Source organism: Bombina bombina, chromosome 4 (genome assembly GCF_027579735.1).
Source record: "Bombina bombina isolate aBomBom1 chromosome 4, aBomBom1.pri, whole genome shotgun sequence".
Taxonomy (NCBI): Eukaryota; Metazoa; Chordata; class Amphibia; order Anura; family Bombinatoridae; genus Bombina; species Bombina bombina.
The window spans coordinates 675,599,784-675,671,872 of record NC_069502.1 but is presented as its reverse complement, the minus strand read 5'-3'; positions in this window follow the sequence as shown (position 1 = coordinate 675,671,872).

The following is a 72,089-nucleotide window of genomic DNA, read 5'->3' as shown; positions in this document are numbered from 1 at the left end:
AAAACCTAACCCTACTTAAATAATTTAATCTACTATTAAAAATTACAAAGTTACAAAAAACTAACAACTCATTTACACAAAATAACAAACACTAAGTTACAAAAAAAAATAAACACTAAGTTACACAAAATAAAAAATAAATTATCAAATATTTAAACTAATTACACCTAATCTAAGAGCCCTATGAAAATAAAAAAGCCCCACCCAGCCCAAAATAAAAAAAACCCTAGCCTACAATAAACTACCAATGGCCCTTAAGAGGGCCTTTTGCAGGGTATTGCCCCAAAGAAATCAGCTCTTTTACCTGTAAAAAACCTAAGCTCCCCATTGCCCTGAAAAGGGCATCTGTATGGGCATTGCCCTTAAAAGGGCATTTAGCTCTTTCTCAAAAGCCTGTATTTTTTTTTTACAGGTTAAAGAGTTTTTTACAGGTTAAAGAGATATATACAGTTGTATGCAAAAGTTTAGGCACCCCTGACAATGTCCATGATTTTCATTTATAAATAATTGGGTGTTTGGATCAGCAATTTAATTTTGATCTATCAAATAACTTAAGGACACAGTAATATTTCAGTAGTGAAATGAGGTTTATTGGATTAACAAAAAATGTGCAATATGCATCAAAATGAAATTAGACAGGTGCATAAATTTGGGCACCCCAATAGAAATATTGCATCAATATTTAGTAGAGTCTCCTTTAGCATAAATAACAGCCTCTAGATGCTTCCTATAGCCTGTAATGAGTGTCTGGATTCTGGATTAAGGTATTTTGGACCATTCCTCATTGCAAAGTATCTCCAGTTCAGTTAGGTTTGATGGTTGCCGAGCATGGACAGCCTGCTTCAAATCACCCCACAGATTTTCAATGATATTCAGGTCTGGGGACTGGGATGGCCATTCCAGAACATTGAACGTGTTCCTCTGCATAAATGCCAGAGTAGATTTTAAGCAGTGTTTTGGGTTGTTGTCCTGTTGAAATATCCAGCCCCAGCGTAACTTCAACTTTGTGACTGATTTCTCAACATTATTCTCAAGTATCTGCTGATATTGAGTGGAATCCATGCGACCCTCAACTTTAGCAAGATTCCCAGTACCAGCACTGGCCACACAGCCCCACAGCATGATGGAACATCTACCAAATTTTACTGTGGGTAGCAAGTGTTTGTCTTGGAAGGCTGTGTTCTTTTGCCGCCATGCATAATGCCCCTTGTTATGACCAAATAACTCAATCTTTGTTTCATCAGTCCACAGCACCTTCTTCCAAAATGAAGCTGGCTTGTCCAAATGTGCGTTTGCATGCCTCAAGCGACTGTTTGTGGTGTGGCATCACTCTCCCATACAGCTTCTCCTTGTGCAAGTGCGCTGAATTGTTGAACGATGCACAGTGACACCATCTTCAGCAAGATGATGTTGTAGGTCTTTGGAGGTGGTCTGTGGGCTGTTTTTGACTGTTTTCACTATCTTTGCCTTTGCCTCTCCGATATTTTACTTGGTCTGCCACTTCTGGCGTTAACCAGAACTGAGCCTGTGGTCTTCCATTTCCTTACTATATTCCTCACAGTGGACACTGACAGCTTAAATCTCTGCGATAGCTTTTTGTAGCCTTCCCCTAAACCATAATGTTGAACAATCTTTGTTTTCAGGTTATTTGAGAGTTGTTTTGAGGACCCCATTTTGCCACTCTTTGGAGGAGAGTCAAAGAGAACAACAACTTGCAATTGGCCACCTTAAATACCTTTTCTCATGATTGGATGCACCTGTCTATGAAGTTCAAGGCTTAATGGGCTCACCAAACAAATTAAATTGTTGATCCAAACACGCAATTATTTATAAATGAAAATCATGGAAATTGTCAGGGGTTCTTAAACTTTTCCATACGACTGTATACATATATATACTATATATATATATATATATATATATATATATATATATATATATACATGATTATATTTAGGTATAGATAAATACAGATATATACTGTATATAGGAATATCTATTTAGAAATACATAGAACGTATTCTGCTGTGTGCATAACATTTGAATGTGAAATATTGACAGTAAATACACACTATAACACTTTATTAAATATGAATATTGCATAAATATGACTTTACATGTTTTCATCTACTTAACTGCAAAGGGCTCCAATGAACTTATATATATATGCCTATATATGTGTACATATGTATTTATGTGTTTATATGTGTATATATGTCTGTTAACACATATATACATAAATAAATACATAAATTCATATGTACAAATATATAAACATTAATATATATATATATATATATATATATATATATATATACATATACATCTTTAGACACGTATATGTATGTATCTCTATGTTAAAGCCCTTTGCAACTTTTGTGTGTAATGTTTTACAAATATTTTTATTGGAGTTATTATGAGCGTAACTGTACTTTGTAATGTTTTTTTGATGTGGTTTTTTTTTAACTTTTTTTATTTTAACGAAATAGTTAACCAGAGCTCTGAGGAAGGCAGTAATCATTCTATCGTAAATCGCGATTGCTCTCAAATGATCGAGTTTACTTTTAACTTGTAGTACCAGCGGTAAACTCAATGAGCACAAAAATCAGCGATAAACCCCTTATCGCTCACGCATAACTGTTAGCGCTCTACTCTTAACCTGGCCCTTAAACGGGGTTATTTGAAAATCCATTAACGTTTTTATTTTGCTTTTTATTTTTACTTTTCAAATGTTCTTGTGTTTAACAAAACTACTGTTTGTTTTCATGTTAAAGTTGCTTGTCCCTATTTACCAACAGAGTATATAAGCAGCCTTAATCAGAGAAAGAGCAATTCATTGTGTCACATATATAATCTTTGCTATGCTCGGCGTCAATGTAAATGGCTTTAACTTAACCTTTTTCGTGCAAAACTAAAATAACAATGATGTTTTGTTGCTCTTCTTTTATATGCAGGATATCATTTAGTGTCCTGTTAAATTACCTTACTTCATAAAGGGATAGTGTACTTCAAAAAAAAATAATTTATTCCTATGAAAGACATTTTCTTTTTTTTCTGCATGAAAAAAATGTGAACTAAATTTTTTTTAATTTATATCCAAATAGAGTTGTTTTCAGTTGTACAAATGGTCATTTGCGGATATGCATCTAATGTTCATTAAAGGGACACTGAACCCAATTTTTTTTATTTCGTGATTCAGATAGAGCATGACATTTTAAGCAACTTTCTAATTTACTCCTAATATCAAATTTTCTTCATTCTCTTCGTATCTTTATTTGAAATGCAAGAATGTAAGTTTAGATGCCGGCCCATTTTTTATGAACAACCTAGGTTTTTCTTGCTGATTGGTGGATACATTCATCCACCAATAAAAAAGTGCTGTCCAGGGTTCTGAACCCCAAAAAAAAGCTTAGCCTTTTTTTTTAAATAAAGATAGTAAGAGAACAAATAAATTTGATAATAGGAGTAAATTAGAAAGTTGCTCAAAATGGCATGCTCTATCTGAATCACGAAAGAAAAAAATTGGGTTCAGCATCCCTTTAACTGATTATCCCTTCCATCTAATGTTCATTGGCTGATTACCCCTTCCTTCTTATGTTCATTGGCTGATTATCCCTTCCTTCTTATGTTTATTGGCTGATTTCCCCTTCCTTATGTTCATTGGCTAATTACCCCTTTCTTTTAATGTTCATTGGCTGATTGGCACTTTCTGTAAATGCTCAATTGCTGATAGGAGATTACTTTTATTGCTTATTTGTTGAAATGTAACTCCTGTTAATTCTCATTGAGCATTAGTAGGAAGCACCTCTAAATTAATTAGCTTTAGTTGGAAGTGTACAATGTGTACTGGTGTGTAGTTTAAATTTAATTGTAAACAGCTTTCACTTTATATTTTTTCAGGCAATAGAAAATGTCAAAATGTTTAAATGCTGTTTTTATGGCTGATAGAACATTTTTAGTACAGTGTCTTGTCAAATGTGTTGTTTGAATAAACATTTTAACCAGCAAATTGAGAAGATTTTTTTTAACAAATGTCTATTATAGCAGCTTAATATGTCATACCCTTGTTTTTGGTCTGTCTCATGCTGTAAGAGGATTTGACAATAAAAATGTTTTATTGCAATTTATTCTATTATTCAGCCAGGAAAGGTGTGGATGAATTACTACATGAAAAATCTGCTATTTCAATACAAATGCTTGAAGATATAATGGCATATTGCTGATCTTGTACAAAAGCAGGAACTATCAGTGCTTCTGAAGTGGTGTAATTTTTTTTTTTTTAACATCTTAACACAGCTGTTAAAAAACATTATATAGTAATTATATTTATTTTCTGTACATGAGCATGGAGATAAAACTTGCCTGTAAGTCTTTTCCTGTGAAAATGCACTGGCAAGGAGCCAAACAATATAGTGGACACATTGTTCTGTGTAGTCAAATGTTGATGGGAACTGTTCTGGTCTATACCTTTTTGAGATAATATAAAATAAATTTGCAGTTTAAACAGATGCATCAGTTTAGATCACCGTTTTTCAAACCTGTCCTCAGACCTCCCTAACAGGCCACATTTTGAGGATATCTGAACTAGAGCACAGGTGAAACAATCAGCTGATTAGTAAACATGGTTATCTTACCTTCTCTCATCCAAGGTAATCCAGAAAACCTGGACTGTTGGGGAGGCCTGAGGAGAGGTTTGAAAACCAGTGGTTTAAAGTCTATATCAGAGGCAGAACTACCATTGTGCAGTGTCACCAGATCCCAAGTGCTGAGGAGGGCCTATAGCAGCCAGCCTATACATACTGTAGGTGTGTGCAGAATGTGTACAATCCTAATACAGAGGAGACTTTTATTAATGTAGGTTGCAGGTCTATCTATCTATCTATCTATCTATCATCTATCATCTGTCAATCTATCGATCATCCATTATACAGAGCAGCATATATTTTACTACTATTGCTTACTACTGAGTTACCTTGGGGGGGGGGGGGGGGGTTGCACCAGGGCCCTCTGTTGAGTACATCTGCTACTGCCCTATAGTAGTGAATTCCAATGGTATACCAAGGGGAAACCATTTTGAAACAACCACTTTAAGGCAGTGGTGTAAAAAAAAATCCTAAAGACTTCAAACACCTTACATATATAGCTAATAGATGTAAAGTATTATGGACCAGATTAGAAGTGGAACGCTAATGATACTGTGAGAGGCAATGAGCAGTATAGCTGGACCACACTAACGTTAGTGTGCAACTTGATATTACATGTGTATAATAGATCCCATTTACCAGAGATGGGTTAGCACGGCCAACATCACACTAGAGCAACCTATGCTTTCAATGGATATCGTGACCTCACTAAATATTGCTGGTAATATTCATTGAAAGTTATAGTTGTTGCTGAAGCGAAAGCCGAAACCACACTTGAATAATTATTGCTACTTGAGACCTGAAGCAAAGTGTATGGGTTAAAAAAAAATCACAAAACACATTAAAAAAAGTATTGCACTCATATATACAGTCATAATAGAAAAAAATATAATTTTAATATTGATAAAAAGGTTTTAAAAGGGTTAAAAAGGATATGGTATATGTCAAGGTGTCTGACTGGTCTTCAATGTATATATAACATAACATGTGGGTCAGAAGGAGTGATTTACCTTCTCAACTGTTCATGTCCAATGTTCTATGTAGGAACAATGTATAGAACACTAAAGTTTGTACAAATCTTTCAGCCTGTCCATTAGAGGCTGGAAAATATGGAGCTGTCTTACAGTGCTTGATTTTATTTGTAGCTAGAAATGTTTCAAATTCATGTGATATGAACTGTGGACCATTTCATGAGACTAAAGTTTGTGGCAGTCCAAATCTTGCAAACATACTGGAAAGAACGACAATGGTTTGTTGTGTTGTAGTACTTGACATTTGAACTACTTCTGGCCACTTGGAATGAGCATCCACAGCAACCAAATACATACGTCCATCCACTGGCCCTGCAAAATCAACATGGATTCTTGTCCAAGGTTCATTTGGCCATGGCCAAGTTTTTGAGGTGTCCCTGCTGGGATTCCGCTGTGTCTGTGCACATGCATTGCAAACAGCTACATAAGAAGCAATATCTGTATCCAATTTAGGCCACCAAAAATATTCTTGTGCTCTTTGCTTAATTTTTACTACACCCTGATGTGAGCTGTGCAGTAACTTTAATGCTAATGTTTGCAGTAAGGTCGGAATTATCACTCGTGACCCCCATAACAGACAGCCTGAGTCATGCACAATTTCCTTCTATCTTGTAAAATATGGCTGAAGGTCTGAGCGAACTACTTTAAGCCACCCATGTTGAACAAAAGACTTAATTTCCTGTAAGATAGAATCAGAGCATGTATAAGTAGCAATCACTTTGGAATTTAGATTTAAAGGCTGTGGAGGGGTTTCTATGATTTTAGAAGATGCTGTCATGTGATGTACCATTGGTAATCTTGAAAACATATCCACATTCGTATGATCACTGTGGCATCAATATTTAATGGAGTAGTTGTAAGCCGCTAGCTGAAGTGCATAGCGCTGAAGTCGAGAAGTTGTGTTGGAGATACCCTTCTGAGGGTGAAGAATGGACAAAAGTGGTTTATGATCCGTGATCAGAGTAAAAGGTCTGCCGTATATATAAATGTGGAATTTCTTCACAGCCCAAATTATTGCTAAAGCTTCCCGATCAATCTGGGCATAATTTCTCTCAGATGGAGTTTGAGACACAGAACGTTCAGAACCATCGGGCATAATGTGTGAAAGTACTGCGCCTAAACCATATGGTGAAGCATCACAGGCTAGTACCAAAGGCTTCTTAAGTTCATAGTGGACAAGGAATCTTGATTCCAGAAGAAGTTGCTTAGAGCATTCAAATGCTGGTGTACATAAGTCAGTCCAGGCCCACTGGTTTTTACTATCTAAAAGGCGGTGTAGTGGATATAGTAAATGAGCCAAAATTGGTAAAAATCTGTGATAGTAATTGAGCAACCCCAAATAAGAATGTAGCTGAGATACATTAACAGGGGTGGGAGCATGAACCAGCACTTTACTTTTTCAGAAGTTGTGTGGAGACCATTCTTGTCCACTACATGTGCACAATATTCTAAACTCTCGTGGAAGAACTCACACTTTTCCATGTTAACTTTCAGTCCGAATTCCTGTAGGCGCTGTAAAACAGCTTCAACATTGGCTTTATGAGCAGCATCATTTTCACCAGTGATAAGCATGTCATCTAACATACAGTGGGTATGTGGAATACCTGCCAAGATCTCATCCATTTTCCGTTGCCACACTGCAGGTGCTGGGGCAATGCCAAACACCATCTGCGTATACTGAAAAAGTCCTTTGTGAGTGTTGATAGTTAACAGGTGTCTGGATGCACCTCTAACTGTACGTATGCTTGATGCAAGTCAATTTTTGTAAATTTTTCACCCCCTGCTAGAGAACTAAACAATTCTTCAATCTGTGGTAAAGGATACTGATCCACAAGTTATTGAGGGTTAAGGCCCACTCGGAAATCTCCACAGATGCGAATGTCCCCATTTTTTTTTTCTGACAGGAACTATTGGGGAAGCCCATTCACTGCTAGAAACTGGAACAATAATCCCCTGATTTCGTAGTCTTTCTAGTTCTGCTTCAATTTTAGGTTTAAGTGCAAATGGTACAAGAAATAGAAAAGAAAAACAGGCGCACAGGGCACGATTCAAGTGTAGAAGTTTTATTAGAGATAAACACACGCACAAATAAATATGCACTTACTAGATATAAGTGAATGTCATGCACTGAATTAAAAACTCTTGGAGTCCTGCAGTATCTGTTAAACAGGCACCGATGGTCCTCCTCCTCACCGCTTCAGTCAGAGCATTCAAGTAGTAGTAATCCAGATTTTCAACCTGAACGTCTGACGGCCTTTATAAACAGTTTGTACCGCTTTCTCCAAATTGAAGTTATTTGAGATAGCTTGTTAGGCTTTCCTGACGCGTTTCCCCCGACTCCGGTCGGGCTTTTTCAAAGGCTTAATGATAGAGTAGAGGCGCCTTTTCATTTTAAAGGCAAGTGGTCCAATCCGAATTGGAGGTGTGGACTGATTATCCAATGCCGGGTGGGGGTGTGTGACCACATTTACTACCCCAGATGTATGATCGCTCCGTTAGTTTTACTGCATTGGTTGTCACTGCACTTTCAAAGGAGATTCAAGTTGCTGCTAAGTCTAAGTGTATAACAAACAATCTGTGGCAGACTACATAAAAAAGGATATAACAAATGATCTGTGGCAGACTACATAAAAAAAATCAGCATGGCTAATGAGCACATTTATCTAAAGACAATTCATTTCAAAAGATGTGAGAAAACAGTGGTACTCTTAGCGCATTGTAATAATGAAAATCTATCTAAATACCTTACAACCATAGAGACATGCTATGATTAAAACAAAAGACCATAATACATTCTTTACTCAAAAAAGAATGATTAAACCTGTATTGTGATATCTGAAAAATTCAGTGTTTTCTTAAAAACAGAGAAACTTAAAAAACAATTAGTACTCGCTCAAGGAACATTTTAAAAAAACTGCATTAACCTAAAATACATATAACCTAAAAATGCTCAGGGGAACAATATATATTCATTAAATTCAAAAATTTAAAAAGCTTACTAGATGCCTTATTGATACATTGTAAAATTCTGCATGAAACTAAAAGACACACATGGGAACAATGTGTGTTAGTTGATTTCAATCACAAATCACACTAGATGCCTTAAAGTTACATGATTCCCTATGATTACGATAATCGTACATATAGGAAAAGATATATAGGTTGCAAAAGAAGTGATGCTTGTTAATGTTGCTGTTCAAAAACTTGATTCACTCGGAGAATATTGACAATGTATAAAAATCATAAGATGTTACGGCTATTGAATGTAACGCCTCAGAGTGTCTAGTATATATTCTATGAACCTGGGGGATCTTGATACAGCAATTAGATATAATTTGTAAGATAAGGATAATAGATTCCATTAATAGGGTGAAACTCTAAATCCAAGGACCAGTAGTAGTTTTATGTAAAATACCATTTTAGGACACTTGTAGTTAGACTATAAAGAGGGATTGAACTAAAAACCATTTTCCCTAGAATTTCATATGTTAACCAACAAACGATACTTCTGAAACAAGTGTTTTATGCAGAAAATTTTCCCAATCTATGTTGGATAAAATAAAACTACATTTTGTGTATAGATAACTAAAACTACTCAATATACTAAAAACCCTTAAATCTCCTATTCATAACATTTCCTTAAAAAACTCATTAAAATACGTAAAAATTCATAAAAAATCATTAATGTTTGTTCTAAAAATGGAAATAAAAATAAACAACAATTTATAAAAATGCTGCCACATCTATATCGATGTTCAGCCCCAGTGGTTGTAGTGTTTTCAGTTTATATATCCACCTAGTTTCTAGTTTTCTTAATTCCAATAGTCTGTTGGGTTTTGTGTGAGGCACATGGTCTATAAATTGTACTTTTAATGAGCTGGGGTTGCTCCCATGGCACTCTAAAAAATGTTTTGGAATACTGTGATTTTCCATTTTTTCTTTAATATTGTAAAGGTGTTCGTTAGTCCTGCGCCTTATTTTTCTTTTGGTGCGGCCTACATAGAGAAGGCCACACCCACACTCCAATAAATAGACGATATATATTGAGTCACAATTACTTTTAAAATTAATGGTGTAGGTTTCTGAGGATTGACTATTATGAAATGTGGGTGCTCTATTAATATGTTTGCACATATTGCATCTTGTTTATCCACATTTCATGGTCCCCTTCCAATTTGTTAACCAATTATCAATTTTTGGGTTAGCATCATTTTTTGGAATCGATTTAATCTTACTGGGAGCTAGAATATTCTTAAGGCTCCTACCCTTCTTATACGTGAATGTTGGGTTGTCTTCAAGGTATGGGCCTAGAAGGGGATCTGATTTTAGAAGGGGCCAATGTCTTTTGATGATATTTTCTAGTTTTTTAGAACCTTGGTTATATGTAGTGACAAACCTTATGGGGTTGCTATTGTTTGATTGTGATTTAATTAAGTCATTGTGTAAACTAGTCCCTATTGGTGATGGGTCTTCATTTCTACTATTCTTTTGGAAAAAAGACCTTCTGTCTTTAGCCGCTGCTTTTACTTTTGCTTTATTTAAAATGTCTGGATTATAACCTTTATCCAATAATTTTTTTCTCTAAAATGCTTGCTTCCATATCATAATCTGAGCTATGGGTGCAATTTCTTTTAAGTCTCAAAAATAGGCTTTGTGGAACATTATTTATCCAACTATTTTTATGGGCTCTTCTCGCTTGAATAAAACTATTACAATCAGTGATTTTCCTGTAATTTTTAACGGCTATTTTACTTTGATGGTCTTTAAAACAGGTCAAGTCTAAAAATTCTATTCTATCTTTAGAGCTATTTCCTGTAAATTTTAAGTTAAAATCATTACTGTTAATATGACTCATAAAACTATTGATTAACTCATGTTCACCCTTCCATAAAATAATGATGTCATCTATATACCGTGCATAAATTAAAATGTTATTAATAAAAGGATTGTTATTCCATATATAATTTTTCTCAAAGGCATTGACATACAAATTTGCGTATGAAGGAGCAAATGTAGTGCCCATTGCTGTCCCTCTTTTCTGTACATAAAATTTATTTTCAAAATTAAAATAATTATGATGTAAAATGAATCTTATACTTTCCACTAGAAACTCAATGTGATTTGGTGGAAATGACCAATTGGCTAGTTCTAACTCTACTTGTCGGATGCGATTTAAGTGGGGGATACATGTATAGAGCGACGCAACATCGCATGTTAACCAGATCATGTCCTCTTCCCAATTCAACCCTTCAAATTTAATAATCGCTTCAGTTGTATCTTTAATATAGGCTCGAGTGGATTTTACCAAAGGTTGAAGGTAAAAGTCCACATATTTTGACAGATTGTCAGTGATAGACCCAATTCCGGAGATAATTGGTCTACCGGGAGGGTTTTGTATGTCTTTGTGGACCTTAGGAAGATGATATATGATAGGTATATTGGGTTGTGGGGTATAAGTGAATTTATATTCATCATCATTTAATATGCCCTCTGATTTTGCTTTGTTTAATAATTTATTTAATTCTTTGTTAAAGATTTCTGATTGATCTTTGGATAGTATTTGATAAGTGTCTTCATCACCTAATAATTTCATAGCCTCTTTGAGATAGTCCTCCCTTCTCTGTATAACAATGGTACAATGGTACAATGGTACAATGGTACAACTCTTGGTTTACAAAATTTTGGAATAGCATTTTCTTTTATGTGAAGCTGAATCGGCTTGTCTTTCACTAAACCTAGGTTTCCATCAAATACAGTCTTATATTTGTGCTTTAGTGAATTAATCCAAGAAGAATTTGAATTGTCACTTTGGTCCAGCAGTTTGTTAAGCGGTAACTGTTGTGGTAACTTTGGCATGCCCAATGCTTGGATCCAGGATCTACCAAACAAAGGTGGTCCTCCTTTAGGTAAAATGTAGAGGAGCAGCTTTTTAGTTATACCATTAAATGTCACTGTAGGTGATACACACCCAATAGGCTTTATTATTTCATTTGAATATGTTTGCATGGTGACAGCTGTTGGAACAATTGGTTGCCTTAGTCCCAGGCAGTTCCAATCAGCAGCTGTGATAACAGAGACTGCTGCTCCTGTATCAACTTCCATAATGAGAGGTTTACAATCTATATTCACCTTTGCTTTCAGTTCTGGAATTTTATTTTCAAGGCTGTAGATCTGTAATGTGTATAATGGTTTGTCTTCCTCTGAATCAGTGTGTAGTGTATCTACTTGCACATGAAAAGCTGCACATGACTTGCTGCCTTTCTTACTTTTATCTCTGTCTAAGGAACTTCTGCACACTCTCTTTGTATGACCAATCTTCCCACACCCATAGCGGCTGCTGTTCCTAAACCTGCAGGCATTTGCTGTGTGATTTTTGTCACCACATCTGTAACAGGCTGTCTGTGACCCTTGTCTAGCTGGATACTGTTTATTTATGTGTATACTTGTATGAAAAACCTCTACTTCCTTATCACAAACTGCCTGTGCTGGGGACTGGAGCATTTGTGCATCTTTAGAAGCAAGTTCCATGACTGTAGCTATCTCTATAGCACACTTTAGTGTTAAATCATCCTCTGCTAATAGTCTCTTTTGTACTGTAAAGTCAATGAGTCCATTAACAAACATATCACGTAAAGCAGTGTTTAAATAATCCCAAAATCTGCAGCTACTTGCTAGTTTATTTAAACTGATCACATAAGTTTTAATGTCCTCATGCTGCAATTGCTTGCGTGTGTAAAGCTTAAAGTGTTCTGCTATCTCTAGAGGCTTAGGTAGGTAGTGGTCAGATAACAGGCAGAACAGGTCAGACAGAGGTTTAGCATTACCTTTATCTGGTGAGAGAATGTCCCTTAATGTAGTGTAAGCTGCTGAGCCTATAGTTGTCAGAAACACAGCCACTTGCTTATCAGCTCCTATGTTATTTGCTGTACAATATAGCTCAAACTGTTCAACCCATGTGTCCCATCTGTCTGTGTCTGGTGCAAACACAGGTAAGGTGCCAATAAGTGCCATTATAGGGTCAGATCACAGATCCTTGTTGCCAGCTGTTATGTTCTCTGTGTAGTCAGGATTAGAACATTCATTTGTGTGCTGTTACCTTGTGTCTGATGTCTTTTGCACATGTCATGAAGACTCTGCAGCAGGAACTTTAGATAACTTTTATTCAGCTACAACCACATGGCTTACTCACAAACAGATTCATCAGTAAAACTAACATGGCTTCTCTTCTGATGATGTTGCAGAGAACCAGACACACCCAGAGGGTGTGGTGAGCTGAGTTTAAAGCTGCAGCACTTCTAACATATAATGATGAGACAAGGTTAGTACAAAGATACAGTAAAAGCTGCAGTAATCTTAACACACAGCACAAGGACATTTTTAAAAAAAAGGAGTGTAGTAAAACATTTCATAGAAAACCATAATTCAAATCCAAAAATAATCCAGGCCATGGGAATTCAGAGGATAAACTTAGGACCACGAGAAGGGACCTAGATAGAAAAATTATTACAGGTAGAGCTGTCCTGGATATATAGATTGAATACACAAACCCCACTGGGAATGAATGAAGATAAGAAATGTGCCTGCCACAAGACAGGGGTGTCCCCTGTCACCCCTGTTGTTTGTGTTATCTATGGAAATATTAGCAATAAAAATATGAGCAGACATAAATATTAAAGGCATAAAAATAGGGGACCAAGAATATAAAGTAACCCTATATGCAGACGATGTCCTATTAACAATAACGGAGCCAGTGCCGTCTGTTATAAATTTGGAACATTTACTTCCGGAATGTGTGATACACTCCAATTTTTTAATTAATAAAAACAAATCAGAGGCGATTAAGATCTCGTTATCAAAGAGGGATTATCAAGAATGTAACACACATAGTGCATTTATATGGAAAGAAACCTTGTTAAAATATTTAGGGGTACAATTATTACCAAGCGATATCAAACTCTTTTAGAACTATTCCAAGTTATTAGTAAATCTCCAAACAGATCTAAAAAAACTGGTCATCAAAAACTCTGTCTTGGGTAGGCCGAATACATACGGTAAAAATGAATATTCTTCCACGTATCTTATATATATTTAAGACAATACCCATAAATATTCCCTATACATATTGTATTAACCTTCAGAAAATCATAAATTCATTTATTTGGAAACAAACTAAACCCAGAATTAAAAGTTCTATACTATATAGCCTAAAAATTTAGGGGGTCTAGGAGTTCCAAATATTAAAAATTACCATAGGGCTATAACATTACAAAGAATCTTAGATTGGCACACTAAAGACAAGAACAAAGCATGGATACAATTAGAAAATAATTTAATATCCCAACAACCACTGAAAAAAATTATATGAACTTCAGTAGAAGGAAAACCACCAAGTATTAAGCAATTCCCAATGATTAAACATACCTTTAAAAACTGGGAAAGGATATTAAAAGACTCATCTAATATATCAACCATTCCATCCCCTTTAATACCAATAACAACCAATGTAGAATTTCAAGGGGGACATATCTCTAGGTATTATAATCAACAGGCCCAACAAGATTCTATACCTTTAATCCAATTCATAGAAAATGGTAAACTCAAGCCTCAAGGGGAAATAATGAATTTGGCTAAAGGTGTCCATAGCAATTGGTTAAAATATCTACAATTGCATAACTTTCTGGAACATCACCCAGAAAGAGCGAATTTAACTAGGCAACTGACTAATTTTGAAAAAGTCTGCCTTAAGGAGATTCCTATAAAAAATACTATTTAATTCAGTTATAAACTTTTTGCGGTATCAGAGGAGAGTATAAAATATGGATACGTACAAAAATGGGAAGTTGAAACAGGGTTTCAATTAGAGTAATCAGAATGGATATATATATATATAAAAATACAGCTAGTTCTTCCTCATCCTCTAACATACAAGAACTAAATTATAAAATTTTGACCAGATGGTATCTAACCCCGGCTAGGTTACACAGTATTTACCCAAACGCCTCTAATCAATGCTGGAGAGGTTGCGGTATGATAGGCAGTATGCCAACACATATGGTGGGATTGCCCTATGATTAAAAAGGTCTGGGGAGAAATCTCGAGATGTATACATAAGATAAGTGGGAAAAATGAGTTTCAATTAGACATATACACTGCCTTATTAAATAAACCTATTAAAGACATATGTAAAATAAGAGCTAAACTGATAATGTATATACTAAATGGCATAAAGTCTACATTAGCCAGAAATTGGAAAAAAACATATGTCCCTGATAAAGAAATAGTATTTGCTAGAATCAATGAGCTTTTAGTACTCGAAGAATATGCTTATTTAAAAACAAAAAGGGAATATATATTATATATCAGATGATCCGTTTCTATTGGGAAGAATTTTTAAACAGAGATGAGAATGGATAGAGGCGGGGAGAGGGGAGGGGTTTGCTTCTCCTTTTCTTCCTTTTTTTTTTCCTTCCTCTTTCTTTCTTCTACTCCCCACCCCACAAGTGGGATCGCAATATAAGAAACAAGTGTAAGTTAATCAGGTGACATATTTTGTAAAAGATTACACTCGAAGCTTGTATAAGATTATGTATAAATGTCGTATGTAAATGCAATTTTATGTTGTGTATAATAAAAAATTAAATGTGCCTGCTTTTTATAATTCTTAATGGGAATATATATTTAAAATATGATTTTATACTATTTAATGTGAGGAGAAAGTAGAGAAGACATTATTGTTAAATGGAACATGTCTGGTCACCTTTTGAGCACTCCGACGATAAGCGCTTCTTTCCCGTCCGGCATTTTGTCAAATTGATTGACAGATGAAGATTCTTAAAAGAACGAATCATTGTTTCCCCCCGGGCCGTGACTTTTATGCAAAGGGACTGAACATCCTGGGTGGGGGAAAGATTAGTTCTTTTAAGAATCTTCATATGTCAATCAATTTGACAAAATGCCGGGCGGGAGAGATGCGCTTATCTTTGGAGCGCTCAAAAGGTAAAGATTTTTAAAAATAAGGAAAATAAGGAAATCTAAAAACATTTTAAGAATTAAACCCACCCTCATTTTGCAAAGTTTATCCAATGCCATGGGGCAGTTGAGTGAAGTTGTCCTTTTTTTTTCATTTTACCTATCATTCATTACATAGTCACCTTAAAGAAGAATGTTAAAAAGTTAGCAACCAAATAAAGGGCCAGATTACAAATTGTGTGATAAATCAAAATTTACCGTTAGCGAAAACACCGTTAGTGATATGTTTTTTTCTATTCTCGAGATCCGTTGGTATTACAAGTGAAAAAAAGGAGGTTTTTGCGCTAGTGGTAGCCTCAGAATCACAAACATCACTAGCAGAGTTTTGGCATGCTCATGCATGTCTTCTCCTATAGAAATCAATGAAAGAAAAAAAAGTGGAAACGGACAAGAAAGTGAAAAAAAAAACATCCTACCAAAAGCACCTAGTTTAATAACCCCTAATCCACCATCCCCCCATATTGCCAACCCCTAAACAATGTTAAATAAATAATCAACCCCTAAACCGCCCCCCCCCACATCACAATGTATCAAAATAAACCATTAACCCCTAAACCGCCATTCCCCCACATCGCATAGTATCTAAATAAATCCTTAACCCCTAAACCACCACCCCCACATCGCACAGTAATAAACTAATAACTAATCCCCCTAACTTAACCCCAAATAAAATACCTATAAATTAAATTAAAACTATACTTACTACTTTAAAAAAATAAAAACCTAAAATAAAATTTAAACCTAAATAAATAAATAAATGGATAAATCGCAATAAAAGTATCCAATCTAGAGTGAGTCAGCTAGCTAAAGAACTTAAAATCAACAAGCAAAAAAAAGCTGATGAGAGATATCAATGATTATAAAGAAAATAAGGTGTATACCTATAAAAAACAAACTTCTGAATTCAAATCTACTATTAAAGATAATGATAAAATAACTAGCACTACTAAGTCTCCTTACCAGGGGCCTGAATCTAAATCAGGTTGCGAGTATGCAAACCATAAAAGGTATAAAATACAACATTACCCAAAAGCAAAACAAAACCATTATAACAAGAATATTAGTTTTGAACATCACTACTGTATAACAACAGAGAGAGATATGAGGGGAACATGGGAAGGCAAAATTATCAGAACCAAAATACATATACACATAATTCACATTTGAAAGAACCCCATCCACAACAAAAATCAAGTAACTTTAATCAACAACCCCAATGGAGAAGGAGAAATAACGTAAGAGATAATGAAGCCAAAGGCTATAATACACAATCATATTTACCAACCAAAAATAGATTTGAACCTCTTAATAGCAATCCTAATCCCAAAAATTCCTCTGTATGGGAAGTTAGAGGTGCGACCCAAAGACACTAATGAGAACCATTTTTTATGGGTAAGAGAATGGACAAGAAACACTACACAGGGACCAGAACAAGACAGGTCAAGACAAAGACAAAGGTCACTAGAAAGAGGAGAAGATGAACTAAGGCAAAAAAAAAACATATACAGGCTAGCAGGGAGAATAAGAAGAGAATGAGCCAGACTGAAAAGGATATTTTTAATTTAGCAAATATCAATTTAGAACCTAACGATATTAGTCTATTACAGAAGGGTTTAAAATTTGCTCCCAAATCAAAGCCTAGCAAATTCGAAATGTATGTGGATGTGCACAAATATGTAAGAAAACTTACCCTAAAAAGATATTTCCTCAAAAATCCAGAAAATAGGAACACACACAACTATCATCACATAGAGTCAGGAGATCTAGGAATCATTAACATCTTAAAGGACTTAGAAAAGGATAATAATATACCTGCGATACTAGGAGCTGAGGATAGTACCACTAATATAATAGACATGGATATGAATGAGATTTTGAATATGTCCCAATACGATACGGAACCAGATATTAATCATTGAAATTTAAAGGGCAAATTAACATTTAACCCAGTGGGAGCCCAGGGGGAGCAAGTATCTATGTTCTCTAAACTAGTTCTCAAACATATAGAGGATAAGTTCGCTAGGGAAGAAGCTTTCCTAAATAAACATAATGACAATTTATTATCAATTTTGGAAAGGAAATCTTTGAAAAAATTAATGAATAATGAGGACATCATAATACGCCCCGCCGATAAATGCGGGGGTATTGTAATTCAACAAATACAAGCATATTTACAGGAAGCAATGAATCTCCTAAACGACAGCATTACATATGAGACTCTAACAAAAGACCCCACAGAAGAAATCATTAAAGAGATCAATAAATTGTTAAATAAAGCTAAATCTGATGGTATCCTTAACGATAATGAATAAAAGTTTGTGTTTACACCTCAACCTAATATATCAATCTTTTACCACCTCCTAAAGGTGCATAAAAACCCTATAAATATCCTGGGAAGACCAATAGTATCAGGGATAGGGTCTATATGTGACAACCTATGTCTAAATATGTAGATTATTTTTTACAGCCCATAGTCAAGAAAACTAAAGCTTATTTAAATGATACAACCACGGTCATCAGAAAATTTGAGGGATTAAAATGGGAGGAAGACATGTATTGGTTGATTTGCGATGTAGCCGCACTATATACATGCATCCCACATGATAAAGGCACCGATAAAATAAGGGAAGAATTATCCAAATGGCAAATTCCAGCACCTCATACTCAATTTCTAATTGATAGCATTAATTTTATTTTACATCATAAGTATTTTCTATTTGAAAATAAATTCTACATTCAAACACGGGGAACAGCAATGGGGACTTCTTTCGCCCCCTCCTATGTGAACCTCTATGTTAATGCTTTTGAAAATGATAATATTTGGGAGAACAAATCCTATATTAGAAATGTCTTATCGTATTTGAGATACATAGATGATATTATAATTAATGGAAAGGAGAACCTGAAGAAATAGAACATTTTATGAATCATATGAATAATAATAATTACAACTTACGTCTTACTAACTCTTTTTCCAAAACACAGATATAATTTTTAGATTTGATTCTCTTCAAAGATTTAGAGGGTAAAGTGGCAGTGAAAACTATAGGAAAACTACAGATCGCAATAGTTATATCCAGGCAAGAAGTGCACACAAAAAAAGCTGGATGAATAATGTTCCATATAGTCAATTACTTCGTCTAAAAAGGATCTGCACACATCAAGTAGATTTTGAAAGTGAAGTTTATATCCTGGAAAACAAATTCCTTGAAAAAGGCTTCAGTCAAGAAGTTATAAAAGAGGCCAAAAATAAAGCAATAGCTAGAGAAAGACACCATCTATTTAAGGACAAAGAACCCGCAATAGAAGCAATAGGGACCAAGTTACATAATAAACTCTAAAAACGATAATTCCATCAGGTTTGTCACCACTTACAACAAAGGTTCTAGAACATTAGAAAATATCTTCAGAAAGCACTGGCCTTCTCCTAATATCAGATCCCCTCTTAGGACCACATCTAAATGAGAAACCAGTATTTACTTATAAAAAAGGTAGAAGCCTAAAAAATATTTTAGCACCCAGCAAACTCAAAAATACTAGTAAAACTACAAAAGAAAGGGATAAGAATCCATGTGAGAATTGGCTTACAGAATGGAAGGGTACACTAAAAGGTGGGAAATAAAGATGAAACATGTGCAAACATATCAACAAAGCACCAGCATTCTCAAATAGTGATCCACCGAAACATTTAATATCACCTGCAAAAGTAATTGTGATTCCACATATGTGGTTTATATTCTAGAATGTGGGTGTGGCCTATTATATGTATGCCGCACAAAGTGAAAAATCACATGTAGAGCCAATGAGCATATTTATAATATCAAAGAAGAATTTTTAAAACATAGGGTATCCAAACATTTCTTTGATCATCATGGGTGTAACCCTATGTCTTTAAGTATACAATTAATTGACTGGGTACCCCCATCAAAATCCAATAGACTGTTAGAATTGAGGAAACTTGAGACAAAATGGATATATAAACTTTAAACCCTTCAACCCACCGGTGTTAATATAGACATTGACATAGCAGCGTTTATGTAACATGGAGTGTAGGCGCAGTTTTTTGAGAAATATGAAAATATCTCAAAACTTTTTCATGTTGCTCTCTTTTTTAAAAAATTAAAAAAAAATATTTTTTAAAAAAATGTTTACATGGTTTTTATATATTTTAAACTATATATTACCACCTCATAATCTATTAATCCAGTAATTTAGGATAGTATCCATATTATATTTAGAACCCATTGTGTTAAGTGTTACTAATATTTATTTTCATAGGATAATGTACTGAGCAATACAGGATATGAATGTAGGCATACAAGAGATATCTACCATGTTTTTGATAACACCAAACGTAAAAACTAGGTACTTATCTAATCACAACCATGTGTATAATTATTATTTTTTTGCAATAAGATAGGGCTAGGACCATGTAGTGTAATCGTAGTAATGATTACAACCTGATTTTAACATACATTTTTTTGCAATTATATGTGTATTTTAACTTTTGTATTCTCTTTAGCATATGTATGTAATCATTTTGTATTCACATCGTAATTGAAATGTATCTGTTGAATTTTTTACTTGTGAAGTAATTGTGTCAAAGTACTAATTAGAGACACAGCCCATACTTCAATTGGGTGAGATCATAGTTACCATTACATAGTAAAAGACGCAACTTTCAAAATATCTGTTACCATTGCCTCTTGAGAAAGCCCGGCCACTGACCGGGGAAAACGCATCGAGGAGCTCAACAAGCGGACAGAGTATCAGTGTCTCCAATCCGCATCTACTTCCTTGTGCTGCCGTGAGTGTCCGGAAAGGGAGGGACAGTGGTCTGGCAGTGGTCCGGCAGGGACAGTGGTCAAGTTTCAAGTGGACAGATATTACAAAGATGACTTTTTAAATTCTGCATGCTGTGTTGTGGTATAGGTGAAATATCTTGACCATGACTTAAAAACACTATACACATAAAAACCTAGTTCCTTCTATATGAATAAAGCTCAAACCTCAAAAATCTAAAGGATCTCCTATCCGATATATATAATTACAAACAATGTCACCAAGAGAGGTTGGCGCTATAGAAGCTATTCGTTCCCCAAGGCAAATGTATTATATCATATAATAAATGATTATATAGAAATAATAATAATGTTTTATCAAGGGCTGAAAAACATAGAAGCTGCTAAAGGATTACTTTGCGTGTTCAAAACATACAAATTCAACTTGGATCCATTTGGAAAAACTCATTTTTCAATCGTCAAAAGAAAAAAAATCTTTACCTAAAAAAAAAATATTTGCCAAAAGAACAAATACTAACGTTTAGCTAAGAATCTGGCAGGTATACCGAATCTCTGGGTACTTTATATCTCAAGTATATACTGACGAGATAGTCATAAATTTAATTCCCAGTTATTTGCTACTAGCAAGATTAGTAATACTGCACAGATATTCTTGGGCTCACAAAAACACTAGTTCGTTCTGAAATTCTATCAATAATACAGTACTCTTAAAAAGAGATTCAAATCTGTATACTCCAATCGTATTGAAAGAACAGAAAGATTTCTGATTGATCAAAATTGGTCATGTTACAAAAACCGTGTGACTTAATACCAACAAACTTATGGGGATACACAGTGAGTAAAAGATGGAACATCAATACAGGGTATATCTAGACTGCCAAGTTAAAAGGAATCTGTTTTTGTATCGATCCCATAAGGAGGAAAGTGCCACTATATCAAGGAGAGACATTTTAATACTTATTTTGTACGAATCTATGATGAATGTATAACATACATTTTATCTATGTACCTATAGGGGCCTATTTATCAAGCCGTCAACCGCAAAAATGCTGGAATTCCGCAGCATAATTGTGGAGAGCTTGATTCCCCTTATTTATCAAAGCCTACAGACCGGCAAAAGTAGAAATCTGTGACGTAACATACGATCCGCCGGTCTCAGTCCGACACAAATCGATGGTTACGTCACTACAGATGTTCCGAATGCAAATTTGGCACTATCTGACTACTTTTGCTAGTTAACAAATAACTAGCAGGTACGCTCGCCACTATTCCGGCCCAGCGTACCTGGTTCTCAATCCGCCGCCCCGGAGGCAGTGGATGCCATAGGAATCAATGGGAGTCTAAAAGCATCAAAAGCTCATGTTCGCTGCTGCCCGATATCCTATTGATTCCTATGGGAGGATAAAAGTTATGTTTATACCTAACACCCTAACATGTACCCGAGTATAAACACCCATAATCTACTGCCCCCTACACCGCTGCAACCTACATTATACTTATTAGCCCCTAATCTGCCGCCCTGACACCGCCGCCACCTACATTATACTTATTAACCCCTAATCTGCCACCCCTACACCGCCGCCACCTACATTATACTTATTAACCCCTAAACTGCCAGCCCCCCACATTGGCATAAACTAAATTAACCTATTAAACCCTAAACTTAACAACCCACTAACTTTATATTAAATATTAACTCATCCCTATCTTATAATAAGTTTAAACTTACCTTTAAAATTACATTAAACTATATTAAACTAATAATTAACCTACCCTAACTATTATACTAAAATTACATTAAACTATATTAAATTACTAATTAACCTACCATAACTATTATAATACAATTACATTAAACTATATTAAATTAATAATTAACCTGCCATAACTATTATAATAAAATTACATTAAACTATATTAAAATAAAAATGAATCTAACCTAACTGTTATACTAAAATTACATTAAACTACAAATTAAATTAACTATATTCTATATTTAAACACCTAATTCTACTCAAATAATTTAAATCTACACTAAAAAATTACTGTTACCAAAAACTAACAACTAAGTTACAAAAAATAACAAACACTATGGCCTAGATTTGGAGTTTGGCGGTAGCCGTGAAAACCAGCGTTAGAGGCTCCTAACGCTGGTTTTAGGCTACCGCCGGTATTTGGAGTTAGTGATTAAAGGGTCTAACGCTCACTTTTCAGCCGCGACTTTTCCATACCGCAGATCCCCTTACGTAAATTACGTATCCTATCTTTTCAATGGGATCTTTCTAACTCCGGTATTTAGAGTTGTTTCTGAAGTGAGCGTTAGAGCTCTAACGACAAAACTCCAGCCGCAGGAAAAAAGCAGGAGTTAAGAGCTTTCTGGGCTAACGCCGGTTCATAAAGCTCTTAACTACTGTACCCTAAAGTACACTAACACCTATAAACTACCTATGTACCCCTAAACCGAGGTCCCCCCACATCGCCGCCACTCGATTAAATTTTTTTAACCCCTAATCTGCCGACCGCCACCTACGTTATACTTATGTACCCCTAATCTGCTGCCCCTAACCCTGCTGACCCCTGTATTATATTTATTAACCCCTAACCTGCCCCCCACAACGTCGCCGCCAGCTACTTACAATAATTAACCCCTAATCTGCCGACCGCAAAGCGCCGCCACCTACGTTATCCTTATGTACCCCTAATCTGCTGCCCCTAACACCGCCGACCCCTATATTATATTTATTAACCCCTAATCTGCCCCCCTCAACGTCGCCGACACCTGCCTACACTTATTAACCCCTAATCTGCCGAGCGGACCTGAGCGCTACTATAATAAAGTAATTAACCCCTAATCCGCCTCACTAACCCTATCATAAATAGTATTAACCCCTAATCTGCCCTCCCTAACATCGCCGACACCTACCTTCAATTATTAACCCCTAATCTGACGACCGGAGCTCATCGCTACTATAATAAATGGATTAACCCCTAAAGCTAAGTCTAACCCTAACACTAACACCCCCCTAACTTAAATATAATTTACATCTAACGAAATTAATTAACTCTTATTAAATAAATTATTCCTATTTAAAGCTAAATACTTACCTGTAAAATAAATCCTAATATAGCTACAATATAAATTATAATTACATTGTAGCTATTTTAGGATTAATATTTATTTTACAGGCAACTTTGTAATTATTTTAACCAGGTACAATAGCTATTAAATAGTTAAGAACTATTTAATAGTTACCTAGTTAAAATAATAACAAAATTACCTGTAAAATAAATCCTAACCTAAGTTACAATTAAACCTAACACTACCCTATCAATAAATTAATTAAATAAACTACCTACAATTACCTACAATTAACCTAACACTACACTATCAATAAATAAATTAAATACAATTGCTACAAATAACTACAATTACATAAACTAACTAAAGTACAAAAAATAAAAAAGAACTAAGTTACAAAAGATAAAAAAATATTTACAAACATAAGAAAAATATTACAACAATTTTAAACTAATTACACCTACTCTAAGCCCCCTAATAAAATAACAAAGACCCCCAAAATAAAAAAATGCCCTACCCTATTCTAAATTAATAGAGTTAAAAGCTCTTTTACCTTACCAGCCCTGAACAGGGCCCTTTGCGGGGCATGCCCCAAGAAAATCAGCTCTTTTGCCTGTAAAAAAAAAACATACAATACCCCCCCAACATTACAACCCACCACCCACATACCCCTAATCTAACCCAAACCCCCCTTAAATAAACCTAACACTAAGCCCCTGAAGATCTTCCTATCTTGTCTTCACCATCCAGGTATCACCGATCCGTCCTGGCATCCGGTGCTGAAGAGGTCCAGAAGAGGCTCCAAAGTCTTCCTCCTATCCGGCAAGAAGAGGACATCCGGACCGGCAAACATCTTCTCCAAGCGGCATCTTCGATCTTCTTCCATCCGGTGCGGAGCGGGTCCACCTTGAAGCAGCCGACGCGGATCCATCCTCTTCTTCCGGCGTCTCCCGACGAATGACGGTTCCTTTAAGGGACGTCATCCAAGATGGCGTCCCTCGAATTCCGATTGGCTGATAGGATTCTATCAGCCAATCGGAATTAAGGTAGGAATATTCTGATTGGCTGATGGAATCAACCAATCAGAATCAAGTTCAATCCTATTGGCTGATCCAATCAGCCAATCAGATTGAGCTCGCATTCTATTGGCTGTTCCGATCAGCCAATAGAATGCGAGCTCCATCTGATTGGCTGATTGGATCAGCCAATAGGATTGAACTTGATTCTGATTGGCTGATTCCATCAGCCAATCAGAATTTTCCTACCTTAATTCCGATTGGCTGATAGAATCCTATCAGCCAATCGGAATTCAAGGGACGCCATCTTGGATGACGTCCCTTAAAGGAACCGTCATTCGTCGGGAGACGCCGGAAGAAGAGGATGGATCCGCGTCGGCTGCTTCAAGATGGACCCGCTCCGCACCGGATGGAAGAAGATCGAAGATGCCGCTTGGAGAAGATGTTTGCCGGTCCGGATGTCCTCTTCTTGCCGGATAGGAGGAGACTTTGGAGCCTCTTCTGGACCTCTTCAGCACCGGATGCCAGGACGGATCGGTGATACCTGGATGGTGAAGACAAGGTAGGAAGATCTTCAGGGGCTTAGTGTTAGGTTTATTTAAGGGGGGTTTGGGTTAGATTAGGGGTATGTGGGTGGTGGGTTGTAATGTTGGGGGGGGTATTGTATGTTTTTTTTACAGGCAAAAGAGCTGATTTTCTTGGGGCATGCCCCGCAAAGGGCCCTGTTCAGGGCTGGTAAGGTAAAAGAGCTTTTACATTTATTAATTTAGAATAGGGTAGGGAATTTTTTATTTTGGGGGTCTTTGTTATTTTATTAGGGGGCTTAGAGTAGGTGTAATTAGTTTAAAATTGTTGTAATATTTTTCTTATGTTTGTAAATATTTTTTTATTTTTTGTAACTTAGTTCTTTTTTATTTTTTGTACTTTAGTTAGTTTATTTAATTGTAGTTATTTGTAGATATTGTATTTAATTTATTTATTGATAGTGTAGTGTTAGGTTTTATTGTAGGTAATTGTAGGTATTTTATTTAATTAATATATTGATAGGGTAGTGTTAGGTTTAATTATAACTTAGGTTAGGACTTATTTTACAGGTAATTTTGTTATTATTTTAACTAGGTAACTATTAAATAGTTCTTAACTATTTAATAGCTATTGTACCTGGTTAAAATAATTACAAAGTTGCCTGTAAAATAAATATTAATCCTAAAATAGCTACAATGTAATTATAATTTATATTGTAGCTATATTAGGATGTATTTTACAGGTAAGTATTTAGCTTTAAATAGGAATAATTTATTTAATAAGAGTTAATTAATTTAGTTAGATGTAAATTATATTTAAGTTAGGGGGGTGTTAGTGTTAGGGTTAGACTTAGCTTTAGGGGTTAATCCATTTATTATAGTAGCGATGAGCTCCGGTCGTCAGATTAGGGGTTAATAATTGAAGTTAGGTGTCGGCGATGTTAGGGAGGGCAGATTAGGGGTTAATACTATTTATGATAGGGTTAGTGAGGCGGGTTAGGGGTTAATAACTTTATTATAGTAGCGCTCAGGTCCGCTCGGCAGATTAGGGGTTAATAAGTGTAGGCAGGTGTCGGCGACGTTGAGGGGGGCAGATTAGGGGTTAATAAATATAATATAGGGGTCGGCGGTGTTAGGGGCAGCAGATTAGGGGTACATAAGGATAACGTAGGTGGCGGCGCTTTGCGGTCGGCAGATTAGGGGTTAATTATTGTAAGTAGCTGGCGGCGACGTTGTGGGGGGCAGATTAGGGGTTAATAAATATAATATAGGGGTCGGCGGTGTTAGGGGCAGCAGATTAGGGGTACATAGGGATAACGTAGGTTGCGGCGGTGTACGGAGCGGCAGATTAGGGGTTAATAATAATATGCAGGGGTCAGCGATAGCGGGGGCGGCAGATTAGGGGTTAATAAGTGTAAGGTTAGGGGTGTTTAGACTCGGGGTACATGTTAGAGTGTTAGGTGCAGACGTAGGAAGTGTTTCCCCATAGGAAACAATGGGGCTGCGTTAGGAGCTGAACGCTGCTTTTTTGCAGGTGTTAGGTTTTTTTACAGCTCAAGCAGCCCCATTGTTTCCTATGGGGGAATCGTGCACGAGCACGTTTTTGAGGCTGGCCGCGTCCGTAAGCAACTCTGGTATCGAGAGTTGCATTTGCGGTAAAAATGCTCTACGCTCCTTTTTTGGAGCCTAACGCAGCATTTTTTTGAACTCTCGATACCAGAGTTAATTTTATGGTGCGGCCAGAAAAAAGCCCGCGGAGCATTAACAGCCCATCTACCGCCAAACTCCAAATCTAGGCCTAAGTTACACAAAAAAATAAACACTAAGTTACAAAAATAAAAAAGAAATTATCAAAGATTTAAACTAATTACACCTAATCTAAGGGCCCTATGAAAATAGAAAAGCCCCCTAAAATAAAAAACCTAACCTACAATAAACTACAAATAGCCCTTAAAAGGGCCTTTTGCGGGGCATTGCCCCAAAGTAATCAGCTCTTTTACCTGTAAAAAAAAAAATACAAATACCCCCCAAAAGTAAAACCCACACAACCAATCCCCCAAATATAAAACTAACTAAAAAAACCTAAGCTCCCCATTGCCCTGAAAGGGGCATTTGGATGGGCATTGCCCTTAAAAGGGCATTTAGCTCTATTGCAGCCCAAGTCCTAATCTAAAACTAAAACCCACCCAATAAACCCTTAAAAAATCCTAACACTAACCCCAGAAAATTTACTTACAGTTTTGAAGATCCGACATCCATCCTCCAAGAAGCCGGAAGAAGTCCTCAACAAAGCGGCTGAAGTCTTCATCCAAGCCCACAGAAGTCTTCATCCAGACGGCATCTTCTATCTTCATTTATCCGGCACGGCTCCATCTTCAAGACATCCAACGCGGAGCATCCTCTTCTTTCCGCCTACTTTCCTTTAAATGACATCATCCAAGGTGGTGCCCATTAGATTCCGATTGGCTGATAGAATTCTATCAGCCAATCGGAATTAAGGTTGAAAAAATACTATTGGCTGTTGCAATCAGCCAATAAGATTGAGCTTTCATCCTATTGGCTATTCCAATCAGCCAATAGAATGCGAGCTCAATCCTATTGGCTGATTGGAATAGCCAATAGGATGAAAGCTCAATCCTATTGGCTGATTACAACAGCCAATAGGATTTTTTCAACCTTGATTCCGATTGGCTGATAGAATTCTATCAGCCAATCGGAATCTAAGGGACGCCATCTTGGATGACGTCATTTAAAGGAGCCTTCATTCATCGGTAGTGGTCGGAAAGAAGAGGATGCTCCACGTCGGATGTCTTGAAGATGGAGCCGCTCTGCGCCGGATGGATGAAGATAGAAGATGCCGTCTGGATAAAGACTTCTGCCCGTCTGGAGGACCACTTCGCCCGGCTTGGATAAAGACTTCGGCCCGGTTGGGTGAAGACGTCTCCAGGTAAGGTGATCTTCAGGGGGTTAGTGTTAGGTTTTTTTAAGGGGGGATTGGGTGGGTTTTAGAGTAGGGTTGGTTGAGTGTGGGTGGTGGCTTTTAATGTTGGGGGGGAATTGTATTTTTTTTTACAGGTAAAAGAGCTAATTACTTTGGGGCAATGCCCCGCAAAAGGCCTTTTTAAGGGCTTTTTGTAATTTAGTGTAGGGTACAAATAGCTCTTAAAAGGACCTTTTGCGGGGCATTGCCCCAAAGTAATCAGCTCTTTTACCTGTAAAAAAAAAAATACAAATACCCCCCCAAAAGTAAAACCCACACAACCAATCCCCCAAATATAAAACTAACTAACAAAACCTAAGCTCCCCATTGCCCTGAAAGGGGCATTTGGATGGGCATTGCCCTTAAAAGGGCATTTAGCTCTACTGCAGCCCAAGTCCTAATCTAAAACTAAAACCCACCCAATAAACCCTTAAAAAATCCTAACACTAACCCCAGAAGATTTACTTACAGTTTTGAATATCCGACATCCATCCTCCAAGAAGCCAGGAGAAGTCCTCAACGAAGCGGCTGAAGTCTTCATCCAAGCCCGCAGAAGTCTTCATCCAGACGGCATATTCTATCTTCATTTATCCGGCACGGCTCCATCTTCAAGACATCCAACGCGGAGCATCCTCTTCTTTCCGCCTACTTTCCTTTAAATGACATCATCCAAGATGGCGTCCCTTAGATTCCGATTTGCTGATAGAATTCTATCAGCCAATCGGAATTAAGGTTGAAAAAATACTATTGGCTGTTGCAATCAGCCAATAAGATTGAGCTTTCATCCTATTGTCTATTCCAATCAGCCAATAGAATGCAAGCTCAATCCTATTGGCTGATTGGAATAGCCAATAGGATGAAAGCTCAATCCTATTGGCTGATTACAACAGCCAATAGGATTTTTTCAACCTTGATTCTGATTGGCTGATAGAATTCTATCAGCCAATCGGAATCTAAGGGACGCCATCTTGGATGACATCATTTAAAGGAACCTTCATTCATCGGTAGTCGTTGGAAAGAAGAGGATGCTCCACGTCGGATGTCTTGAAGATGGAGCCGCTCCGCGCCGGATGGATGAAGATAGAAGATGCCGTCTGGATGAAGACTTCTGCCCGTCTGGAGGACCACTTCGCCCGGCTTGGATAAAGACTTCGACCCAGTTGGGTGAAGACATCTCCAGGTAAGGTTATCTTCAAGGGGTTAGTGTTAGGTTTATTTAAGGGGGGATTGGGTGGGTTTTAGAGTAGGTTTGGTTGCGTGTGGGTGGTGGGTTTTAATGTTGGGGGGGAATTGTATTTTTTTTTACAGGTAAAAGAGCTGATTACTTTGGGGCAATGCCCCACAAAAGGACTTTTTAAGGACTATTTGTAATTTAGTGTAGGGTACGGCTTTTTTATTTTGGGGGGCTTTTTTATTTTGTGAGGGGGATTAGATTACGTGTAATTAGTTTACAAATATTGTAGTTATTTTATTATTTTCTGTAATTTAGTGAGGTTTTTTCGCACTTTAGATAATTTTATTTAATTGTAATTAATTGTAGTTAATTTAGTGAATTAATTTAATTATAGTGTAGTATAAGGTGCAATTGTAACGTAGGTTAGGTTTTATTTTACAGGTATATCTGTCTTTATTTTAACTAGGTAGTTATTAAATAGTTAATAACTATTTAATAACTATTCTATCTAGTTAAAATAAATACAAAGTTGTTTATAAAATAAAAATAAACCCTAAGATAGCTACAATGTAACTATTAGTTATATTTTAGCTATCTTAGGCCTAGATTTGGAGTTTGGCGGTAGCTGTGAAAACCAGCGTTAGAGGCTCCTAACGCTGGTTTTAGGCTACCGCCGGTATTTGGAGTCATTCAAAAAAGGGTCTAACGCTCACTTTTCAGACGCGACTTTTCCATACCGCAGATCCCCTTACGTCAATTGCGTATCCTATCTTTTCAATGGGATCTTTCTAACTCCGGTATTTAGAGTCGTGTCTGAAGTGAGCGTTAGAAATCTAACGACAAAACTCCATACGCAGAAAAAAGTCAGTAGTTAAGAGCTTTCTGGGCTAACGCCGGTTCATAAAGCTCTTAACTACTGTACTCTAAAGTACACTAACACCCATAAACTACCTATGTACCCCTAAACCGAGGCCCCCCCACATCGCCGACACTCAAATACATTTTTTTAACCCCTAATCTGCCAACCGCCACCTACGTTATACTTATGTACCCCTAATCTGCTGTCCCTAACACCGCTGACCCCTATATTATATTTATTAACCCCTAACCTGCCCCCCACAACGTCGCAGCCAGCTACCTACAATAATTAACCCCTAATCTGCCGACCGCTCCTACGTTATCCTTATGTACCCCTAATCTGCTGCCCCTAACACCGTCGACCCCTATATTATATTTATTTTTTTGAAAATAATTTTTATTGTTTTTGAAAGATGAATGAACATGAGAGCATCAAAAGCATGTACACACATATCAATAGTACATATTACAATATTAACAGAAAATTACAATATGTAAAGCAATCACAGATAATAAGGAACGCAAGAGAGAATGCTGAGTGTTAGAGTCAATGCCAGTTGCTTGTGGATCTCCAATCGTACCCTCACCTCTCCAGGTAAGAGCGCTGAAATTCAGTTGCTGCAAAAGGACAAACACATTGCAATCTATCCAGATAAATCAGCATTCTCCAGAGAGTGTAGAGGTTTTATCATAGTTGTGCATACCAATATCATAACTTAACCATAAAACATTACAAATCAGGTCTATTAGTCAAAACAAATGCAGGCTGTGCCAAGCTATCTAATAGGCGGGGGAAGGGAAAAAAGGAGAGAAAAAAAAAAAAAAAGAAAAAAAAAAACAACACACACAGACCGGCGAGAGATATAGGAGTGGAATTTTAGGGAGGGTTCAGTAAGGGGGGGAAGGGATGAGGGGGGGTAGAAGTGTTCATGTAGCGTTAGGAAGGTCCAACACCAAAGAACCACAATCACCCCAAATAACCCCTATATTATATTTATTAACCCCTAATCTGCCCCCCTCAACGTCGCCTCCACCCACCTACACTTATTAACCCCTAATCTGCCGAGCGGACCGCACCGCTACTATAATAAAGTTATTAACCCCTAATCCGATTCACTAACCCTATAATAAATAGTATTAACCCCTAATCTGCCCTCCCTAACGCCCTCCCTAACATCACCGACACCTAACTTCAATTATTAACCCCTAATCTGCCGACTGGAGTTCACCGCTATTCTATTAAATGTTTTAACCCCTAAAGCTAAGTCTAACCCTAACACTAACACCCCCCTAAATTAAATATAATTTTAATCTAACGAAATTAATTAACTCTTCTTAAATAAATTATTCCTATTTAAAGCTAAATACTTACCTGTAAAATAAATCCTAATATAGCTACAATATAAATTATAATTATATTATAGCTATTTTAGGATTAATATTTATTTTACAGGTAACTTTGTATTTATTTTAACCAGGTACAATAGCTATTAAATAGTTAAGAACTATTTAATAGCTAAAATAGTTAAAATAATTACAAATTTACCTGTAAAATAAATCCAAACCTAAGTTACAATTAAACCTAACACTACACTATCAATAAATTAATTAAATAAAATACCTATAATTATCTACAATTAAACCTAACACTACACTATCAATAAATAAATTAAATACAATTCCTACAAATAAACACAATGAAATAAACTAACTAAAGTACAAAAAATAAAAAAGAACTAAGTTACAAAAAATAAAAAAATATTTACAAACATTAGAAATATATTACAACAATTTTAAACTAATTACACCTACTCTAAGCCCCCTAATAAAATAACAAAGCCCCCCAAAATAAAAAAATGCCCTACCCTATTCTAAATTACTAAAGTTCAAAGCTCTTTTACCTTACCAGCCCTGAACAGGGCCCTTTGCGGGGCATGCCCCAAGAAGTTCAGCTCTTTTGCCTGTAAAAAAAACATACAATACCCCCCCCAACATTACAAACCACCACCCACATACCCCTAATCTAACCCAAACCCCCCTTAAATAAACCTAACACTAAGCCCCTGAAGATCTCCCTACCTTGAGTCGTCTTCACCCAGCCGAGCCAAATTCTTCATCCAAGCGGAGCAAGAAGAGGTCCTCCATCCGGTAGAAGTCTTCATCCAAGCGGGGCAGAAGAGGTCTTCCATCCGATTGAAGTCTTCATCCAAGAGGCATCTTCTATCGTCATCCATCTGGAGCGGAGCGGCAGCATCCTGAAGACCTCCGACGCGGAACATCCATCCTGGACGATGACTGAACGACGAATGACGGTTCCTTTAAATGACGTCATCCAAGATGGCATCCCTCGAATTCCGATTGGCTGATAGGATTCTATCAGTCAATCGGAATTAAGGTAGGAATATTCTGATTGGCTGATGGAATCAGCCAATCAGAATCAAGTTCAATCTGATTGGCTGATCCAATCAGCCAATCAGATTGAGCTCGCATTCTATTGGCTGATCAGAACAGCCAATAGAATGCAAGCTCAATCTGATTGGCTGATTGGATCAGCCAATCGGATTGAACTTGATTCTGATTGGCTGATTCCATCAGCCAATCAGAATATTCCTACCTTAATTCCGATTGGCTGATAGAATCCTATCAGCCAATCGGAATTCGAGGGACGCCATCTTGGATGATGTCATTTAAAGGAACCGTCATTCGTCGTTCAGTCGTCGGCCAGGATGGATGTTCCGCGTCGGAGGTCTTCAGGATGCTGCCGCTCCGCTCCGGATGGATGTTGATAGAAGATGCCTCTTGGATGAAGACTTCAATCGGATGGAAGACCTCTTCTGCCCCGCTTGGATGAAGACTTCTACCGGATGGAGGACCTCTTCTTGCTCTGCTTGGATGAAGAATTTGGCTCGGCTGGGTGAAGACGACTCAAGGTAGGGAGATCTTCAGGGGCTTAGTGTTAGGTTAATTTAAGGGGGGTTTGGGTTAGATTAGGGGTATGTGGGTGGTGGGTTGTAATGTTGGGGGGGGTTATTGTATGTTTTTTTTTACAGGCAAAAGAGCTGAACTTCTTGGGGCATGCCCCGCAAAGGGCCCTGTTCAGGGCTGGTAAGGTAAAAGAGCTTTGAACTTTAGTAATTTAGAATAGGGTAGGGCATTTTTTTATTTTGGGGGGCTTTGTTATTTTATTAGGGGGCTTAGAGTAGGTGTAACTAGTTTAAAATTGTTGTAATATATTTCTAATGTTTGTAAATATTTTTTTTATTTTTTGTAACTTAGTTCTTTTTTATTTTTTGTACTTTAGTTAGTTTATTTCATTGTATTTATTTGTAGAAATTGTATTTAATTTATTTATTGATAGTGTAGTGTTAGGTTTAATTGTAGATAATTATAGGTATTTTATTTAATTAATTTATTGATAGTGTAGTGTTAGGTTTAATTGTAACATAGGTTAGGATTTATTTTACAGGTAAATTTGTAATTATTTTAACTGTTTTAGCTATTAAATAGTTCTTAACTATTTAATAGCTATTGTACCTGGTTAAAATAAATACAAAGTTACCTGTAAAATAAATATAAATCCTAAAATAGCTATAATATAATTATAATTTATATTGTAGCTCTATTAGGATTTATTTTACAGGTAAGTATTTAGCTTTAAATAGGAATAATTTATTTAAGAAAAGTTAATTAATTTTGTTAGATTAAAATTATATTTAATTTAGGGGGGTGTTAGTGTTAGGGTTAGACTTAGCTTTAGGGGTTAATACATTTATTAGAATAGCGGTGAGCTCCAGTCGGCAGATTAGGGGTTAATAATTGAAGTTAAGTGTCGGTGATGTTAGGGAGGGCAGATTAGGGGTTAATACTATTTATTATAGGGTTAGTGAGGCGGATTAGGGGTTAATAATTTTATAATAATAGCGGTGCGGTCCGCTCGGCAGATTAGGGGTTAATAAGTGTAGGCAGGTGGAGGCGACGTTGTGGGGGGCAGATTAGGGGTTAATAAATATAATATAGGGGTCGGCGGTGTTAGGGGCAGCAGATTAGGGGTACATAGGGATAATGTAAGTAGCGACGGTTTACGGAGCGGCAGATTAGGGGTTAATAATAATATGCAGGGGTCAGCGATAGCGGGGGCAGCAGAATAGGGGTTAATAAGTGTAAGGCTAGGGGTGTTTAGACTCGGGGTACATGTTAGAGTGTTAGGTGCAGACGTAGGAATTGTTTCCCCATAGCAAACAATGGGGCTGCGTTAGGAGCTGAACGCAGCTTTTTTGCAGGTGTTAGTTTTTTTTTCAGCTCAAACAGCCCCATTGTTTCCTATGGGGGAATCGTGCACGAGCACGTTTTTGAGGCTGGCCGCGTCCGTAAGCAACTCTGGTATCGAGAGTTGCAGTGGCGTTAAATATGCTCTACGCTCCTTTTTTGGAGCCTAACGCAGCCATTCTGTGGACTCTCAATACCAGAGTTATTTTAAAGGTGCGGCCAGAAAAAAGCCAGCGTTAGATACGCGGGTCGTTACCGACAAAACTCTAAATCTAGCCGTTAGGGTTTATTTTATAGGTTAGTGTTTAGTTTTAAATAGGAATAATTTAGGTAATTGTAGTAATTTTATTTAGATTTATTTTAATTATATTTAAGTTAGGGGGTGTTAGGGTCAGACTTAGGTTTAGGGTTTAATAACTTTATTATAGTGGTGGCGACGTTGTGGGCGGAAGATTAGGGGTTAATAAATGTAGTTAGGCTGCGGCGACATTGGGGGCGGCAGATTAAGGGTTAATAAATATAATTTAGGGTTCGGCGATGTTGGGGGCAGCAGATTACGGGTTCATAACTATAATGTAGGTGGCGGCGGTGTCCGGAGCGGCAGATTAGGGGTTAATAATATAATGCAGGTGTCGGCGATATCGGGGGCGGCAGATTAGGGGTTAATAATTGTAAGATTAGGGGTGTTTAGACTTGGGGTTCATGTTAGGGTGTTAAATTGTAGACATAACTTTTATTTCCCCATAGCAATCAATAGGGCTGCGTTAGGAGCTGAACACTGCTTTTTTGCAGGTGTTAGTTTTTTTTTCAGCCGCTCGCCACTATTCCAGCCCAGCGTACCTGCCATAGGAATCAATGAGAGTCTGAAAGCATCAAAAGCTCATGTTCGCTGCTGCCCGATATCCCATTGATTCCTATGGGAGAATAAAAGTTATGTTTACACCTAACACCCTAACATGTACCCGAGTATAAACACCCCTATTCTGCTGCCCCCTACACCGTCGCCACCTACATTATACTTATTAACCCCTAATCTGCCGCCCTGACAACGCCGCCACCTACATTATACTTATTAACTCCTAATCTGCCACCCCTACACCGCCGCCACCTACATTATACTTATTAACCTCTAAACTACCAGCTCCCTACATTGGCATAAACTAAATTAACTTTATATTAAATATTAACTCATACCTATCTTATAATAAGTTTAAACTTACCTTTAAAATTACATTAAACTATATTAAACTAATAATTAACCTACCCTAACGATTATACTAAAATTACATTAAACTATATTAAATTAATAATTAACCTAACTATTATACTAAAATTACATTAAACTATATTAAATTAATAATTAACCTACCCTAACTATTATAATAAAATTACATTAAACTATATTAAAATAAAAATTAATCTAACCTAACTGTTATAATAAAATTATATTAAACTACAAATTAAATTAACTATATTCTATATTTAAACACCTAACTCTACTCAAATAATTTAAATCTACACTAAAAAATTACTGTTACCAAAAACTAACAACTAAATTACAAAAAATAACAAACACTATGTTACACAAAAAAATAAACACTAAGTTACAAAAATAAAAAAGAAATTATCAAAGATTTAAACTAATTACACCTAATCTAAGGGCCCTATGAAAATAGAAAAGCCCCCTAAAATAAAAAAACCTAACCTACAATAAACTACAAATAGCCCTTAAAAGGGCCTTTTGCGGGGCATTGCCCCAAAGTAATCAGCTCTTTTACCTGTAAAAAAAAATAATACAAATACCCCCCCAAAAGTAAAACCCACCACCCACACAACCAATCCCCCAAATATAAAACTAACTAAAAAATCCTAAGCTCCCCATTGCCCTGAAAAGGGCATTTGGATGAGCATTGCCCTTAAAAGGGCATTTAGCTCTGTTGCAGCCCAAGTCCTAATCTAAAACTAAAACCCACCCAATAAACGCTTAAAAAATCCTAACACTAACCCCAGAAGATTTACTTACAGTTTTGAAGATCCGTCATCCATCTAAGAAGCCGGGAGAAGTCCTCAACGAAGTGGCTGAAGTCTTCATCCAAGCCCGCAGAAGTCTTCATCCAGATGGCATCTTCTATCTTCATTTATCCGGCTCGGAGCGGCTCCATCTTCAAGACATCCAACACGGAGCATCCTCTTCTTTCTGCCAACTACCGATGAATGAAGGTTCCATTAAATGACGTCATCCAAGATGGCGTCCCTTAGATTCCGATTGGCTGATAGAATTATAGTCGGAAAGAAGAGGATGCTCCTCGTCGGATGTCTTGAAGATGGAGCCGCTCCGCGCCGGATGGATGAAGATAGAAGATGCCGTCTGGATGAAGACTTCTGCCCGTCTGGAGGACCACTTCGCCCAGCTTGGATAAAGACTTCGGCCCGGTTGGTTGAAGACGTCTCCAGGTAAGGTGATCTTCAAGGGGTTAGTGTTAGGTTTTTTAAGGGGGAATTGGGTGGGTTTTAGAGTAGGGTTGGTTGTGTGTGGGTGGTGGGTTTTAATGTTGGGGGGGAATTGTATTTTTTTTTACAGGTAAAAGAGCTAACTACTTTGGGGCAAAAAAATGCCTTTTTAAGGGCTTTTTGTAATTTAGTGTAGGGTAGGGCTTTTTTATTTTGGGGGGCTTTTTTATTTTGTTAGGGGGATTAGATTAGGTGTAATTAGTTTAAAAATATTGTAATTATTTTATTATTTTCTGTAATTTAGTGGTTTTTTTCGTACTTTATATAATTTTATTTAATTGTAATTAATTGTAGTTAATTTAGTGAATTAATTTAATTATAGTGTAGTATTAGGTGCAATTGTAACGTAAGTTAGGTTTTATTTTACAGGTATATTTGTATTTATTTTAACTAGGTAGTTATAAATAGTTAATAACTATTTAATAACTATTCTACCTAGTTAAAATAAATACAAAGTTGTTTGTAAAATAAAAATAAACCCTAAGATAGATACAATGTAACTATTAGTTATATTGTAGCTACCTTAGGGTTTATTTTATAGGTAAATATTTAGTTTTAAATAGGAATAATTTAGGTAATTGTAGTAATTTTATTTAGATTTATTTTAATTATATTTAAGTTAGGGGGTGTTAGGGTTAGACTTAGGTTTAGGGGTTAATAACTTTAATATAGTGGTGGCGACGTTGTGAGCAGCAGATTAGGGGTTAATAAATGTAGTTAGGCTGCGGCGACATTGGGGGTGGCAGATTAGGGGTTAATAAATATAATGTAGGGTTCGGCGATTTTGGGGGCAGCAGATTAGGGGTTCATAACTATAATGTAGGTGGCGGCGGTGTCCGGAGCGGCAGATTAGGGGTTAATAATATAATGCAGGTGTCGGCGATGTTGGGGACGGCAGATTAGGGGTTAATAAGTGTAAGATTAAGGGTATATAGAATTGGGGTTCATGTTAGGGTGTTAGGTGTAGACATAACTTTTATTTCCCCATAGGAATCAATGGGGCTGCGTTAGGAGCTGAATGCTGCTTTTTTGCAGGTGTTTTTTTCAGCCGGCTCTCCCCCATTGATTCCTATGGGGAAATCATGCACAAGCACGTTTTACCTGCCCACCGCTAACGTAAGCAGCGCTGGTATTGAGGTGAGATGTGGAGCTAAATTTTGCTCTTCGCTCACTTTTTTGCGGTTAACGCCGGGTTTATAAAAACCCGTAAAACCAGCACTGTCTGCAAGTGAACGGTGAGCATAAACTGCTCGTTAGCACCGCACCCCTCCTAACGCAAAACTCGTAATCTAGGTGAATGTGTTTATTTTTGTTGATGTTAACCTTCAATTTATCTCTCATAACTTTACTGGGTGCTTATTTGTTTTTAAGGGTAGGTGATCTTCTAAATACAATACTTGGTTTAGAATCAATATGATCTTTTAAAAGAGGATCAACACTTAGCACTGCGGAATCTGTTGGCGCTCTACAAATAACCGATAATAATAATAATAATAATAATACATAGTATGGGCCAATGTTTTAATATAATCTTTTTGATCTCACGAAAATAGCTATTATAGCCTGTAATAAATTAAGGTGACTTAGGAGTTGTTGGATACTTTTGATCATATTTTTCACTTGCCTTCCTATTAATGGAATTGGCAAAATATTTGTTAGTATCTTCATTTCGTGCCCTTAAATAAACTTTTTGACCTAAATGGATTGGATAGCCGTTTTTAAAAAAAAATCTATTTTTAAGTATTTTGGATTGCTCATCATAATCCTCTCAAGTGGTGCAATTTCTGCAAGTTCTTTTAAATTGAAAATATGGATCATTCTTCTTCCAACTAAAATAGTAATTGCTCTCAAAATTCAAGAAACTATTACTATCTACTTTTTTGAAATATGTCTTGGAGGACATAGAACCTTGATTGGATATAATTAGTTCTAAATCTAAAAATTTAATTGTAGTCTGGTACATTACTAGAGAATTGTAAACCAAACTTATTAATATTGAGACAATCAGCAAAGTTTCTAGCTGTGAGGGTTTACTGCATTGATTATCTCTGTTAGAAAATTGTCCCAGATAGGGTGAACAGCCGTCCATCTCAGAGGTACATGTAATGGCAGCGCAAGGATAATGCACAAGACACCTGGGATTACAAATACCCACATAATAAAATACAACATTCTCTATCTTTGGGAACTTTTGCTTAAAGGGACACTGAACCCATTTTTTTTCTTTCATGATTCAGATAGAGCATGCAATTATAAGAAACTTTCTAATTTACTCCTATTAGCAATTTTTCTTTATACTCTTGCTATCTTTATTTGAAGAAAGAAAGAAAAAAAGAAGGCATCTAAGTTAAGGAGCCAGCAATTTTTTGATTCAGAACCATGGACAGCATTTGTTTATTGGTGTTGTCCAATCAGCAAGGACAACCCAGATTGTTCACCAAAAATGGGCTGGCATCTAAGCTTACATTTTTTGCTTTTCAAATAAACATACCAAGAGAATGAAGAAAATTTGATAAAAGGAGTAAATTAGAAAGTTGCTTAAAATTCCATGCTCTGCCTGAATCACGAAAGAAAAAAATTGAGTTTAGTGTCCCTTTAAGGGTAACATGGAACCAAAATCTAAGGATTAACTTTAGAATCAAAGTGAGTACTCATGCTTCATTCTAAGGATTAGCCTGCTATAAAATTTCTGTTATTCATTTAACATTTCGATTCTGAATTTGCAGAGTTTATTTAGATGTTCCACATTTGTTTTACCTCTTAGCTACATTCTGTGAGATTGAACAATCGTTTAAACATATTTTACTGTGTATTTAACTGTGTATTTTAGTGTTTTTTTTCTAATTAACACCAAGTTTACAAGTTTTGCGGTAAACCTGTTGCGTACACAACGAGCAAAATGGGGCTGTTTCTCTATTTCCATAGCGCCGCCATTACAAGTCAACATAAAACTTTCTTTTGTTGTGCGGTATGATGCGTTAAGTCGCATACCGCACAAAATCCAAGTTCCAACTTGGCATGCTTGTGCACATATTCCCCCCTAGAGATCAATGGAGAAAAAAATTTGGGGAAAAAACAACACCTGCGATTGCGAAATCACTACCGCATTTTCTCACTCCCCATTGAAGTCTATGGAGAAAAGAAAGTTTAACAAAAACCTAACACTCTAACATAAACCCCTAGTCTAATAACCCCTAAACTGTCATCCCCCACATCGCCAACACTAAATAAACTGATTAACCTCTGAGCCATCGTCCCCCCACATCGCCAACATTAAATAAACTGATTAACCGCTAAACCGCCATCCCTTCACATCGCGACTACCTAAATTAAACTATTAACCCCTAAACCTAACACCCCCTAACTTTAAATTAAAGTTACAATATACTAACTACCTTAAAATAAATAAAAACTTAGCTTAAACTACAAAAAATACTAACATTACAGAAAATAATAAAAATCTAAAATTACACAAAAAGAAAATCTAACATTACAGAAAAAACTAACATTACCAAAAAAATTAGTAAGATTTCACAAAATAAAAAACATAACATTACAGAAAATAACAAACAAAAGTATTAAAAAAAAAAAAGTTATTCCTAATCTAAAAAAACCCCACCAAAAAATAAATAAATAATCTATAAATAAATTACCAATAGCCCTTAAAAGGGCCTTTTGTAGGGCATTGCCCTAAGCTTAAGAGCTCTTTTGCCCTTATAAAAATACATAGAACCCCCTAAAATTACAACCTCCCACCCACCCAAGCCCCCAAAATAAAAAACACATCCTAATCTACCCATTGCTCCTAAAGGGGCATTTGTATATGCATTGCCCTTAAAATGGCAATCAACTCTTTTACTGCCCATAAAAATAAAAAAAATCCTAATTTAACCCCCCCCCCAAAAAAAACTAACACTAACCCTAAAATAGTTGCCGTTACTGAAGTCCGGCGATCCATCTTCTTCTAGGTTGTGAAAAGTCTTCATCCAGACGGATCCATCTTTATCCATCATGGAACCAATTTTCTTTTTTCTTGCCAGATGGGCAAAGCTATCTTTTGATGTGCGGATCCAGAATGGTGGTCCTCGGTGGTTTACATCCCATTGGATGATTAGACTTTGATCAAATTAGCCAATAGGCTGTAAGAAGCTCTCATCCTATTGTCTGATTTGATTTTTTAGCCAATAGGAATGGGTACCCTATTATAAAAGGGGTACCTTGCATTTAATCTTCAGTGTTCGGCGGACGATCGCATGGAGGGGACCCTCCACGTCGCTGATGACTGCTGCCGCTGACGAAGACCACCACTCTGAATCCGTGCATCAGAAGACCACTCCGCACCTCCGGCAAGAAGAAAGAAGATGGTCCCGCAATGGATGAAGATGGATCCGCCTGGATGAAGACTTTTCGCCGCCTGGAAGAAGATGGATCGCCGGACTTCAGTAATGGTGAGTACCTATTTTTGGGTTAGTGTTCGTTTTTTTGGGGTGTTTTTTTTAAGATTAGGACTTTTTTATTTTTATGGGCAGTAAAAGAACTGATTGCCCTTTTAAGGGCAATGTCCATACAAATACCCCTTTAGGGGCAATAGGTAGATTAGGGTTTGTTTTAGATAGGTGTTTTTTATTTTTTGGTGGGTTGTAATTTTAGGGAGTAATATGTATTTTTTTCAGGGCAAAAGAGCTGTTAAACTTAGGGCAATGCCCTACAAAAGGTCCTTTTAAGGGTTATTGTTAATTTATTTATAGATTCGTTTTTTTTTATTTTGGGGTGTTTTGTTTTTTAAAGGGGGTATTAGATTAGTAACTTTTATTTTGGATAATTTTGTTTGTTATTTTCTGTAATGTTAGGTTTTTTAATTTTGTAATCTTAGCAATTTTTTTTGTAATGTTAGTTTTTTTTAAATTTAATTTTTTGTTATTTTGTATAATTTTAGATTTTCCTTATTTTCTGTAATGTTAGGTTTTTTTTTTTTAGTCTAAGCTTAGGTTTAATTTTTTTCACAGGTACGTTTTTATTTATTTTAAGGTAGTTAGTACATTGTAACTTTAATTTAAATTTAAGGGGTGTTAGGTTTAGGTGTTAATAGTTTAATTTAGGTAGAAGCGATATGGGTGGATGGGGTATAGGGGTTAATAGATTTATTTTAGTAGTCGCGATGTAGGGGGACGGCGGTTTAGTGGTTAATAGGTTTATTTTAGTTAATAAATAGTTAATCACAGCACCACTAAAGCATTCTATCCACTGTCAAAAAATAAATAAAAAATTATATATATATTTAGGGTGCAAGAGTTTAGTAAAACCTCCAATTCTACCATCTACAAATAACAAAAAAAGAACTCAGCACACCTCAATTTAGCAAAAGTGTAAATGCAATTTATTATAAAGTATCTAAATACAATTCTATAGTATATATTAGTAGTCGTGATATAGGTGGATGGTGGTTTAGGGGTTAATAGGTTTATTTTAGTAGTCGGGATGTGGGAGTGGCGGTTTAGGGGTTAACAGGTTTATTTGAGTAGTTGTGATGTGGCGGATGGCGGATTAGGGGTTAATAGTGTAGTTTATGGGTGTTAGTATACTTTGTAACATTTTTTATGGGTTTTGTGAAACTTTTTTGTTTCGCAAAATCCATAACTACAGGTCTTTGAATGCGGAATGAATCATTGCGGTATAGGCCATAACGATTGCGGTAAAGCCATATTGCGCGACTTGTAATACAAAGTAGCTGACCATTCCACTCTCAAAGGCCATATTTTAAGCGGTAAAGCCATACCGCACAACTTGTTATATATTTTTAAAATAGATTCCCCTTGGCAGAACTTTCTAGCATTTCCCTATTGCCTCGTTTTATGTGGTTTATATATAGTTTCTAGCTGTCATCTCTGATCCTTTGAATATAAATAAGAGGTCATCTATGTAGTGGCCATAGAACACCAGATTTTCCCTATATGGGGATTTGTAGATGTAAGTTTCCTCAAAAACACCCATATATAAATTTGCAAAGCTAGGTATGAATCTAGTGCCAATGGCCATCCCTTTAGTCGCCGTCCCTTTAGTCTGTAAATAAAAACATCCTTGATATTTGAAATAATTATGTTTTAGAATAAATGTGATAAGACTAATTATATAATCTTGCTGAATCATAGGCATATAGATGTCTTGTTTGAGACAATATTGTATAGCCAAAATTCCTAAATCATGAGGAATATTGGAAGCTGACATCACTACTGATCCATTATAGGTCATCAGAAGTCTTTACTTTGGCAAGTTTACTCAATAAATCAGTAGAATCTTTAATATGAGAGGGCAAACGTCTGAAGAAAAGAGTCTATATACGCTGACAATAAATCTGTTAAGCTGTCAGTCCCTGCTATTATCGGATGCCCAGGAGGATTAGATATATCTTTATGTACTTTTGGCAAGTGGTAATAGAAAGCCACATTTGGATCTCTCAGAAATACAAATTATTTCTCTTTTTTAGTAAGAATATCTTAATATAAACCCTCTTGTAAAACAGATGCTATTTATTTTAGAAAAAGATATAGTAAGGTCATCAGATAATATTCCATAATAGTTTGTATTACTCAAGATGCGGTCCATTTCTATGATATAATCATTAAAATTCTTAAGTACAATACATCCCCTAGACTCTCATCTTGCATAAGTGATCTTATAGCTTGTTGTTCGCCTATGCTTAAAATGTTTTTATACTTTAGTTTTTTGGGGGAGGAATTCTAGATCTTTTAATACCATGGATTGAAAAATATGGATACATGTGTTTTTAATTTGCGGTGGATTAAAGGTTGATTCAGGTTTAAAAGTCGTATGTAAATAAGACCGCTGCTCCTTAACCTGTCCACCACATTTTAGGTGGCGGATTGAAATCATCCCAATCCAATACGATCGGGATGATTGACAGCACCTGCTAGTGATTGGCCGCAGGGGGCGGCAATATACAAATAGTTCACCAGAAATGCTTGTGCAATGATAAATGCAGACAACGTATGCTGTCTGCATATAGCGATGTCAAGCGGACATGATTTGCTATAGCGAATCATGTCCACTTATCATTTAATAAATTTACCCCTATGAATTATGTTGGTTGAAAAAGTCACTTTTCCATAGAGGTGGGTCTGGCTGCCGCAGTTGGTATATACATGATATGTTAAGGAGATGCAGTTTCGACTAAAGGCGCTAATGGCAGAGAAGAGAGTACGCTAAACTGTAAAATTTGCAGTATTACATTCTACCATTTTATGCTATTGCAACAAAAAAAAAAATATTGTGCATTGATATTTAATTTATTCTCCACTTAAAGTAAAATTCATCTCAATACACAATTCCGTATTAAAGGGTTAATTGTACAGAGGTTATTGCAATGTACTTTCATGGTCTATTTTGCCTGCTTTTCCTGTTTCTTTCAGTCTTCAAATCCTAATTTTTCTACTGCCCTCAGAGAGGCTAAAGTGCCACCATTATATTCTTAAAGGGTACACAGTTTTTGTCTGATATGTGCTTTCCTACAGCAGAGGAGATACGATATAATAATATACTGGGCAAGAGGTTTATAATTGAACTGCAAAACTATGCACATTTTACTAACATTTTCATTCAGATCATTTGCAATGCAGTGATTGATTTCTGTTGCATTTATAAAAATAAAATACTTTATCAGGGCTGTAAACTATAAAATATCATATTAAAGGGGACAGGGAAACCCTAAATTCTTCTTTCATGATTCAGGTAGAACATTCAATTTTAAACAACTTTCCAACTGACTTCTATTATCAGATTTGCTTTATTCCTGGTATCCTTTATTGAAGTAGCAGTAATGCCCTACTGAGAGCTAGCTGAGCACATTGGTAGGCACATTGGAATATGGAATATTAATATTTTCATGGCAGGTTAGTGCTAATGAGAATTTGTTATGGTGTTTGCACAAGAGTGGGGTGTTTTTTCCGCCAGGGACTTCTATGGGGGAATACGTGAACGCACACGCAATATTCTAAGTACAGATTTTTGCGCTAGTCGGGTTAACGCTAGAGAAAAAAAAGTTTTCTTTCAACTTGTAATACCAGCGCAATCCGACTAGCGCACAAATCTTCATTCTATCGTAGTTTTCGCTATACCGAGCCCTGTGTGTTTGTGCATCATTGAGCTGCAAATTCTTTTCATCATTGACAAATTATTTTAAGGTTTAAATATTGTATTAATGTCAAAGATGAAGATATCCTTGAACAATTGGCTATGCTTCAAATTGCACAAAAGGAATTGGAGTTTGATGCCCCTGTTTCCACATGAGCCTTCAGGCTCGCCGGAAACAAAAGTTATAAAGAAGCGGTCTAAAGACCGCTGCTCCATAACTTGTCCTCTGCATCTGAGGCTGTAGTCTTCAATCCGCCTGATCCTAAACGATCAGGCTGATACACGTCCTGCTAGCAGCCTATTGGCCATGAATCTGCAGGAGGTGGCATTGCACAAGCAGTTCACAAGAATTGCTTGTGTAATGATAAATGCAGACAGTGTATGCTGTTGGCATTTAGCGATGTGCGGCAGACATAATACGCTACATTGTATCATGTCCGCTCGCACTTTGATAAATGGACCCCAAAGAGTTTAAATGCTAATATGTGAGAGTTGGTCCATGGTCCAAGTATAGCTAAATTGTTATAGAAAATAAATACTATTATACAATCGGAGAAAAATGATAAGACGAGAGTTTATTTGGGAAAATTACATAAACAACAAATATAAACATTAGGCTTGTGTCATGTGGTAAATTAACACTGAAAATGCTTTATGTATTTTGTTGATCTATACTAGTACCCTGATTTTAATCACATTAACTGACTATTGGTGGTTTTCGTTTCATTATTGCTGTTATATGTAAAAAAGTAAAATGGCTATAACCTTAGACTGGATATTTACAGCTTATGCAAACCAAAGGTACAAAACTATAAGGAATGATTGTACAATCTTTAATATTGTTTATTTGTCATGCACTTTAATATGTGTTGATTAAAAAAGCCAATTAAAATAAAATGTCAAAGATTAAATAGAAACTGATATTATTATACGTTTATGCCAAATTCTGGATAACTGTTATTGTGTACCATTCATATCATTATAGTACAATGATGTAAGGTTCATCTATAAAACATTAGGTCTACAATTAATAAAATTAATTTAAAATGTCAAAAGAGTGCCCATAGTGTAAAAACCAATATATGCAGCACATTCTATTTGGAGACCCAGACATGTATTAGCATTAGTCTATTATTTGGGATATCCAGATATGCATTAGTAATTTATGTGTGATTTAACAACCTTAGGCCTAGATTTGGAGTTCGGCGGTAAAAGGGCTGTTAACGCTCCGCGGGTTTTTTTCTGGCCGCACCATAAATTTAACTCTGGTATCGAGAGTTCAAACAAATGCTGCGTTAGGCTCCAAAAAAGGAGCGTAGAGCATTTTTACCGCAAATGCAACTCTCGATACCAGAGCTGCTTACGGACGCGGCCGGCATCAAAAACGTGCTCGTGCATGATTCTCCCATAGGAAACAATGGGGCTGTTTGAGCTGAAAAAAAACCTAACACCTGCAAAAAAGCAGCGTTCAGCTCCTAACGCAGCCCCATTGTTTCCTATGGGGAAACACTTCCTACGTCTGCACCTAACACTCTAACATGTACCCCGAGTCTAAACACCCCTAGCCTTACACTTATTAACCCCTAATCTGCCACCCCCGCTATCGCTGACCCCTGCATATTTTTTTAAACCCCTAATCTGCCGCTCCGTAAACCGCCGCAACCTGCATTATACCTATGTACCCCTAATCTGCTGCCCCTAACATCGCCGACCCCTATATTATATTTATTAACCCCTAATCTGCCCCCCTCAACGTCGCCGACACCTGCCTACACTTATTAACCCCTAATCTGCCGAGCGGACCTGAGCGCTACTATAATAAAGTTATTAACCCCTAATCCGCCTCACTAACCCTATCATAAATAGTATTAACCCCTAATCTGCCCTCCCTAACATCGCCGACACCTAACTTCAATTATTAACCCCTAATCTGACGACCGGAGCTCACCGCTATTCTAATAAATGTATTAACCCCTAAAGCTAAGTCTAACCCTAACACTAACACCCCCCTAAGTTAAATATAATTTTTATCTAACGAAATAAATTAACTCTTATTAAATAAATTATTCCTATTTAAAGCTAAATACTTACCTGTAAAATACATCCTAATATAGCTACAATATAAATTATAATTATATTATAGCTATTTTAGGATTAATATTTATTTTACAGGTAACTTTGTAATTATTTTAACCAGGTACAATAGCTATTAAATAGTTAAGAACTATTTAATAGTTACCTAGTTAAAATAATAACAAATTTACCTGTAAAATAAATCCTAACCTAAGATATAATTAAACCTAACACTACCCTATCAATAAAATAATTAAATAAACTACCTACAATTACCTACAATTAACCTAACACTACACTATCAATAAATTAATTAAACACAATTGCTACAAATAAATACAATTAAATAAACTAGCTAAAGTACAAAAAATAAAAAAGATCTAAGTTACAGAAAATAAAAAAATATTTACAAACATAATAAAAATATTACAACAATTTTAAACTAATTACACCTACTCTAAGCCCCCTAATAAAATAACAAAGCCCCCCAAAATAAAAAATTCCCTACCCTATTCTAAATTAAAAAAGTTACAAGCTCTTTTACCTTACCAGCCCTGAACAGGGCCCTTTGCGGGGCATGCCCCAAGGATTTCAGCTCTTTTGCCTGTAAAAAAAAACATACCATACCCCCCCCAACATTACAACCCACCACCCACATACCCCTAATCTAACCCAAACCCCCCTTAAATAAACCTAACACTAAGCCCCTGAAGATCTTCCTACCTTGTCTTCACCATCCAGGTTCACCGATCCGTCCTGAAGAGCTCCTCCGATGTCCTGATCCAAGCCCAAGCGGGGGCTGAAGAGGTCCATGATCCGGTCAAAGTCTTCATCCAAGCGGGGCAGAAGAGGATCTTCCATCCGATTGAAGTCATCATCCAGGCGGCATCTTCGATCTTCTTCCATCCGGAGCGAAGCGGCAGGATCCTGAAGACATCCAGCGCGGAACATCCATCCGGACCGACGACTGAACGACGAATGACTGTTCCTTTAAGGGACGTCATCCAAGATGGCGTCCCTCGAATTCCGATTGGCTGATAGGATTCTATCAGCCAATCGGAATTAAGGTAGGAATTTTCTGATTGGCTGATGGAATCAGCCAATCAGAATCAAGTTCAATCCGATTGGCCGATCCAATCAGCCAATCAGATTGAGCTCGCATTCTATTGGCTGATCGGAACAGCCAATAGAATGCGAGCTCAATCTGATTGGCTGATTGGATCAGCCAATCGGATTGAACTTGATTCTGATTGGCTGATTCCATCAGCCAATCAGAAAATTCCTACCTTAATTCCGATTGGCTGATAGAATCCTATCAGCCAATCGGAATTCGAGGGACGCCATCTTGGATGACGTCCCTTAAAGGAACAGTCATTCGTCGTTCAGTCGTCGGTCCGGATGGATGTTCCGCGCTGGATGTCTTCAGGATCCTGCCGCTTCGCTCCGGATGGAAGAAGATCGAAGATGCCGCCTGGATGATGACTTCAATCGGATGGAAGATCCTCTTCTGCCCCGCTTGGATGAAGACTTTGACCGGATCATGGACCTCTTCAGCCCCCGCTTGGGCTTGGATCAGGACATCGGAGGAGCTCTTCAGGACGGATCGGTGAACCTGGATGGTGAAGACAAGGTAGGAAGATCTTCAGGGGCTTAGTGTTAGGTTTATTTAAGGGGGGTTTGGGTTAGATTAGGGGTATGTGGGTGGTGGGTTGTAATGTTGGGGGGGGGTATGGTATGTTTTTTTTTACAGGCAAAAGAGCTGAAATCCTTGGGGCATGCCCCGCAAAGGGCCCTGTTCAGGGCTGGTAAGGTAAAAGAGCTTGTAACTTTTTTAATTTAGAATAGGGTAGGGAATTTTTTATTTTGGGGGGCTTTGTTATTTTATTAGGGGGCTTAGAGTAGGTGTAATTAGTTTAAAATTGTTGTAATATTTTTATTATGTTTGTAAATATTTTTTTATTTTCTGTAACTTAGATCTTTTTTATTTTTTGTACTTTAGCTAGTTTATTTAATTGTATTTATTTGTAGCAATTGTGTTTAATTAATTTATTGATAGTGTAGTGTTAGGTTAATTGTAGGTAATTGTAGGTAGTTTATTTAATTATTTTATTGATAGGGTAGTGTTAGGTTTAATTATATCTTAGGTTAGGATTTATTTTACAGGTAAATTTGTTATTATTTTAACTAGGTAACTATTAAATAGTTCTTAACTATTTAATAGCTATTGTACCTGGTTAAAATAATTACAAAGTTACCTGTAAAATAAATATTAATCCTAAAATAGCTATAATATAATTATAATTTATATTGTAGCTATATTAGGATTTATTTTACAGGTAAGTATTTAGCTTTAAATAGGAATAATTTATTTAATAAGAGTTAATTTATTTCGTTAGATAAAAATTATATTTAACTTAGGGGGGTGTTAGTGTTAGGGTTAGACTTAGCTTTAGGGGTTAATACATTTATTAGAATAGCGATGAGCTCCGGTCGTCAGATTAGGGGTTAATAATTGAAGTTAGGTGTCGGCGATGTTAGGGAGGGCAGATTAGGGGTTAATACTATTTATGATAGGGTTAGTGAGGCGGATTAGGGGTTAATAACTTTATTATAGTAGCGCTCAGGTCCGCTCGGCAGATTAGGGGTTAATAAGTGTAGGCAGGTGTCGGCGACGTTGAGGGGGGCAGATTAGGGGTTAATAAATATAATATAGGGGTCGGCGGTGTTAGGGGTAGCAGATTAGGGGTACATAGGGATAACGTAGGTGGCGGCGATTTGCGGTCGGAAGATTAGGGGTTAATTATTTTAAGTAGCTTGCGGCGACGTTGTGGGGGGCAAGTTAGGGGTTAAGAAATATAATATAGGGGTCGGCGGGGTTAGGGGCAGCAGATTAGGGGTACATAAGTATAACGTAGGTGGCGGTCGGCAGATTAGGGGTTAAAAATTTTAATCGAGTGGCGGCGATGTGGGGGGAGCTCGGTTTAGGGGTACATAGGTAGTTTATGGGTGTTAGTGTACTTTAGGGTACAGTAGTTAAGAGCTTTATAAACCGGCGTTAGCCAGAAAGCTCTTAACTCCTGCTATTTTCAGGCGGCTGGAATCTTGTCGTTAGAGCTCTAACGCTCACTGCAGAAACGACTCTAAATACCAGCGTTAGAAAGATCCCATTGAAAAGATAGGCTACGCAAATGGCGTAGGGGGATCTGCGGTATGGAAAAGTCGCGGCTGAAAAGTGAGCGTTAGACCCTTTAATCACTGACTCCAAATACCAGCGGGCGCCCAAAACCAGCGTTAGGAGCCTCTAACGCTGGTTTTGACGGCTACCGCCGAACTCTAAATCTAGGCCTTATTGAATAAAAGGAAGTACTGACAGACCAGAACCCCTGTGATGTTTAATAAGTTAAGGACTTGATTACGAGTGTATAAAAAATCCATGTAAAAGTACAGTTTCCCTCTTAATAACACTCGACTTAATAACACTAGATTACGAGTTTTGCATTAAGGTGAAAAAGCAGCTTTAAGAGGTCCTAACGCTGCTTTTTTACGCCCGCTGGTATTACGAGTCTTGCAGATTTAGGGGCACCACACACTTTTTTGGCCTGAACGCAAAGCAACTTACGTAAATTTCGTAAAGGCTTTTTTCAATGGGACTTCCATAGCGCTGGTATTACGAGTATGTCCTGGGAGGCCAAAAAGTGAGCGGTACACCCTCTACCGCCAAGATTCCTAACGCATTTCAAAGTCAGTAGTTAAGAGTTTTACACTACAAAGCTGTAGCATAAAACTCATAACTAAAGTGCTTAAAAGTACACTAGCACCCATAAACTACCTATTAACCCCTAAACTGAGGTTCTCCCGCATCGCAAACACTAAAATAAAATGTTTAACCCCTAATCTGCCGCCCCTAACATCGCCGCCACCTACATTTTACTTATTAACCCCTAATCTGCCGCTCCGGAAATCGCCGCCACCTACATTATACCTATTAACCCCTAATCTGCTGCCCAAACATCTCCGCCACCTACATTATACCCATTAACCCCTAATCTGCTGTCCCCAACATCGCCACCAGGCCCGGACTGGCCATAGGGCATACCGGGCATTTGCCCGGTGGGCCTCCAGTTACCTTAGCCCCGCCCACTATTACTGCCGACTTCTTTTAATGCGGCCTGTCTTAGTTTGCCCCTACATACAACATTGTATTGTGACATGAATGGTGTGTTTTTGTTTGGTGCCCCACTGCCGGTGCAACTGTTGGACTGCAGATTACATAGTCACGTCACGTGAAGTCTTGACATGTGGGACTAGATTTCAGCAAGGCATGAAGGCAGGGGAGTGTACTAAGAGCCGGCTGGTGCAGAGAGAGCACTCAGAATGAGCTCTGAGGCTGGTTACCGGGCGGGCACTGAAGGTCCACAGTGTGTGTGACAGCGTCAAACTACCTGGTCCTGTTTCCTCAGCCTGAGCGGTCCCTTCTTACCCTGACCCCCCTCCTCACTGAGAGACAGGAGCCAGCGTGAGTAAGGACCGCGCAGGCAGAACAGCATGCCCTCTGCTCTACTGGGGCCCCCTGTGGTTAAGACCTGAGAGCATGAGACTGAGACCAGAGGTGAGAGGCGGAGCAAAGGCACTAAGGCAGTCAGAAAAGCAGAGTCTTCTGCAGAGCGGGCAGGACCCCAACCACACCTTGACCTGTACTGCTGCCTGGACCTGTCAGAGAAGACGAGGTCAGAGGACTGGAGGTAAATAGGCGCTGAGCTGGTCAGAGGGAAGCTACCAACCACCCAGGTAATGGGTTGTGTAACTAGTCTCCTGGATGCCCAGGTGGAAGGGGAGGAATTGTTCCCTGTCTTTGCGTGCCCAGCCTTTTACTGCCTCAGATAGTGTTTTTTTTTCCAGCAAATGTGTTCTTCCTAAAATATCAAAATATGATGTTGGGCTGCCGTCTGCCGGTTACATTAGCACTGCCCCCACGTACTAGCTAGCAGCAAGCAGTGGGCGCATAGCTTGTTTCCTTCCTAATCTGTCCAGTGAGACTGTACTGATTGTCGGACCTCGGACGTCACATGAAACCGCATGGGACTGAAAAACATCAAGAAGACCCGTGCTGTACAGTGCTTCAATGCTTCCCTTCCCATGCAGGTGATCAGTGAGAGAGCTTGGGAGACAAGTTCCAGCTAAGCATCCAGGCATTGTGTGAACAGGCTGGAGGACCACTGGGTCTTTATTTGTGTCCTCACATGTGGGGTGAATGAATCTAATGTTACTGTGCTCAGTGTGCTGTACCTGGAAGCTGGAGCAAAGAACACATGGCTGGGAAAGAGGGAAGGTGAATCTGAATAACTGGGTGATGTGCTGTTCTGTTTTACTGGGTGCATGGAATATGTGTTTTTTTTGTTTATTTCATATTGAATTATAGGCAATTTGATATGGTAAGTGTAATGTTTTTTTTCAGAGGCATTTGATTATGGTTGGTACATAGAGGGTTAGGTAGAGGCATGCACAGTAAGGTAGTAGGGTAACTGAATGTTGTGGATGTATAGTGGGAATTGCATGTGGTGTAAGTGCCTGGTGTTAAGAGTAATGAAAAGGACATATAAGTGCAAAACTACAAAATGCCTTGATGTGTAAGAAGATTTTATTATGGCATTATTGCTTGCATAGAAGTTGCTGCTGTGTGCCTCTAAATGTGAATTCACTCAGTCAGCATTGTCAGTGTGTCTGGAGATTAGATGAGACACTTGAACTTCATCACCTTACAGTTACAAATTACAAGCAATGAGGTATGTGTCTCTTAGTATATATTTATAAATATATATATATATATATATATATATATATATATAAATTTCTTACATGATTATTTTTCTTACATGATTCAGATAGGTTATACAATTTTAAACAACTTTCTATTTACTGCTATTATCTAATTTGCTTCATTCTTTTGGTATCATTTGTTGAAGAGCATATCTAGATACTAGCTCATGAGCTTGGAGCTAGCTGCTGATTGGTGGCTGAACTTGTATGCCCATTTTCATTGGCTTACAAATGTGTTCAGCTAGCTCCCAGGAGTGCATTGCTGCTTCTTCAATAAAATAAACCAAGAGAATGAAACAAAATTGATAACAGAAGTAACTTGGGAAGTTGTATAAAAATGTATAGTCTGTCTGAATCATGAAAGAAAACATTTTGGTTTAATGTCCCTTTAACTGGTGTATTGAGACAGTGAAAGTTAAGGGTTACTATTTTATCATGTAACTTTTTTTATTTTACAGAGCCTGTGATTTGTGGTATAAAAGCAACAACCTTTTTTTTTTTTACTAAATGTTTTGAAATTATTATAACAATCAACTTGCCCTTTAGCTGCTTAACTTTCCAGGAAGTCTTTAGAAAGGATGCAACTGATTCAAACTTGTTATATTTGTTATACCTGGAGATGATGTGTGGGGATATGTTCTTGAAGTCAAATTAATATATCAGAACAGTAAGTTTTAGTGTTTTAGTAAATAAACTAAAATAGTTGTCAGGAGTAGCTTTTTAATCAGGAAGGAGGAGTAGGTGCTGTTCAATGGGGTGTGTTTGCAGTATTTAAACAGGTTATGTGCTTTATTGGAAAGTGATGTTTTATTCTGGTCCTCTTAATATTGTGATGTTTGATGAAGCTCATGTGTGTGTATGTGTAGTGTGTGTGTGTGTGGTGTGCTTGCATATGAGTGTGTGTATGTGTGGTGTGCGTGCCTACAAGTGTGAATGTGTGGTGTGTGTATATGTAGTGTACGTGCATCAGAGTATATCTGTGGTGTGTGTGCGTGTGCATATGCGTATGTGTATATATGTAGTGTACCTACATATGAGTGTGTGTGTGTATGGGAGGGCCACTTTGCCTTAAAATGCCCGGGCCTATTTTTGGTCCCAGTCCGGCCCTGATCGCCGCCACCTACATTTATTAACACCTAATCTGCCACCCCCAACGTCGCCTCCACTATTCTAAATTTTGTAATCTTAAAGCCTGTTATTAAAATATTGAATGTAAAATAAAATAAAAATATATTGTAAATAATCCATAGAACATATATATATATATATATATATATATATATATATATATATATATATATACAGTATATATAACAGTATGTTTAATAATTTTAAATATTGTTTTATTCATTGTTTTAAGACTACTAAGTTTTCATGTGCTCTAAACCCAACTGCATTAACTATAAATCTCAAAAACAGATGCACAAAATGCATATTTTCCATTCCTATGCTCTTCACATAGAAAATAAAGTAATTTTTATTATTAAAGGGACGGTGTAGTCAAAATTAGACTTTCATGATTCAGATAGGGCATGCAATTTTAAACAATTTCCAATTTACTTTTATCATCAAATTTGATTTGTTCTCTTGGTACTATATAATGAAAGCCAACCTATGTAGGCAAATATTCTAATTTCTAGGCCCTTGAAGGGCATGCTGACAGTTTTTCACAGCTAGACAGCACTAGTTCATGTGTGTCATATAGACAATATTTTGCTCATTCTTGTGGATTTATTTATGAGTCTAAAATGCAAGTCTGTCAAAAAAACTGAAATAAGGGGACAGTCTGCAGAGGCTTATATACAAAGTAATCACAGAGGTAAAAAGTATATTAATATAAATGTGTTGGTTATGCAAAACTAGGGAATGGGTAATAAAGGTATTACCTATCTTTTTAAATAATACAAATTCTGGAGAAGACTGCCCCTTTATATATATATATATATATATATATATATATATATATATATATATATACATATATACATACATACATACATACATACATATATATATATATATATATATATATATAAATATATTTATATACATATATATATTAAAAAGTTCATGTAAAATACATATCTATACCTATATTTCTATAGGAATAGATATACATTTATAGGTATGTACGCACATATATATAAGAAAATGAACAGGCATAGAAGTTATTCTAGCTTTTTTTCTGTCTCAGCTGAGTGCGTCTCTCTTTTCATATTTATACAAATTGCTCTTAGGTCTCCCTAAGAGTGATGGGGGAAACCAGACATGGGCTCCTTGCACACATGCCCTGAGAGAGATGCAACTGCACCTCACTGATGAGACCCACAGAATTCCAAAATGAACGCCTGGGGTTGTTGCTTCTGTTGCTCAGAGAAGAAATGCCTAGTATTTCAGCGCTGGACTGTCATTGGGCAGGGTCAGACTGATATGCTACAGGATATTTTTTCTCTATGAAAAGGCCTACGGCTAGATTACAAGTTGTGCATTAGGGTAAAAAAGCAGCGTTAAAAGGTCCACTCCTAACGCTGCTTTTTTACGCCCGCTGCTATTACGAGTCTTGCAGGTATAAGTGTCCTGCACACTTGTTTGGCCTTACTGCAAACCGACTTACGTAAAGTTCGTAAAATCTTTTTTCTATGGGACTTCCATAGCGCTGGTATTACGAGTTTGACCTGGAAGGCCAAAAAGTGAGCGGTACACCCTACCTCGTCAAGATTCCTAACACATTTTAAAGTCAGTACTTATGAGTTTTACACTACAACGCTGTAGCATAAACCTCATAACTAAAGTGCTAAAAAGTACACTAACACCCATAAACTACCTATTAACCCCTAAACCGAGGCCCTCCCGCATTTCAAACACTAAAATAAAATGTTTAACCCCTAATTGGATGGGCATTGTCCTTAAAAGGGCATTTAGCTCTATTGCAGACCAAACCCCTAATCTAAAAAATAAACCCACCCAATACACCCTTAAAAAATCCTAACACTAAGCCCTGTACCGGGAGAAGTCTTCATCCAAGCGGCAAGATGTCCTCAATGAAGCCGGCAGAAGTGGTCCTCCAGACGGGCAGAAGTGGTCCTCCAGACGGGCAGAAGTCTTCATCCAGATGGCATCTTCTATCTTCATCCTTCCGACATGGAGCGGCTCCATCTTCAAGAAATCCGGCGCGGGAGCATCCTCTTCAAACGATGACTTCTTCGGAATGAATATCTATTTAAGTGATGTCATCCAAGATGGCGTCCCTTAGATTCCGATTGGCTGATAGAATTCTATCAGCCAATCGGAATTAAAGGGACAGTCTAGTCCAAAAAAAACTTTCATGATTCAGATAGGGCATGTCATTTTAAACATTTTTCCTTTTTTTTTTTTTACTCTTATCAACAATTTTTCTTTGTTCTCTTGGTATTCTTATTTAAAAGCTTAACCTAGGAGGTTCATATGCTAATTTCTTAGACCTTGAAGGCCGCCTCTTAAGAATGCATTTTAACAGGTTTTTCACCACTAGAGGGTGTTAGTTCATGTTTTTCATATAGATAACACTGTGCTCATGCACGCGAAGTTACCTGGGAGCCATCACTGATTGGCTAAACTGCAAGTCTGTCAAAAGAACTGAAATAAAGGGGCAGTTTGCAGAGGCTTAGATACAACATAATTACAGAGGTAAAAAAATATATAAATATAACTGTGTTGGTTATGCAAAACTGGGGAATGGGTATAAAAGGGATTATCTATATTTTAAACCAATAACAATTCTGGTGTAGACTGTCACTTTAATGTAGAAAAAAATCCTATTGGCTGATGCAATCAGCCAATAGAATTGAACTTCAATCCTATTGGCTGATCCAATCCGCCAATTGGATTGAGCTCACATTCTATTGGCTGATTGGAACAGCCAATAGAATGCCAGTTCAATCCTATTGGCTGATTGCATCAGCCAATAGGATTTTTTCTACTTTAATTCTGATTGGCTGATAGAACTCTATAAGTCAATCGGAATCTAAGGGATGCCATCTAGGATGACGTCACTTAAAGAAATATTAATTCCGAAGAAGCCGTCGTTTAAAGAGGATGCTCCGCGCCGGATGTCTTGAAGATGGAGCAGCTCCGCGTCGGAAGGATGAAGATAGAAGATGCCATCTGGATGAAGACTTCTGCCCATCTGAAGGACCACTTCTGCCAGCTTCATTGAGGACATCTTCCCGCTTGGATGAAGACTTCTCCCAGTAAGTGAATCTTTGGGGGTTAGTGTTAGGACTTTTTAAGGGTGTATTGGGTGGGTTTATTTTTAGGTTAGGATTTTGGGCAGCAAGAGAGCTAAATGCCCTTTAAGGGCAATGCCCATCCAAATGCTTTTTTTCAGGGCAATGGGGAGCTTAGGTTTTTTTAGTTAGGGTTTTATTTGGGGGGTTGGTTTTGTGGGTGGTGGGTTTTACTTTTGGGGGGGGGGGTGTTTGTATTTTTTTTTCAGGTAAAAGATCTGATTTCTTTGGGACAATGCCCAGCAAAAGGCCCTTTTAAGGGCTATTGGTAGTTTAGGTTAGGCTAGGGGTTTTTTTTATTTTGAGTGGGCTTTTTTATTTTTTTAGATTAGGTGTAATTAGTTTAAAGATCTGTAATTTGTATTTTATTTTCTGTAATTTAGTGTTTTTTTTTGTGATTTAGCTAATTTAATTTAATTTATTTAATTGTCTTTAATGTAGGGAATTGATTTAATTGTAGTGTAAGGTTAGGTGTTATTGTAACATAGGTTAGGTTTTATTTTACATATACATTTGTATTTATTTTAGCTAAGTAGTTAGTAGTTAATAACTATTTAGTAACTATTCTACCTAGTTAAAATAAATACAAACTTGCCTGTAAAATAAAAATAAACCCTAAGCTAGCTATAATGTAACTATTAGTTATATTGTACAATATAGAAAAAAATCAAGAAATGGTATATAACATATAGTATACAAATAACTATATAATATACAAATCCTCTAGGACCTGGTTTCTCAACAGCCGGGCCATGGCCCAGTATCGGGCCGTGATAGCCCTGCTGGTGGGCCCCGGCCTGTCATGCCCCCACTGCACACTCTTATCCCACTGCACACCAAGGGCAAACTGATACCAATCAAGGTCCCAGGAACACTGTCTCACACTGACCAAAATGTATTACATTTTATGCAAATAAACATGGTAGCCTCCCTGCCCTGCCCCCAACAGGCCCCTCAACCTCCAGAGCCAGGACCTCCAACATTAAGGTCCAGAGAAAGGGTACCCAACCTCCAGGGCCAGACCCCACACTCCATGGCCCTCACAGCGACAGACCCCCGCCAGGGCCCCTCTAAACCCACACTTTTTTTGCTTAGTTACTGATAGGGCAACTGAAAACTCCAGCTTCAGGAATGCACCAGGAGCCGTGGAGATGCCATTTGTGGGCCCCCCTACTTGCTGGTCCCTCAGTGTCCCATTGTCCCAAAAAATATATCAAAATAACATCAGTAAGTGGGTACTAGGTGCTCCAATGTCGAATTCAAACAAAGTCCCACAGGTGAGTAAACTTGATAGAAGGAATGACAGGACGCTCCCTTACTTCAACAACACACGAAGAATCTGGAATATAAGGAAACACAGAAAGGGGCACCAATGGTGCAGATCAGTGATGCTATGTGAGATCTGAGCCGCAGGTCTATACACAGGGTACTCAATTTTACAGAAGGCACTCCGTTATGCCTATAGAAGCAGGCTGGATTTCTACAGAAGACCAGCTAGCTGATCGCTTCCCAGGATGACATCCAGGTCACGCAGGATACAGATCCCCAGCACATAAGATATGAGTATGTCCTAAAAGGAGCTGGTAGCCCTGCTCATGTAGTAATGTCTTTCAGTACATGTGCTATAAATTCTTGTGCTGTCTGATCTAAGTTAACACCATGGTACACAATGGGGCGGAAATTACAATGCTCAAAGGAGCGAACCAAACGGACTGTCAAGGTCACTTCCTGTGATGACATGTAAGCTTTCAAGCAAAGTCTCCTGTATGTATAATATGATTGACGGAGAGCCCCAGAAGACAAACTTCAACTCATAGGCTACGTACAGAAGGTGGAGACAATCTCCCTGGTGATGATTGACCAGATACGACGCTTGGAAGGCGTAGTTATATTGTAGCTAGTTTAGGGTTTATTTTATAGGTATTTAGTATTAAATAGGAATAATTTAGTTAATGATAGGAATTTTATTTAGATTTAGTTAAATTATATTTAAGTTAGGGCGTGTTAGGGTTAGGGTTAGACTTAGATTTAGGGGTTAATACATTTAATATAGTGGCGGCGGCAGATTAGGGGTTAATAAGTGTAGGTAGGTTGCAGCAACATTGGGGGTGGCAGATTAGGGGTTAATAAATATAATGTAGGTGTCAGCGATGTTGGAGGCACCAGATTAGGGGTTAATAAGTATAATTTAGGTGGCGGCGATGACCAGAGTGGCAGATTAGGGGTTAATAAATATAATGTAGGTGTCGGCGATGTCGGGGGCAGCATATTAGGAGTTAAAAAGTGTAAGATTAGGGGTCTTTAGTTCATGTTAGGGTGTTAGGTGTAAACATAAAATGTGTTTCCCCATAGGAATCAAAGGGGCTGCGTTATTGAGTTTTACGCTGCTTTATTGCAGGTGTTTGACTTTTTCTCAGCCGGCTCTCCCCATTGATGTCTATGGGGAAATCATGCATGAGCACGTACGACCAGTGCACCGCTGACTTAAGCAGCGCTGGTATTGGAGTGCGGTAAGGAGCACAATTTTGCTCAATGCTCACTTCTTGCCTTTTAACGCCGGGTTTGTAAAAACCTGTAATACCAGTGCTGCAGGTAAGTGAGCGGTGAGAAAAAAACTGCACGGTAGCACCACACAGCTCATAACGCAAAACTCTTAATCTAGCCGTAAGTGTGCTAAAAGAGTATGCACCCTTGGTGGCAATAAAAATGAACAAATATGAAAGTTATTCTAGCTTGTGTTCTCTCTCAGCTGAGTGCATCTCTCTCTTTTCATATAAATAAATATATATAAATATGTATTTACAATAAAAAGTACATTGCTCTCTTCGTTAGGTTAGCATGCAAGTATTGATGTTAGTTTCTTTTTTTTAATTTGTGCTCTCTGTTGACTTCTATGGGAGAAGAAGTTAACACTGTCGCAATATTTGTTTTGTGCACGTGGGGGTTAATGCTCACCTGCAAACTTTTTACTTTTAACTTGTAAACGAGCACAATCCAATGCGTGCAAAAAGTTGACGTCTAGCTCTCCACTTGTAATCTAGACCTAAGTGTTGTTCCAGTTCAATTAATATTTTCACAGATTCCATTTCATTTTCTAAATTTGACCCCAAAAATGTTTAAAGGGACACTGAACCCAAATTTTTTATTTCGTGATTCAGATAGAGCATGACATTTTAAGCAACTTTCTCATTTACTCCTATTATCAATTTTTCTTCATTCTCTTGGTATCTTTATTTGAAATGCAAGAATGTAAGATTAGATGCCGGCCCATTTTTGGTGAACAACCTGGATTGTTCTTGCTGATTGGTAGATAAATTCTTCCACCAATTAAAAAGTGCTGTCCAGAGTACTGAACTAATAAAAAAAACTTAGATGCCTTCTTTTTCAAATAAAGATAGCAAGAGAAGGAAGAAAAATTGATAATAGGAGTAAATTAAAAAGTTGTTTAAAATTGCATGCTCTATCTGAATCACGAAAGAAAAAATGTGGGTACAGTGTCCCTTTAAGGATTGCCATAATGGAGCTTGGGAAAAGAAAAATCAAATGAGCATTTTTTGTGATGTTTTGTTATTTAGTTCATTGTTTAGAATTTATAGTATCGTAGAGAGGCTCTTGTGTAGAATTTAGTTGCATTTTTTTTGTCTAGATTAGAGAATGGTCTCAGTCTTTTTTTGTATTATACATCAGTCCGAGTCCTTTCTCTGCCTCTTTATCTTGCTTGTTTGCGTGTTGTAGCTGACCTTCTATCTAAAGTTGCTTAGAAACTGCTTGGAGAATAAAATGAGGTGCTTCATCTTGACATGTCCATTATACTTTTTGTAGCATTCAACCTTTTTATTTTATTGCAGTACATTTTAATACCTTTTATTGCAGTATGCTTTTCATTTTGCTCTAAAATAACAAGTTTTCAAAAATCAAAATAATCAGCAGACTCAGAAGGCTAATATCAAAATGAAATGAGAATTGCATGTATAGATAATTGTTAGAAAACATATTTATTGTTTTATTTTTTATATTATTGTTAATTTCATTAATATGCCCTTTTTGTTCATTGTGCTGAAAGTTTAGCAAGGTCTATAGCGATTGAGCTAAACCAACACTGCGTTAGACTAACTGCGCTAAAGCCGAATGTAGCTATGAATATTTAACATTATGTTATTTTTATTTTTATACATTTATTTCTATATAAAGCTGATCATTTTTCTAAAAAAAAAATATTTTTGCTAAAATATATATCTATACCTAAATATCTATCACCTAGATTACAAGTTTTATAGAGGGTGCAAAACGAACGCAACAAAAGTGCAATATGGTTGCGTTGAGCTCCATACCGCACAAAATAAAAGCGCTGCTTTTTTCCCCCCCATAGACATCAATGGGGGGGAGAGTGTTAGAAAAAAAACTAACACCTGCGATCACGGAATGAAAAGCTCCATATGTCTATGGGGAAAAAAAAGTTACGTTTAAACCTAACACCTAACACCCAGACTGCCCCCGACATCGCTGACACCTACATAATTTTATTAACCCCTAAGCTGCCGCTCCCAAAATATCGCCGCCACCAAAATAAATCTATTAACCCCCTAATTTTCCACTACCGATATCGCCGCCACTATAATAAAGTTAGTAACCCGTATTCCCCTGCACCAAAATTCGAATCAGCCAATAGGAATGAGAGCTGCTTAAATCCTATTGGTTGATTTGAACTAATAGGATTTTAGCAGCTCTAATTCCTATTGACTGATTTAAAATTTTCAGTCAATAGGAATGCAATGGTATCCCCAGTATAAAAGGGGTACCTTGCATTTCAATCCTCAGTGTGCGGCGGACAATTGCATGAAGAGGACCTCCACGTCGGATTGATGGACCTCCGCCTGGACCTCCGCCTTGGACCTCCGCCTTGGACCTCCGCCTTGACCTCCACCTCTGCGCAACGACCGATCCACCTCCGCAGGGATGAAGAAGATGGAGCCACCTGGATGAAGATGGAGCCGCTGGGATGAAGATCTTTCAAGCCGGACTTCAGTAACTGTGAGTACCTAAAGAGGGGTTAGTGTTAGGTTTTTATTCCAAATTCTTTTTATTAGAGGAAAATTTAGAATGTGTACATGTACGCACAAGCGTATAAGAATACGAAGAAAATAATCACAACTATTTGACAATATCTGGTAAACTGAGTGGAATCGTAAACAGTCACCTAGATGACAAAAATGGAGTTGTCAATCAAACGAGATAATGAGTAAAACTAAGAAACAAATAAGGGGGGGAGGGAAACAAAAACAAAAGAAAAATAAATAACTGAATTAAAAAAATAAACTGCTCCAGTGCAAAAACGCTTCTCTGCAGCGCAATGTCTCCACTCCAGTAGCCAAGAGAAATAAGATGAATATAGAGCCGATGAGGGCCTATAAGCTATTAAACTAGTTTCTGATATTGGTCCCACATATTTTGTGCAATGATGAAGTGGTCCCTGGTATCTAGCCTAAATGATCTATATTCCTCCAATTCTAGAAGGTCTGAGACTTTTGACTTCCATTGTGGTAGGTTAGGGGGGTCTGGGGATTTCCAATTTTTAGCAATGAGGGATTTGGCACTATTTGTAAAGATGCGGAACAAGATAATGTGAGCCTTGGAGGGGAGTTTGATGTTTTTATTTAATAGGAATAGTAATGGATCTAGAGGTAGTGTCATCCGGAACATTTTTTCAATTTCCGAGAGAATGGATCTCCACAGAGAGTTGATACAGCTACACCACCACCACATATGGCCCATACCGCTGCCTACATGGCCGCAGCGCCAGCAGCGGTTACTAGATGAGGGAAATAATGTGTGGAGGCGCCTTGGGGTGAGGTACCAGTGGTGGAGTATTTTATAATTCAATTCCAGGAGATTAGCGGAGGAGGATGACGTTTTAGTATTAATAAACATATAAGAAGCCATCTGTGGAAGGATGATAACTCCCAACTCTCTCTCCCAGGATTCTATGGAGGTGGGTAGATTACCAGGGGGGGGTTGGGTCAAAATGGAGTATATTTTAGAAAGAGTGTGGCTATGTGGTTGGGAGGATGATAGTAATTTTTCTATATTGGTCCGAGATCTAAGGAGGTTGTGTTGTTGATTGTGCGAGGATATGTAATGAGAAACTCTCCTATAGGTGAACCAATTTTTAGCCCAGGTGTGACCTAAATCTGTTAATTGGGTCATTGAGAGTAAATGTTCGTTATTCGTTAGGTGATAAAGGGCAATGTCAAGGGGGGGCTTAGGGTCGTCCCAGCGAATTCCGAGGTCAGTCAATGAGAACTCGGGGTTATGCATCAGGGAGGTCAGGGGGGAGGGTCTAGAGGAGAGGTATGGATTTATTTTATTAATCTTTTCCCACTGAGTCAAGGTCTCTTTGGTGATTGGATTATCTAAACCGCCAATCCGCTCCTGTCCCCCCGGGGACCAACAGGTCGTTTGTAAATTTAGACTAGGGTTGAGGTGTTCCTCCAAAGCAATCCACCTTTTCTGGGATTTATGCAGTCTCCAGTCAAGAATTCTTTGAATGTAGATTGCGTACTCGTAGAGGTGGAGATCTGGCACTCCCAGACCCCCATGGATGCGGGGGAGCAGCATAGTTTTCATGTTTATTCTTGAATGTTTGCCTCCCCAAATAAAGGAGTTGAATAAAGATTGAATGCGGGAGAGGAACTTCGGGGGGAGGGGGACAGGGAGGGCCAGCAAAAGGTATAGGAGTCTGGGGAAGGCTGTCATCTTAATGGCATTGATCCTCCCGATCCAGGAGAGGTGTCTAGAGTGCCAAGAGGAAAGTTCCCTTTCCAGGGACAACTTGAAGGGGGCAAAGTTTAGAGTGTAAATCTCGTCTAGTTCATCAGTCAAGTAGGTACCCAAATATTTAAGAGAGGTTCTGCATTGGCGAAAAGGGCAAGAAGATTTGATTTGCTGTGCTATAGTGGGTGGTAAGGATACACTCAGATATTCAGATTTCGAGTGGTTAATGAGGAAATTGGATAGGTTATTAAATAGGGTTAGTTCCTCCAAGAGAGGAGGAATGGAGGTGTCGGGAGCTGTGAGTGTAAACAGGACATCGTCCGCGAAAAGGGACAGTTTGTAAGTTTCATCCCCAATCTCTATTCCCCGAATCTCTGTATTCTGACGGACTCTGGTGGCAAAAGTCTCCAAGAGGCAGACAAATAGCAGGGGGGACAGGGGGCACCCCTGTCTAGTGCCATTAGTTATCGGAAAGGGGGAGGAGAGAATGCCGTTCACTGAAATTTTTGCGCTTGGATCGTTATATAATGCAAAAATTCTATGGAGCATAAATTTACCAATGCCTAGGGTTTGGAGGGTGGCCTTGAGATATGACCAGCTAACCCGGTCAAAGGCCTTCTCCGCGTCAGTAGATAAAAATATGGTGGGAAGGCCTTGTTTCTTGGAGTGCCAGAGGAGGTGGAGGTTGCGCACTGTGTTATCCCTCGCTTCCCTAGAAGGGACAAAGCCGACCTGGTCGTAATGGATTAAGCAAGGGAGATAACGGTTTAATCTGATGGACAGAATTTTGGCAAAGATTTTAATGTCTGCGTTTAATAGGGATATTTGTCTATAATTAGTAATGAGATCAGGGGATTTATTTGGTTTCGGGATGACCGAAATATGTGCTTGGAGTGACTGGGGGGGGAAGGATGTGTTGTTGTCAATGTCAGAGAAATGAGAAAGGAGAGGAGGGGCTAGGGTGTCACAGAATTTAGAATAGTATGCATGTCCAAATCCATCTGGGCCCGGGGCCTTTCCGGAGGGGAAAGAGCGGATGGCCGCTTGTATCTCCTTTAATGTAATGGGGGATTCCAAGTCCGACATCTGTTCAGAAGTCAAGGAAGGTAACTTGAGGGAGGAGAGATAATCCGCGATGGCTGAGGGGGCAGGTGGGGCCTTAGTCTGTTGTAAGTTGTAAAGTCCCTCGTAATAAGATCTAAAGCTATTGGCTATGTCGGAAGATGAGGACCATATCTTCCCCCCGTCATCCCTTATTGACATGATATATTTTTTAGAAGATCTATTACGTAGCATTCTTGCTAGTAGTCTGCCCTGCTTATTACCCCCTTCGTAAAATCTCCTTTTAAGAAAGAGGGCCCTACGTTTGGCCTCCCTGCCTAGGAGAAGGTCAAGCTGTTTTTGTTTGTGTTGAATATGTTCTATGAGCGAATGGTCTTTGGGGAAACGTTTATGAGAATCTTGGAGTTTACTTAATTCTTCCAAAAGGTTACTAAGTACAAGGGAGTTCTGCCTATTCCTAGCTGCTTTAAGAGCTATGATGTCGCCCCTAATGACGCACTTATGCGCCTCCCATAAATGGAGAGGGGAGATCTCAGGGGTGGTGTTTAGTCTAAAATATGTCTCTAATTTGTCTTGTATTTGCAATGTAGCCATGGGGTCGGTCAATAGAGATTCGTCTAATTTCCAGGAGCGGTCGTGTTTCTGAGATGTGGGCCATTGTAGTGAGCAAGTAATCATGGCATGGTCAGACCAAGTTATAGGGGAAATGTTGACTGATTGGACTAGTGCTAAACTAGTGACGTCTATCATAAGATAGTCAATACGTGAATAATTTTGATGGGGGTAAGAGTAAAACGTATAATCTCTGTCTTGTGGGTGATAGATTCTCCATGTGTCGTGAATATTCAGTTTTGACAGCGAGGTCTGGATAGATTTAAGCGTTTTCGGGGGGTAGAAGAGGTACCAGAGGAACAGTCAACACTAGGGTCAAAAGCTATATTGAAGTCACCCCCGACTAATAGGCTTCCCTTAGTGAGTTCAGATATGGTTTTGCAGGACTGTAGGAAAAACTGTGTCGGGGTATTGTTAGGGGCATAGAGGTTGGCAATGGTGACGACCTTATGGAATAGCCGTCCAGTGATAACCAACAGTCTACCCTCACGATCCCTATGGATGCTAGTTAGAGAGAAAGGAATCTGTTTCCTGATTAGAATTCCCACCCCGTTGCGTTTCGTGGTGTGGGAAGATAGGAATACCTGGCCATATTTCCTAAGGGACTGTAAGGGTTCTCTCCCTTTTTTAAAGTGGGTCTCCTGAAAAAGAATGATGTCGTATTTAAGTCTATGAAAGTCCCTCATGGCCCTGGATCGTTTTTGGGGTATGTTAAGCCCCTTGACATTATGAGAAATAATTTGGATTGATTTAGGATTATTATCCATGGTTATAATTACGGAGAGAAACTAGGGTTATGTGTAAGAGACCCAACTGTAGTGGAATATGTTTGCGATGTGGGTATTGGGTTCTGGGCATAGGAGGTCTGGGAAACCCGAGTGAGAGAAAGTCTAGTAGGTAAACGGGCATTGAGTGAGGGAGTGTGTGGTGTGTGTCGTTACCTGAAACCCACAGAAACCCAGTATAGAGGAGGAGACAATAGGCGAGTGAACTGGTAAGAAGACTCTGGAAGACTCCCGGCAAGGAGACACCGCACGGAGCAGCATAACTGGAGCATCTTGAACTGGAATAAACACAATAAATGGTGAAATTTTTTTTAGAGCAAAATAGATTCAACATATATAGAACAAAACAAACATTAACTGTTAAATCAATGCAACATTGAGAAAAACAGACAAGTGATTCTGTGGACACCATCCAGGGGGGTGGAATGATGTCGGGGAACCTTTGAGGATAGTAATCTGATACCGTCATACAATATGGCATATTTAGAAAAAATGAACATGACTCAAGTGGGTTGAGTAATAAACTAGAATTGCAACTACAATTTAAAAAAACAACAAAAATGAAGATCCACTGTCATGTGTTGGTACTGTTCCACTGTAATACATGACTATTATAGGACTCCTTGGGCACTACAGGAATATCTCAGAATGGTGAGGAGATAAGGGTATAATAGGATAGGACCAAAAACTTATGGTAACAACAAGGGTCAATTACAGGAGGGGTGCATCCCAAAGATTGTTGAAAGATAGTTTGCGTAATGAGATTGTCGGGGGTCCTTCTAAGTGGGCCCTTAAGGGATAAAATATCATAACAGTTAAGGTGAGATGGGGGCCAGCCATGTCTCTGAAGTATCTGAAGGTGTAGAATTTCAGGGATCTGGGGATGTGGGTTGAGGATTTGTCTTGCGTCTCTTAGAGGCAGCTTTTGACCAAGTTGTTCTCTGATCTCTGGGTGTTTCGTCTTCTTGTCGAGAGTTGCCGGCTGGGACTGTCAGAATTTTTTCTGGTGGGGGTTCGAAGGTGAGGTTCAACTTATTAGATATATAGTCCAGATCATTGAAATTTTTGTAGATCAGTTGGGAGCCGTTGTGGGAGATATTTAGACTAAATGGAAAACCCCAACGGTACCTGATATTGTTTTCCTGAAGAATTTTGGTGATGTAGCGGACCTCTCTTCTCCGTTGAATGGTCTGGGGGCATAGGTCTTGAAAGACTTGTAGAGAGTGGGAGCGGAATTGTATCGACCGCCTGGTTCTTGCTGCCTGCCAGATTTCTTCTTTAATGGTGAATTTTAGAAACCTGAGAATGACATCCCTAGGTGGAGCGGGGGGTCTGGCTGGGGGCCTCAACGCCCTATGTACTCTCTCAATGTCGTCATGTGAAAGGGCCGGAGCTTGAGGGAGAAGAGAGTGGAAAAATTCTGTGACATAGGCTCTGAGTTGGTCTTGTGGAATCTCCTCAGGGATGCCCCTGAGGCGAAGATTATTTCTTCTGCCTCGATTTTCGAGGTCTTCAATCTTATCATTAAGGGTTTGGATCATAGAGTCATGGATGTTTAATTGCTGTGAGTTGGAGCTGACCAAATTGTTAAGGTGGTCCTGGCCTTCTTCAATAAATTCCATCCTAGTCCCCATATCATTGAGGTCTTTTTTGAGGTCTTTGATTTCGTCTTTGATAAGTTTCTTTAAAGACTCAATATCCGATTTAGAGGGGAGACTTGCGATTTGAGACTGTAGTGATTGGAGTGGGTTTTGGAGGTCAGAGGGGCTAGGTGTAATGGGCGGTGGGTCGTGGGTCAGCATAGTATCGGAGATGACCGGATCTTGTGGGTGAAAAAATGAAGACACGGAGGGTCCTAGAGATTGGGGCTTTAGATGCTTGTCAGGCTTGTTACCTTTCCTATTGGCCATAGTTATGTAGTCTGTATATATAGTATTTGCAGAGGCCCCTGTAGTTCTGTTTGCTTGTAAGTGTGTAGTCCAGAATATAAATCTAATTATGAAACAGGCCCTAGGGGGCAGCAAGTGGCCAGTATCAGGCCGCAAAAAGGCCAACTAAAGTGATAGTCAAAGTAGGCCAAGAGACCTCCGGCCCCTCTGGGTCTTAAAGTTGAGGGAATTGTGCAATAGTCCTGAGCACTACCACAAATAACACAGCCTTGTTAATATATAGCTCCTTTGGGGTAATTTATGCCACCAGTGGCCGGGTAATTAATTGTTGTGGGGACCGGCTTATAAGGATTATCAGCAGTGGTGGATTTACTCAAAAACCCCAGGCCTGGCCCATCCTCGGTGAGTGCATTTACTGGTGTGCAGTCCTTGAAGTGCACATATGTAGCGTGGATAAGTGCCCTCGACCCCCACCCTTTGATTTTATTGGGGCCAGAAAGCGAGTCTTACCCCATTCGGGACCATAAGGTGATTTGCTGCATGAAGGGCCCCAGGACAGGATCAGAGGCTGGCTGGAGATCCCACGTGTGAACGCTGTGAGCCAGCGGCTGCTGTCAGTTGAAACCGGGAATCGGCAGCAAGGTCTCGCAGTGGCTCCTGTCAGAGATCGAGCTGTTTGGAGAGCAGAGGGCAGAAGGGCGGTAGTTGTATTTCGGCCCCAGCAACCTCAGCCAGCGGTGCTCCGTAGAATGTGGTGAGTTGGTTGTGCGGCAAAATGGCGGCCGTGATCGCGGCTCTATTGAATCCCAGAGGCAGCTCTTTTAGCCGAAAGTTTTCTAGGAGGTAGCCCTAGAAGTTAGCCGTTCATCCATGTGGTTTGAGAGGAACAGTGGGTAGCTTGGATGCCAACTTAAAGGCTCAGAGGGTCCCGACAGCTCCGGAGCTCACTCAGCAAGCGTCCATGCACCAGCACGGCGTAGCTCCGCCCCCTAGTGTTAGGTTTTTTAAGATTTTCTTGGGTGGGTTTTTTTTTTAGATTAGGGTTTGAGCTTGTCTTAAAAGAGCTAAATGCAGTTTTAAGGGCAATGCCCGTACATATACCCTTTTCAGGGCAATGGGTAGATTAGTTGGGTTTTTTTAAAAGTAAGGTTTTTTATTTTGGGGGTTGGTTGGGTGGTGGGTTTTACTGTTTTTTTACAGGGAAAAGAGCTGATTTATTTAGCGCAATGCCCCACAAAAGGACCTTTTAAGGGCTATTGGTAGATTATTGTAGGCTAAGGTTTTTTTATTTTGGGGGGCTTTTTTATTTTGATAGGGCTATTAGATTAGGTGTGATTGTTTTTATTTTGGATAATTTTGTTTGTAATTTTTTATAATTTAGTATTTTTAATTTTTTGTAACTGTAGATTTTTTTTAGTAGTGTTTTTAATGAGTAATTTAATTTATTTAATTGATAGTTATTTTAATTTTAGTCTAATAGTAATGTTAGTTTAATTTATAGTTTAAACTTTTTTTTTAATTTCCCAGGTAAGTTTTTATTTATTTTAAGATAGGACTCTTGTAGTTTTAATTTAAAGTTAAGGGGTTGTTAGGTTTAGGGGTTAATAGTTTAATTTAGTTTTTGGCGATGTGGGGGGCTGGCAGTTTAGGGTTTAAAAGGTTTATTTAGTGGTAGTTATGTGGGAGGCCAGAGATTTAGGTGTTAATAGCTTTATTTAGTGTCAGTGATGTTGGGGAGCGGTGGAATAGGGGTAAATATCTTTATTATAGTGTTGGGAATGTTAGGGTGCTGGGGAATAGAGGTTAATAACTTTAGTATAGTGGTGACGGTGTCAGGGGGTGGCGGAATAAGGGTTAATAAATTTTATTAGTGGCGGCAATGTCGGGAGCGGCAGATTAGGGGTTTAATATAGTGTTTGCGATGTGGGAGGACCTCGGTTTAGGGGTTAATAGGTAGTTTATCGGTGTTAGTGTACTTTGTAACAGTTTAGTTAAGAGTTTTGTGTAACAGTTTTGTTGCGTAAAACTCATAACTACTGCTCTCAGATTGTGGAACGGATCATGTCAGTATAGGGTGTAACGCAAGTTTTTTTTTTAGCCTCACCGCAAAACTCGTAATGGCAGCGCTATGGGAATCCCATGAAAAAACTTCATTTTTTTTTTAGTGCGGGACTGACGTTGCGTTACAGGCTGAAATGCTTGAGGTACAGCTATACCGACAAGACTCGTAATGGCTGCGTTGCTGTTTTAACTCTGAAATGGCTATGTTTTTCAGTGTTAAAACACGAATGCAAAACTCGTAATCTAGGTTATATGAATATCTACAGGTATATATATATATATATAATATAAAGATATAAAGATATTTATTTAGAAATAAATATTTAAAAATACGTACATTTTCTTTTAATTGAAGAACATTGGAATGTTAAATATTTCCACTAAAAATACAGTAAAACACATTACAATATATTAAAAATGAATAAAAATGTTTTTTCATGTCTAAAATGCCCTGACTACAAAAGCCTGTTTAAATATCCAAAGGTCACAGATTCAAATCCCCGGCAGGGCTGACTCAGCCCTTCATCCTTCCTTCATCCTTCCGAGGTTGATAAAATGAGTACCATTATATTGGGTAATAATAACAACTATCACTGTTCAGCTGCCAATTTGGTTAATTCCGAGAGCGAGCGCTGAAAAAGCGCTTTGAGTCCCACTGGGAGAAAGGCGCTATATTAACACTAGTTATTATTATTATATAAGTATATGTATGTATGTAAATATACACATATAAACAAATAAATACACATGTATATACATTGAATCCTTATAGTCCAATCACACAGACGTTTTGCAATGACACATTCCTGTGAGGTCTATTTAAAAATCAGTCTGGCACCAGTGTCAGCACACTTGTATCCTGAATCATGGCGTTTTCAGCCATTGGGGGATATTTATCAAAGCCTCAAATATGCTTCATTCACCAGCACCAATACGCAGACCTAAATACAATCTCCATATTTATAAAAAAGCTGGCAAAAAACACGCGCACCAAGTACTGGGCGATGCACATCGTATAACTAACAGTCATCGATCTCGCATCTATTTTCCCAACTTTATTTATACCCTGTCACTAAACGCCGCCACTATACTAAAATGTTTAACCCCAATCCCGCCACTTCCGGACCCCGCCGCAACCTTAATAAAGTCATTAACCCCTATCCTGCTGCTCCCAGACCCTGCCGCAACCTAAATAAATGTATTAACCCCCTAAACCTCTGGCCTCCCACATCACTACCACTAACTAAACATGTTAACCCCTAAACCACCAGCCCCCCACATCACCATAGACTAAATTAAGCAATTAACCCCTAAACCTAACAAATCGCTAACTTTAAATTAAAATTACAACTATCTTAAAATAAATTTAAACTTACTTGTAGAATTAAAATAAACTATTTTTAAACTATTAATTAACCTAACCTAACTATTATACTACAATCAAATTAAACTACCAATAAAATTAACTAAATTACATATTAAAAAACCCTAACCCTACTCAAATGATTTAAATCTACTATTAAACATTATTACAAATTACTAAATTACCCAAAAAAATAAACACTAACCGCTAGATTTAGAGTTTTCCAGCCAAAGGGGTGCGTTAGCTACAAGTGTTTTTTTCCCCAGCACCTTTTAAACAATGCAGATATTTAGAGTTCTCTGAAGGGCTGCGTTAGGCTCCAAAAAGGGA